This window comes from Enhydra lutris, unplaced genomic scaffold (genome assembly GCF_002288905.1).
Source record: "Enhydra lutris kenyoni isolate GAN:26980312 unplaced genomic scaffold, ASM228890v2 scaffoldscaffold18, whole genome shotgun sequence".
Taxonomy (NCBI): Eukaryota; Metazoa; Chordata; class Mammalia; order Carnivora; family Mustelidae; genus Enhydra; species Enhydra lutris.
The window spans coordinates 20,771,452-20,842,764 of NW_019154102.1; the positions used below are offsets into that span (position 1 = coordinate 20,771,452).

Sequence of the window (71,313 nt, forward strand, 5' to 3'; positions counted from 1 at the left end):
AGGACCCTGGGATCATGACCCGAGCTGAAGGCAGAGGCCCAACCCACTGAGCCACCCAGGCGCCCCTAAAAAAACAATTTCTGTATTGATTACAAAATGAAATAATATTTAGGATACATTGAATTAAATAAAATATAATATTAAAATTGATTTTACCCATTCCTCTTACTTTATAAAATGTAGCTACTGCATTTAAAATTATATGTTTGCTTGATTTAATTTCTTTTACATTACGGATTAAGAATTAAAATGTGATTGTACTTGAAGTATATAAAATTTGAATAACTCATGAGAATGTAAAATAAACCACCCAAAAATTAAAGCTATTTTCATGTTTTCACAAATAATATTTCTTCTAAGATATTTAAAAGTATATACTAAAAAGCATGTCACTCCATCTCACGGTTGTGGGTTTGAACCCCCTGTCGGGCATAAAGATTACTTTAAAAAAGTAAAAATAAATAAAAAATCTACTAAAATTAAAAGGCAAAATAGAATTCATAATTAATGAATAGAAAATATTTTTTTCCTTTTTAAAATTTTTTAAAAATTTAAGTTCAATTAATTAACATATATTATCAGTTTCACAGGTAGAGCTAAGTGACTCATCCATCTTATAAAACACCCAGTGCTCATTACATCATGTGCCCTCCTTAATGTCCATTACCCAGTTACCCCATCCACCCCCACCCATCCCCCAGAAACCCTCAGTTTGTTTCCATGATTAAGAGTGTCTTATGGGGGGTGCCTGGGTGGCTCAGTGGGTTAAACCTCTGCCTTCCGCTCAGGTCATGATCCCAGGGTGCTGGGATCGAGGCCCACATTGGGCTCTCTACTCAGCGGGGAGCCTGCTTCCTCCTCTCTCTCTGCCTGTCTCTCTGCCTACTTGTGATCTATCTGTCAAATAAATAAATAAAATCTTAAAAAAAAAAAAGTGTCTTATGGTTTCTCTCTCTCTCTCTGATTTCATTGTTTTATTTTTTTCTCTCTTCCCCTATCATCCTCTGGTTTGTATCTTAAATTCCAGATATGAGTGAGATTATATGATAATTGTCTTTCTCTGATTATTTTGCTTAGCATAATAATACCCTCTAGTTCCATCCATGTCTTGCAAATGGCAAGATTTAATTTTTTTTGATGGCTGCTGAATTATAAAACATTTAAATAAATCCAAAATTTTGTTTAGTTTTTTAAAAGTTTAAACATGGGTGCCTGCGTGGCTCAGTGGGTTAAGGGGCTGCCTTCAGCTCGGGTCATGATCTCAGGGTCCTGGGATGGAGTCCTGCATCCGCCTCTCTGCTCAGCAGGGAGCCTGCTTCCCTTCCTCTCTCTCTGCCTGCCTCTCTGCCTACTTGTGATCTCTCTCTCTCAAATAAATAAATAAAATATTAAAAAAAAATTTAAACATGATATATTTCTATAAAACCAGAACAATTTATAATTCTGGGATTCAATATATATCTAATTTACAAAAAAGCATGCATGTTGCAGATATATAAATTTAAGAACAATAGGAGTCTTTTAATACTGAAAAAGGCCATTTTCTCAGCTGTTATGTGCAAACCTGTGAATATTTGCTAATCCATGAGTACCTCTGTAACCACAAATTAAATGCAAAGAAAGCTGATGTTCTGCACTACTGGGAAGCCATACTTTATTTGGCAAGAATTTGTTATGTCTCTGCTATCGCGTGCTGAAAATAGCCCCCACAGATGGCCATATCCTAATCCCCAGGACCCATGAATATGTTACCTTTTATGGCAGAAGTGACTTAGCAGGAGGGATTAAGGATCTTTAAATGGGAGAATATCTGTGTGGGCCCAATGTAATCACAAGGGTCCTAAGAGGAAGACAAGAAGGCTGGAGAAAGGAAAAGAAAGTGATTGGAAGATCCTTTGAAGATGGAGGATAGGACCACAAGCTAAGGAATACAATGGCATCTAGAAGCTAGAAAAGGCAAGGAAGCAGATTTTCCCCTAGAGCTTCCAGGAGGAATGCAGACCTGCTGACACCTTGATTTTAGGACTTCTGATCTCCAGAACTATAAGATAATACATTGGTGTTCTTTTAAGCCACTAAACTTATGGTTACAGCAGCAATAGAAAATTGATACCGGCTGAGAAGTATTATTTTATGTGTTTGTGACATGTGGAGCCCTGTAAAGTATAGGTTCCAGAGTAGGGACCTCTCTTGCTCGGGTCTAAGTTCAGAAGTATCAGGGCAGTAGACAGGGCAAAATAAAGCAGGAAAGAATGAATTACTTGCTTTTTTAAGCACTGATCTAATTTCAAATGTAGAATAAAAAGCAATTGAGAGTAAAACCTCTTTTTCTTTGGCTCAGTTAAGCATCTGCCTTCAGCTCAAGTCATGACCCAGGGTTCTAGGATCAAGCCCCACATGGGGCTCCCTGCTCAGTGGGAAGCCTACTTCTCTCTCTCCCACTCCCCTTGCTTGTGTTCCCTCTCTCGCTGTGTCTCTCTCTGCCAAACAAATAAATAAAATCTTAAAAAAAGAAAAAGGAATTTGACAAAGTTATTCTAAAATTATGAAAGAAAAAGAACATAAGAATGGCCAAGACAAGAGAGGGTAGAGTTTGTAAAGGCGGGGAAAAAAAGGAATGGCCAAGACCAAAAAAAAAAAGCCATAACATTCTTGAAAAACAGAACTGTAAAGTACTTGTACCACTAGAAATGTAAATGTATTTTTTTAAAAAGATTTTATTTATTTATTTGACAGACAGAAATCACAAGTAGGCAGAGAGGCAGGCAGAGAGAGAGGAGGAAGCAGGCTCCCCGCTGAGCAGAAAGCCTGATGTGGGGCTTGACCCCCTGGGATCATGACCTGAGCCGAAGACAGAGGCTTTAACCCACTGAGCCACCCAGGTGCCCCTAGAAACTTAAATGTATTTTAATGAAATTGTGATTGCTATATAAGCATAAAGAAGGCAGTTCACAAAATAAAATCTAAAATAAAATCTACCTATACATTTATAAAGATTTAGAATATGATTAAAATAGTAATTCAAGGGATGCCTGGATAGGTCAGTAAGCATCTGCCTTCGCTCAGGTCATGATCCCAGAGTCCTGGGTTTAAGCCCCACAGGGAGAGGGTCCCTGCTTCTTCCTCTCCCTCTGCCTCTCCTCCAGCTCAAATAAATGAATAAAATCTTTAAAAATAAATAAAAATAAAATAGTAATTTGAATTTTTAGGGTAAAGATGGCTTATTTAATACAGAAAGTTAGGCTAGGGCACCTGGGGGGCTCAGTTGGTTGAACATCTGCCTTCGGCTCAGGTCATGATCTCCAGGGTCCTGGGGTCAAGTCCCACATCGGGCTCCCTGCTCAGCGGGGAGTCTACTTCTCTCTCTGCTTCTCCACCCCTCTCCTGCGCACTCTCTAATAAATAAATAAATAAAATCTTTAAAAAAAAAAAAAGAAAGTTAGGCTAACCATTTGTAAAAAGGAAATTTAGATCATTGAGCTTATATATCAAAATTAATTCCAAAAAGATTAAATAGTTATGTATGAAATGTCTACCCAAAGAGAATTGTTAATAAATTACTGTATATCCATAAGTTAAAATGCTATACAGTCATTTAAAACAATGAGAAAAATATTTTATGATATGGAGAGATGATTGTAATACACTGTTAACTAAATAAGACAGGTTACAAAATAGCATGTACAGTACCATTCCACTGAGAAATTGTTATGTGCACTTTTGGTTAGAGAAATAACTAGAAAGACACAACTCAAAAGTTAGCAGTAATTTTTTCGAGTGATAAGATTATAAGCAATTTACATTTTTCTTTTTACTTATCTGAACTTTTTAAAACAAATATGCAGTGAGTCTTTAAAAAATGTACTTAAATGTATATGATTGCTCTATTTCAGGAGGAGCAATCAACATATCTTCTTTTTCAAGAATATGTTCTAGGGGCACCTAGGTCCTGGGAATGAACCCCACTTCAGGCTCCCTGTTCCATGGAGAGCCTGCTTCTCCCCCTTCTTCTGCCCCTCCTCCCTGCTTGTGCAGTCTGTCAAATAAGTAAATAAAATCTTAAAAAAAAAAAAAGAATATGTTCTAGTATGCCCAGTTGCAAGTTATATTGTTTTTACAGAGCAGGTACTATCTCTTATGTTCGTTGTGTATTATATTATTTAATCTTTCACAGCAATGTATGGGACAGGTAATAAAAATCTAAAATAATTCCCACTTTACAGATGAGGCAATGAGGCCCAAAGTCAATCATCTACTTAACAACAGGACTGGGATTTGAAAGAACATCTGTCTTTAAAGTCCATACCTTTATTTGTAATTTGAAATAACCTAAATATCCCTGATGGGGAACCAGTTAAATTACAGCATAACCATATACTGTAAAAGTCTATAGCCGTAAAAATAAAAACGACAATGCTCTCTGTATTACCAATAAGGAAATGTTTCGAAAAGACAGTATTGGGGTGCCTGGGTGGTTCTCTTGGTTAAGTGTCTGCCTTCAGGTCAGGTCATGATCCCAGGATCAGCCCTGCATCAGGCTCCCTGGCCTGCTTCTCCCTCTCCCACTCCCCCTGCCTGTGTTCCCTCTCTCACTGTCTCTCTGTCAAATAAATAAATAAAATCTTAAAAAAAAAAATACAGTGTCAAGTCGGGGGGGGGACCCCAACAAGGTGCAGAAGATGTGTGTAACATGGTATCATTAAAGTTAAAATGGAATAAAGAGGAGTGTATCTTTGTTCTAGCTTGCATATACATAAAAACAACATTAGAGGGATAAACAAAAACCTAAACACACGGCTATCCATTTGAGGTGGGGGAAACGGGCAGATGGGGCACAGGAACAGAACAGAGACTTTTCATTTTATACCTTTTTATATTTTCTTAGTTTTGAGTCATGTAAATGTATAACCTATTCAAAAAATAGCCACATATTCTTTTTTTTTTTTTAAAGATTTTATTTATTTGACAGAGAGAGATCACAAGTAGACAGAGAGGCAGGCAGAGAGAGAGGAGGAAGCAGGCTCGCTGCCGAGCAGAGAGCCCGATGCGGGGCTCGATCCCAGGGATGCAGGGCTCGATCCCAGGGATGCGGGGCTCGATCCCAGGGATGCGGGGCTCGATCCCAGGACCCTGGGATCATGACCCGAGCCGAAGGCAGAGGCCTTAACCCACTGAGCCACCCAGGTGCCCCAGTAGCCACATATTCTTAATCTCACAAAACAAACTGAGGGTTGCTGGGGGGAGGGGGGTTGGGAGAAGGGGGATGGGGTTATGGACATTGGGGAGGGTATGTGCTATGGTGAGTGCTGTGAAGTGTGTGAACCTGGCGATGCACAGACCTGTACCCCTGGGGATAAAAATATATTATATGTTTATAAAAAAATTAAAAATTAAAAAAAAGTAGCCACATATAAACATTTTAAAAGCGAAATAAAATAAAACAAAGCTCCTATCTTTTCTATGGTCCCACACCCCTCAGATATCCTTAGAGGGCAGTCTGCATCTCCTTCTCAATGAGACACACAGGGCAGCCTCAGGACTCCTCCAGTGGCTCTAACAACAGCATCAGCACAAAGCCCAGGGAGACTGCCTTGCCAGCAAGCAGAGCCAGGCCAACCACACTCAGTTTCCTTATCCCTGACTTAGAAAAATAAAACCAGTAGGCAAAACCACTTGTCAGCATTTCTGAAGCCAGCTGTTAACCAATCCTCTTCTTGCCCTTTCCTCTTTCTTTTCTTCCTTTTTCCAGAAAAACCTGGAAAGCTCGGCAAAACTTTGTAAAATGCTTTAGTAGCCCTGGCGGCCTTATTTTCATTTTCTCCTTTGGCCTGTGTCATGCTCACAGGCAAGGACCGCAGTCTGACTTCCTGCCAGCTCGCCCTGCTGGGTTCATCTCAGTGCCTTAAAAAAAATCTGCATTTTCCTAAACCTACAAACCTCAAATTAGAGGTCATTTTGTACAACTCCCCACCCAAAGTAGAACATTCCAGTTGTAAAATTTAGCAGAGTAAATATATTTGGTTTAAAAACACACTCCCTTGGTTTCACTTTGTCTCGCCAATCAACTCGAGTGACAGCTCCCATAAACTATCTGCTCTTGTTAAGGATCCCACAGGGCAGGTCTATTTGTGTGTGTGGAGTCTAACAGTGCAGAGAGCTCCAGTAAATTTCCATTTAGTAATTCCATGACTGTTCATCAACACCTAATATGTATCCATGGCTATCAGAGCCCCTGTGCTGGGGACAGAAACAAACATGAGACCCAGCTCCTGCCACATCTCTAATAACCATATTAGGACACTGTCAGCTCATAAATGTGTCTGGACTCATTAGTTAGGTTCTTTAAATCCATTTGCAAGGTATCAATTATATCACTGCGTTATGGACATTTTTGTGGTTAGCTGTGTGTGTCAGAAACAAGACTTATAGGAATGGCTTTCTCCTGCCTCTTCCCTTGTTAAAATTTTGGGGAAATGGCTTTTATATTGCAAAGATCACAGCCAGAGGTCAACCTGTAGGCAACGTAATCCACGTAAAATTCACTAACCTTTCAGGGTGTTAATTTAGTCATAACAGTGCCATAGCTTTCAGCTTCCAGCTTTCATTAGCTAGAATTCTTTTGCTAATGTGCAGGAAATGTGAGATGTATATATGCCAGATGTGTTCAATGAAAGGTTCTGCTTAAATCAAATGGGAGTCTAAAAGCAAGTCATTCTCAGCAAGGCCGAGCCTGGCAGGGATTCAGATGTCTAGAACCACACCATATATTCCTGGAGGGTGCTGGGTGCTGAGTGCTGGGCCGGAACACTGCCATCAAGCATTGTTAAATTTGCTAGGAACGTGGAGCAGAAGGCCCCATGGACTACATGCCCACTCCTTATTACACATGTACAGTATCCCCAGGAGTGGTACCACGAGATTCATTCTGCATCAGCCTATTCTCCAAGGAGAAGCTCAACCAGGTTAAGGGATAATGAGCAGCATAGACTATAAAAAGCAGCAAGAAGCTACTGCACCATTGTGGCTTCTACATATCCACACAGAACACATCAGCAGGAAGAAGGAGCATTATATTACTCAGGTTTCCTGTCAGGACATCCTGGCTTGAAACACAGTTTTGTAACTGAAAAATAGAGGATAACCGACAGATGCGAAACTGCCAGATTGTGTCCCTGAGGCTCTCAGAAATCTGTCAGCTTGCAAGGAGAACACAAAAGCAGGTATGAAAATCTGAGAAATAGTTTGCTTTGTTTTGTTTTATTTTATTTCCCAGGGAAGAAGAGCTTGGGACTATGGAGACATGAACTGATTCAAGGAGTCTGGCCTAGGGAAGCCCTCATGCACAGATTCTGAGCAGACAGGGCATCTTAAACAGCCTTGGACATGGGGTATGAGCCTCACCACATAAAGTGGTAGGTGAAACCAGGAATGTAAATTACTGAGCCTCGTTCAGCTACCAACCTCACCTCCTCCTCTGTTTCCCCAGCTTCAAAGAGATCGTAGGTGACCACAGCCTCTGACGTCTTGCAGCTTGGCACAGACTTCTGAGGGCCTGCTGTGCATCTCTCCACCTTGTTCCGGTGGGTACCACCTATTCACACTAGTACTCATACTGTCCCACATTTGATCCTTTCTTCCTCAACCACAAACTCCTACTTCCTTCTACCATTCTGTCTTCAGAATGCCAAAATTTTTATGTTCCAATTTCACCTCTGGCACCGAGCTGTATGACGAACTCAATAGTTTCCAAGTTCTTGGTTCAGAAAAACAGTGCTGCAGAGGACAAGGTGGACAGGGTTCACTCTCCCTCATGCCTGCACCTGTGAATGGGGGACCTCCTGAGGAAACACATGATCTCAGCATATTCCCCCACCCTGTGGCCACCCATCTCCAGGCCTGACTTCCTCTCCTCCCCACGCCCTGGGCAGGAAAAGTAGTGGAGAAGGTGCTTCTTTGGCTCCTTCCTCTTCCCTGCTTAGCTCTATTACCGTTCACCAGGCCAACACTTGTCTTAGAAGCAGTGTTTATGTTTATGGGTCTAGGGTACAATTCCATTTTCCTCTGTCATCACACCTGCCTTTTCTGGCTTTCAGAAGAAAATGTTCCACTCAGAGATCTTGACTTATTTCTTCCCAGGCAGTGAGTCATATTCACAGACAAACTCTATCTCCTGGGTCACAACCTGGTCAGCTTCCAACTCACAGAAAATGATCAAAGACTGTGTGTCCTTGTACCTTATACTAACTTGCAAATAATTCACTTAAATTGGGAGGCAAACACCTCAGCATATCCTCCTATTCTCCCACCCCTTGTTTTAATTTTCTCCATAGCACATCTGACATACTGCACCATCCTTCCTCCCTTCCTCCTTCCTTCTCCTTTCCTTCCTTCCTTTCATAGTCTTTCTTTCTCTTTCCTCACTGGACTATTAACTTTCTGAAGGTAGAGCTTCTGGTTTTGCTCATTTCTGTATCCATAGGACCCAGCTTAGTGCCTGGCACATGGTACTCAGTAAATGTTGAGTGAAGAAATTGTTGAATGAACAGTTGATCTTTACTTCATTTTCTCTGGGACTTACTACCCCCTCTCCAGCCACAAGGTTTTTTCCTTTGGCTTAACAGCTAGGGGATCAGGTGACCGCATATTTTACATGAGCCCTGGAGAGGAATTTCACTAAAGTGGCAGCGGGTACTTCTTCTCCATCTCTGATATCTCCATCTGCTGAACTCACATCCACTTGGCAAGTCTTACCCACCTTCTTGGGGCATCATCCTTTAACCTTCCACAGTAATCTCACCTTCCTCCAAATCCACAGCACTCAATGCCTGTATCACTCAACTACAGTTTAGCACTTTCTGCCTTGTGCTTATAATGTGCCTGGATGTGACTGCAATAGGAAGGTCAACAATTAAGACAAAGGGTAGTGTTTCCTTGGCAAAGCTGGCTTCCTGCCCTTGCTTCCCACCTCCCACCCTTTTCCCACAGGTCCCCGTGAGGCAGTACTCACCTTGTTGAATTAAAACAAGAACCCAGATCTGAGCCTTATACCTCTAGGCTAGCCCACTGCAAGGGGACCCATCTCTCAAGCACCTATTAAGTAAGTTCACACAGAACCCAAGGACATATAAACCAAATGCTAATCAATGTACGGATTCACACAAAGAATAGCAGACATTCTAAAGGACTGGAATGCTTTCATTTACCTGACTGGCTGATCTTTTCCTCATGGTCTTAAGATTGCTTAGTAAATGTGGGACTTAGGGGGCACCTGGGTGGCTCAGTTGGCTAAACATCTGCCTTTGGCTCAGGTCATGATCCCAGAGTCCTGAGACTGAGCCCCGTGTGGGACTCCCTGCTCAGCAGGCAATCTGCTTCTCCCTCTGCCTCTGCCCCTTCCCCTGCTCGTGTTCTCTCTTTCTCATATAAATAAATAAAATCTTTTAAAAAAGTGTAGAACTTAGAACAAAAGTAGCTAATCTGAAGTCACATCTCTCCTTTAGAGCAAGGCCTCTCTTCCCTGCTACAAGAGCAGTCTGACCAAGGAAATCATGGAGCTCACCTCCCCTTAGTCAAGACCCACCCTGCCCTTCCCATGCTGGGGCTTACTTCTTGCTTCCCAGGATGGCCAAATCCCTTGTGTTCAGGTCTCCAAAATGCTTTATAACTCAATCGATTAGACTTAAATTACAACCACTTTCCTTCCTGAGATTGCTCTCAGTCATCTATCAGTGTTCGGGGTATCCTCAAACTTTCAGGCAATAAATTTACAACTTCAAGGTTTACTTTCCTGGTTAGCTAATCATCCATTACATGTGATTTTACTGGGCTGAAGGCAAACATTTCCTGTCACTTAGGTGTGCAGGCCGTATTAGGCAAAACAGAAGACATTTCTCCAATTAGACTATAAGCACCTGTCTTGCAGGTTTCAAGAACTATGACCATGAGTCAGGACAGGAAGGACTGCTTTGGCACCAAAGAGAAAGAAAAAAACCTGCCTATTCAAAGTAGCCCTGGGTCACGTAGGCCCATGTGCTCTCGTGAGCAGAAGCTACCTGCCTTGCTCAAAAGCAAGGAATATTTCCTTACAAAGTCCTGAGTTTTAAGGACCTATTCCAAAACACCTGAGTCCTTATTACCTTGCCTTATCCCAGTAATTTCTCTATCTTTTGCACTAGCCAAGTTCAAGATTTTAAAAAATGAAAATGAAGAGGGGATTTCTGCCTTTGTTGCCTTTCTCTTGTCTCTTGCAGTTCCACATACAACCTCAGCGGTGGGCACAGGCTGCCATTTTCACAACATAATACAGAGAACACAGCCATCCCCCCTGAGGTACATCGGATCCAAATTACACAGGCAACCACATTTATGCCTTTGTTGCTGACTGGCAAATGAACGATGGTTTGTAAAAGCAGCAGGTGCAAGGAGACGTGGCTCCTGCCAGGTTTAGCTCCTGCTAAAAAAAGGTCCAAGTCTAATATACAGGAGTCCTTCCATTAACACATCCATGACTAAGGCAAAGTTGGGGGAAGCTACCCCTTCTCTGTCTTTTGGAGCCACAAATGCTGCCCTTTATCTGTCACTTAATCTGGTTTTGCTTTGATACAAATGGCAAGCATGGCCAGAGAGTGGGGATATGGAGGTGAAGCCCTCAGTGTAATATGCCTTCACGCATACCCTCTAGGATGGTCCTGAGCAAAACATACCCTAGAGAAAGGTTGACTAGGCACTGCCTCTTTCTTGCTAGAACCATGCAACCAAACCTTGTATGGTCTCCAAGCACACTGGATCTACCACATCCTTGCTGTGAGGCATGTTATTTAACCTGCTGAACCACAGTTTCCTTTTCTATGCAAAGGGATGATAATTCCACCTGGCTCACAGGACAAGTTGTAGAAATCAAATGAGATGGTAACTTGTGCGAAAAACCTAGCACAGTTGTGACACATGCTAAATAAGCATTTTGGGACACATCAGTTTTCCTCCTTCCAGGAGATAGTGTTGCATTGTTTACTCAGTTAAACCAGCCTCCTATAAGCTATGGGAGGCTCGCATGTCCTCAGGGATCAGGCCATTCCAAGAAAAATGACTTGGCCACAGCAATGTAATATGAGATGAAGGATCCTGCGAAGGCACAGCAACAAGAGGAAGACAACTGAAGGGTGCCCCAAGACAGTGCACACCCTGTAGATAGGGCTCCCAGCAGGAAATCCTGTGGTTCCTCATTAAGTAGTTTCACAGGGGGCTGGCACCCAGGGAAAATTCTAGAAACCACTCCTCCCCAAATTCTGATTAGACCCCAGGTTCAACTCATTAGGTCATGGATGAACCCTTTGCCCTCTTTCCTTCCAAAGCCGCTGGGCAGGCTGTGGAGCGCATAGAAAACGGAAGCCCTGTCTCTTAAACACGGGTACACGGAACTACACCGTCTCTTAAGGGTACCCAGCGATTAATGCCAGACCCGTGGCAAAAAGTGGAAATTAGGGACGCCTGGGTGGCTCAGTTGGTTAAGCAGCTGCCTTTGGCTCAGGTCATGATCCCAGCGTCCTGGGATCGAGTCCCACATCGGGCTCCTTGCTCGGCAGGGAGCCTGCTTCTCCCTCTCCCTCTGCCTCTGCCTGCCACTCTGTCTGCCTGTGCTCGCTCTCTATCCCTCTCTCTCTCTCTGACAAGTAAATAAATAAAATCTTTAAAAAAAAATCTTAAAAAAAAAGTGGAAATTTTTATATTTTGATTGATCATCTACCCTTGTTAGGGGAAGACGAGTAGATCTGTTAAGTGGATGGTGCGATCGTATCTCACGAAGGACAAAACCGACATTCGAAGATAACTCAATGACTTGCTCAGGGAAAACAATAAGCGGGGGGTCGGGATTCAAACCCACGCCTCCCCGCAGGACCCACGTTCTTCCTCTCTCCCCCGCATGGGGGACCAGCAAGGGGGAGGGCCGGCCAACACTCGGAGGCGGGGGAGGAGGACAGGCTGGGAAGGAGCGGCTACGCCTTCTCCAAAGAGCGGCCCGGCCCCACGTGCCCAAGTCCACGCCGCGGCCGGGAGAACGCGCCCATCGCAGCGCGGGCTCGGACCCGCCCCTACGTGGGCGCCAGAAAGTTGGTGCCCGGCCCAAATGTGGGCCTAGAGGCGCCCGGGACTCCCGCGGCACGTCTGAGAGCAACCCGTGCCCAAGAACGACCTCCGAAGGGCCCCGGGCTAGGCCCGGGGCCGCTTTCCCGGTCCAGACCGCCTCGTCAGCACCTTTTCCAGCCGCCCGGCCTCACAGTGGGTCACGAGGCGGGCGGGGCGCAGTCAGCCGGCGCACGGCGCCACCTCCTTCCCCTCTCCCTCCCCCGCCCGCCACGTCCCCGGCCCCGCCTCCGAGAGCCACGCGGGGAACCCCAGTGTCGTCACCACCCTCCAGCACACTCGCCTTCCCGCGCTCTCCAGAAAGGACGCGAAGGTGGTGACGTGTCCCGGCCGCCAGCGAGGCTGCGCAGAAGGCGTCGGCAACAGAACGTGCTGCGGCGCCGCCTGGTGGAAGAGCGAGCTGCCAAACCGGCCGGAAGCGGCGGCGCGGGCGGGAGAAGAACGTGACTAACGTCATCTCGCGGGGGAGGGGGCAGCGGGTGGCCGCCGCGTGACAAGCCCCCGCCCGCGTCTTTCTTTTTCTCTTCCACCTTTCTGGGAGTGCGGAGTCATCTTTATGCCCATTCTTTTAAGGGTATAACCTTACCTTTTTCGAACTTATCAAAGTAATAGTGTTCGTCGTACAAAATTTGGGGAAGAAAAAGGGAAAGGATATGAACAAAATGAATACCAGCATCACACACACCCCTTCATATTTACTTCCAGCCTTTCTGTTACATTAAACAGGCACCATTGGAGCCTCGAGGCTGTTAGGAAAACAAACAAACAAAAAAAAAGGTAGAAAAAGAAGTGCAAACAATAGGTGAAAGGGTAATAGCTACTATGTAGATGAGGACACCGGACCATAGGGCTGAATAACTTGCCCAGGGTCACAGTTAATAGCGAGTGGTAGAGTCGGGGTTTGAGCCCAGGGCTTAGGAACAATGAAAAAGTGCTGCTGGAGAGAAGGGAGGAAAAACCCGCGCGGGGAATGTGTGTGGTTACAGACAGACTTTATACTTCTCTGACGCTAGTTGGAACCAGTTCGGAGGAGGCTGGCTAGTGGCTCCAGACGTTGGAGCACCTTCGTGGGAACGTGCCATAAAGCAGCTCACAGTAACACGCCGCCTTGAAGCACTTAGGTGCAATGTTCGCTAGTGCTCTAGCAGCCACCACTGACTGCTAGGTGTCATCGAGCTCCAGCAAGGCCCTCTCCCATTGGTGGAAGTGAGCGGTGGGAGTCACAGTACCAAGTCAGGTATTAGGTCTTGTTCTCAAAGTGCAGTCTGGAGTCCAGCTGCATCTCCGCAGTCCCGTACTTTCTACATCCAGCTCGATGACACAAATGCAGAATCTCGGACCCCCACCCTAGAACTTCTGCATTGGAATATGCATCCTAACTAGATCCCTGGGTGATGCCTATGCATGTTAAAGCGCTATTGTAAAACAAGGCATCTTGCTCCCTTGGTGAGGCCCCTGAAGGATGGTAGAAAGATGTGAAGGAAGCTTGGAGAGCAGGATGGTGGGAGGGCAGTCAGGGAGGAAGGTCTGTAAGAAGGGTTAAAAAAAAGCATGGAAGTGGGGCCTGGTTGGCTCAGCTGGTGGGGCATGGAACTCTTGATCTTGGGGTTGTAACTTTGAGCCCCAAGTTGGGTGTAGAGCTTATTTAACAAACAAAAGCATCCAATAAGGAGTATCAGCAAATACTACAAAATCGGAAGGAAGAAAACTAGGAAATCAGAATCTAGAAGATTAAAAAAGAGAGAGAGAGAGAGCGAGAGAGAGAGAGAGAGAGAAATAGGTTAAGGGGCAAGGTTTTTCTCTGTGGTTGACTTTTCTGTGTTATATGTGACACATACTTGAGAAGGTCCAGGTCATTCAAAGCTCTGGAGCAGGGCAGTCCCTGCCCATTCTCTCACCTTCAGCAGATACAGTGGGATTTCCCCTGGTTATTCTAGCAGAGGGCAAGTTCTGGGCCCTGACAGGGGAGAACCAGACACTGACAGACAATGCCTTTTAGATGACATGCACAGGTTACATTCTGTAAGTGGCCAGAGCTAGGGGCCACCTACTTATGCACGGGGCTGGAGTGTGTGTGGTGTGTGCGCGTGTGCACGCACACGTGGGCTGGAGGGAAGCCACAGGTTATTGGCAGACGGAATGTAACAGGAATCAGTGAAAGGATGGGCTTCGATGACTGGGAATTTCTGGGCCCAGAAGGCCACAGGGCTGATGACATCTGGTACCTTGAGAGAGCCATGTGGCAGCCCTACAGACCTTCACTTAGGTGGGTGGTTCCTGGAGTCACATTTTTAGGTCTCTGAGCGGCTTATTACTCCTCTAAGCTAGCAAGCTGCTAAGATGACAGCAGTTCTGGTAGAAGCAGGGACAAGATAGGGTAGAACCTAAGTGTTGTAGGTGGAGGTATAGCAAGTTGTTCTCATGATGCCCACATGAGGGGCACAGCCATGTTGCCTGGAGAAGTTAAGACCTGTTAACACACTCAGGCTGATGATGATCAGTCTGTGCAGTAAACAGGCAGCTATGTGAACATGGAGGATTTTGAGCTATTCACTCCAGAGTATAAATGGTGATTGTAATGTTGAAAGGGAACAGCTGAACAGTCATCTCCCAGGGACGGGAGATTCCTAGGACTAATGGAGGCGGTGTACAATGGATAGCAGGTTCGAGTGTGGCTGGGTGGGGAGCAGGTGGGTGCAGGGTTTGAAGAGCCCTTTCTGGTGGGAGTATCTAGGATCACCCTGCAGTGGTAGTGTGGGGTAAGTCTGAAATGAGATCAATGCTGGTGGTGTCCCAGAGGTGTCTATGTTGAGAGTGGGTGCAGCAGTCCCATTGGTTGGTACTCCTAGGCCCATGCTTGACCTGTCAGAGAGGATGTTAAATTATAAAAACTCTGAACCCCATTCCAGGTTTTGATGGGCTGTGATGGTGGGCACCACAGCCCAGGTGGCCCTGGGTCGAGACCTTAGCACTTGAGTGTGAGCCTCTTTGGGTAGATCACTTCTCCCAGCCATGTGCTTTATGGCCTTTATGGTTCTTCTTGTCCCTGTGGCTATAGTCAAGTACTGCTAGACCCAGGCATTGCTTGTCACTCACAGATCTGTTTTGGTCAAAAAGCTGTGACTACTATCCTCAAAGTACTCAGGTTGAAGGATTTCTTGAATGGGTTAATCACTATGCTTCCTTAGGTGTTCTTTTGAGGTAGGCTCTCCTTTACCTAATTTTAATTTCTCCTCTTCATATCTATGCAAACCCTTTCTCCTTTGATGTCCAGTGCAAGTTCTGAGTTCTCTGTGGACCTCTCTGGAGTCTCTTCAAGGAATTCCACCACTGTCTAAAGAATCTGTGAGCTCTCCACACATGCTATCCCCTCCATAACACAGGACACTTAATTTGCCTACCTGTCCCTCTGCCCCCGCCGTAGGGGCCCAGCTTCCCCTTTTACCAAAAACACCAATCAGAGTCTTTCCTCAGGGTCCTTGCCCTGAGACAGAGACAGAGCACAGCAGCCAGTCCTTCACTAGTGTGGAAGCGGAAGTCTACTTTCAGGTGCCACAGGAGTCAGAATTCTGGCCAGAGGGAGCTGCTCTCTGCTGACAGTGAGTGAAATCCCAGGAGAGTCAGTGATGGGTCACATGGACGAGGGCTCCAGGGTTCTGCAGGCCTATTCAACACCCCAGTGCCATCCCACGACAGCTGTCCAGCCCTATTTTAGAGTCCACGAATCAATCATTCATTCCCATTTTTGCCCTGAGCTGGTTAGAGTTGGGTTTTTGTTACTTGTAGTCAGAAGAAAACCAGGAGCCTCCTTTATATGGATTTTTCTTGTGTTCCCAAGGACAACGAATTATAAGGAATTTATATCAAAGTAACATGATAAGGTAGAAAGAACATGTCCTTTGCAGTAAAATGAAACATTATATTTTTAATGCTGTTTCCAGCAAGATAACCTCAGAGAGGCTGTTCTTTAACTTAAAAGAAGGGTAATGACTAAATTCAAAGAATAATGAGGACTAAATGAGAAAACTGGGAATGTAAATGAAAGGGCCTGATACATAGTAGGCCTATAGGAAATGTTCATTCCTTTCTTTTCTCCCTGAAGATAGGTTTCCACTTCTGTGTCTTTCATTATCTCCATTCTGTGATCAATAAACTCAGCAACAGGAATTCAGCCTTACTGGCTATTAAACTTTTTCGAGAATAAAGAAGGAACTAAATATCAATGAAATAAGCAATTAGAAGCATTAGTTTGAAATGTCGATATTGCCTTGACATATGGACCTCTTTTTCCTATTTCACTATTACTTAAATCTCCCCAAAGGTTTGTAATTTTATAATCAGGCCAACATGAGAAATACTTTGGAAAAACTAGTGACACTGTGCTTTATTTGAGAACAAGATAAAAGGACATGACTGGAACTCTGTCAGGATGGTCCTTAACATTCTGCCCTAACCAGGGTGTTGTTAACTCTCCAGCACTGCTGGTGTAAGGCAGAGTGCTGCTAACTTCTTAGAGAATTAGAAAAAGGTTGAAACAAACTCTAAATGGGAGTTGTTAAGAAGGAAAGTGAGTTGGTTTCCTTTTTGTTCCTTTAAAAATTCAAGCCAGAAATATCACCCAATTTATAAAGAAGACTATACACAGCAGCACCAAAAAGGCCATTTACAAGAAGAGTTTTTCTGCAATAGAATCCACTCGAATGCGCTGAGAAATTGCATCTTAGCTAAGAGGAGTTCACTAAGGAACAGGGCCATCTAAATGCCTAACTAGTACTTAAAATTGTCAAGGGGTGGGGATGTGCAAATTTAGCAGCAAAAGACTGTTTTGTTTTGCCTCAAGGGAAAGTGATGGTGGTTAGAGGGGCCAGTTCCAAGGGCTGGTCCAGTGGTGGCCGTTGGTCTTGGTACTCTGCAACATGCCCATTTCGGTGGTGGCCATACTCAAACTTGATCCGCAGCTCGCCTATCTTGGATTGGGGAAGGATATCTGGGATCCACTCAATGATGAAAGGTGTTGGCTCCTTTTGATCTGGGGAAGTGTTGCCTGAAGACAAGAAAAGACAAGAAAGGGAAAGGGAAAGAGAAAGGGAAAGGAAAACGGAAAGGAAAGGGAAAGGGAAGGAAAGGAAAGGAAAAGAAGAAAACAAAGAAAGGAAGAAAGAAAGAAACACTGATTAGTGTCATTCCAAAATTTGAAGCTGGCCAGATGCTATGCTGTTCAGGAATAAAAAAAAGAAGAAAAAGAAGAAAAAAAAGAAAAAACCCCCAAACAAACCCTAAGAGAGAAACAAGGGGAAAAACAAGAAGAATCAAGGGAAGGGAAAAGTGATTACTGGTATATCTATCCTAAAGAAAGTTTCAGGGTGAGAAAAAAGGGGGGGCATCTGGGTGACTCAGTTGTTGGGCGTCTGCCTGCGGCTCGGGTCATAATCCTGGGGTTCTGGGATTGAGCCCTGCATTGGGTTCCCTGCTCAGTGCGGAGCCTGCTTTTCCCTCTCCCACTCTCACTGCTTGTGTTCCCTATCTCGCTCTCTCTCTCTCTCTGTGTCAAATAAATAAATAAAATCTTAAAAAAAGAAAAAGTTTCAGGGAGGCTGCCTGCGTGGCTTCCTTGGTTAAGTGTCTGCCTTTGGGTCAGGTCATGATCCCAGGGTTCTGGGATTGAGCCCCATGTTGGTCTCCCTGCTCAGTGGGAAGCCTACTTCTCCCTCTGCTTCTCTCTCCTGTTCCTTCTCTCTCAAATAAATAAATAAATAAATAAAATCTTTAGGGGGAAAAAAAGAAAAACTCAGATTAAAGAACATTTTTTTAAAAAAATATAAAACACTAGCAGAATTAAAAATACAGCATAGGGACGCCTGGGTGGCTCAGTCAGTTGGGTATCTGCCTTTGGCTCAGATCATGATCCTGGGGTCCTGGGATCAGGTCCTGCGTCTGGCTCCCTGCTCAGGTGGGGAGCCTGCTTCTCCCTCTGCCTGCCACTCCCCCTGCTTGTGCTCTCTCTCTCTCTCTAAGTAAATAAATAAAATATTTTAAAAACAAAAACTAAATAAAAAAAATACAATAATACTGTGTAGCTTTCAAAACTATGGGGTACCTGGCTGGCTCAGTTAGGAGAGTGTGCAAATCTTGATCTTGGGGTTGTGAGTTCAAGCCCCATGTTGGGCATAGTGCTTTCTTTAAAAAAAAAAAAAAAAAAAAAGGAAAGAAATTTTTTTTTTTTTAAGATTTTATTTATTTATTTGACAGAGAGAGATCACAAGTAGAGAGGCAGGCAGAGAGAGGGAGGGAAGCAGGCTCCCTGCCAAGCAGAGAGCCCGATGCGGGACTCGATCCCAGGACCCTGAGATCATGACCTGAGCCGAAGGCAGCGGCTTAACCCACTGAGCCACCCAGGTGCCCCAAAAAGGAAAGAAATTTTGACACACGCTCCAACATGGATGAATCTTAAAGACATTACGCTGAATGAAATAAGCCAGTCAGAGAAAAGACAAATACTATATGATTCTACTTAGATGAGGTACCTAAAGTAGTCAAATTAGTCAATAGGAAGTAGAATGGTTGCCAGGGACCAGGGGGTTACTGCTTAATGGGCACAATTTCAGTGGAAGACGACAAAAAAGTTCTGGAGATGGGTGGTGGTGATGGTTGTACAATGTCAATGGACTTAATGCCTGAGAGCCTTATACACACTTAAAAAAATTGTATATTATATATGTTTTATAACAATAAAAGATAAAAAACAATGTTGAAGATAGACATGGAAAGCTATTCATGATATATTTTTATGTTAAAAAAGCAGCTAAGGTACAATGCCATGTTTTACAAATTCTTTTCATGCACAGAAGAGAGTCTGAAAGGGTAGAGACCGAATCTAATGGTGATGTATTCTGTGGTGCATGGGATTATAGGTGGTTTATTTTTCTCTTTGATGCTTTATAATGAAATCTATGATTTCTCTATAATGAACATGTGTTACTTTCATTCTATTCTTTTATTTCTTAAGGTTTTACTTATTTATTTGTCAGAGAGAGAGAGAGCACAACAGGTGGAGCAGCAGGCAGAGGGAAAACAGGCTCCCCGCTGAGCAAGGAGCCAGATGTGGGCCTCGATCCCAGGACCCTGGGACCTGAGTTGAAGGCAGACACTTAACCCACTAAGTCGCCCAGGCATCCCACTTTTATTCTATTCTATTCAATTTATTTTTAAAGACTTTATTTTTAAGTAATCTCTATATCCAACATGGGGCTCAAACTTACAACCCCAAGATCAAGTCATGTGCTCCAATGACTGAGCTAGCTAGATGTTTCTTGTCATTAAATTAAATTAATTAATTTTTTGGAGAAAGAGAGCCTGTGTGCAAGCAGGGGGTAAGGAGGGGCAAAGGGGGGAAGAGAGAGAGAATCCCAAGCAGGTTCCATACCTAGCACAGAGCCCGACACTGGGCCCCATCTCACGACCCTGAGATCATGACCAGAGCCGAAATCAAGAGTCAGACGCTTAACCAACTGAGCTACCCAGGTGCCCCGTAGTTTTATTTTAAAAGCACTGTTTCCAAAGACACAAAACATTTTATTCCATGGTGGCCTTTACAAAATGAATTAAAGTGTCTTCTTTGTTAACATCAAGATCCAAAGTCTAGGACAGTGCAAGGCACACAGCTGACCCTCCAAGGACGATGTGCTATTGAAAACACAATTTCGGATGCTTGGGTGCCTCAGTGGGTTAAGCCTCTGCCTTCAGCTCAGGTCATGATCTCAGGGTCCTGGGATCAGAGGCCTGCATCGGGCTTTCTGCTCAGCAGGGAGCCTGCTTCTCCCTCTCTCTCTCTGCCTGCCTCTCTGCCTACTTGTGATCTCTCTCTCTGTGTCAAATAAATAAAATCTTTAAAAAATATATATAAAAGAAAGAAAACACAATTCCACTTACCAACTTTGAGAAAAGTTTTTAGTTCCAAGGGTCGCAGCACGGGTTGCTTTTCTATACGACCATAGGTTTCTGCTATGCTCTCTACTTCCACTTTAGGGCATTTAAACAGCTCGTAAGTCCCATCCCGGTTCTGTATAAAACTCCGAGTGATTTCCAAGGGCATCTGGATATGGAGACAATACCAAGAAATGTGAGAAAGGAAAAACCCAAAGTAGACAAACAGTTGAATGACCGCAGATCTTTCACTTACTCTTTTTTGTTAAGTATACTCCAGTTAATTACAACTTCCTCTTGTATTTTCAAGTAAATGCTGTCAAAAAAAATCTGCCTTTTCTCCTTTACATCATTTTTCTTCTGTAACTTTAAGTTGCACCCAGCCAAAGTGTATATGAATTGAACCCCTAACATCTTCATGGCTATTCAATGGCTACTAGCAAGGACTTGCTCTCAAATTCATTTTATTCCTTCCCCTGCTGCTCTGCTAGCATCATTCTTCTCCTAACCACTCCACTGACAGTGTCTACAGCTGACCTCACACCATGTATGCTCTACACCATCCCTGGGACTGAGCCAGACAGAACCTGAACTGGTCTTTGCCACTAAACAGCAGGGTGAATGTCTCACAGCCTGTTTCTTATCTGCAAAATACAGTTAATACCAATGCATGGTTGAGAGTTTGAATGAGGTGATGCAGGTAAGTAATGGCCAGCAGATCGACACTCCAGGATTCTCAGCTCTCTTCCCTCGCCTGATAGGAGCTTGCTGAACCCCTGCCCCAGGCCAGAATCCATCTCTGTGACATCCGACATTTAAATAAGTTTCTCAAGTGTTTTTAGTGCTAACACGGGCATTTTCTATGGTTCAAAAGTAAGTTCTATAACTTCCCAACAACTTATTCTTTTTCTGAATGAAACAACGCCTTACAATTAAACTAATCTTAATGTATCAAATCACACTATGCTGAATTTTCTACAACATTCCATTACAGTAGGAAGGGAAAAACCTCAAATTTTCAGGATCTGCTTGAAAAAGAAAATGTTTAAAAATATGTAATATTTCCCTTACAAAAAAAAGAACGCAAACTAATTAAGGGTCATTTCTCTAATGAGGACTAAATTGCAGTTTGCAGAGAAGCATTTAATTGTGCTGAGTTCACTCACTTTACAAATGCTGTATCGTATCAAATTATTTACATACTTTCTAGCTTCCTGCTAGTTAAACGAGGGCTCACCATAGCTAGTAGGGGTTCATTATTTAATTCACAAGAAAAATGATCTCTGTTTTCTGATCCCAAAAACAAAGACAAAGAATACTCCAACTTAATATATTTTTCCAAGCCATAGGAAATACCCATTAAAATCATAGTCAGCACCGTACAGCCGTGAATATTTCTGAATAATCTCTTAGTATGAGAAAAAATAATTCTCTTTGGTGTCTATAACTCAAGGAATTAGTGCAAACATACTTCTTGCACTTGCTTTTCTCTCTTCCCCTCTTTGCCCTCCTACAATTGTAGAAATACCCTCTTACCTCTGGGGTATCTAAGATTTGTTTAACTTGCAGGATATTAGTGATATGCCAGGTATACTTGGAAAAGGTTCCCAGTGGCAAGGCATCTTTCCGAACAAAAGCTTCAATGTAAAAAGGGAACAAGATTAGACTACCAAAAAATAACATTCTCTTTCATTGTATTTGTTATCCAGTTTCTAGAAAGTTCAGTGCAGTGTTATCCTCTCCTTATAGAATCTCAGCACTTTGAAAAGGAAATTCTAGAGGCAAATCTATAATAGGTTTGGCAAAATGTGATAAGGAATGATAGAGATTTCTGCTGAATAAAGCCTCCGATATTTCTTTGAGATGCTGTTCATTTTGGCTACCTTTGAAACTTACTTCTTTGTTTGCTACAGCCACAAACACTGGACTCCATTGTAAGATGCCTCTTAAAATCTCTTGTAACTTTAGATATATCAGAGGTCAAATTATAGTTCTTAAAAGGATTATATGGAGTTTAAACCAGTTAACGTGGTTGCCAACCTATTGCCTTGCCTGCAGGATTATAAGAGATTTTACCAAAGGGCCTGCAAAAATAGCGAAGGGATGGGTTAAAATTAATGTATTAGGAGGCCTGAGGTTTAACGTGAAAGAATCAACACTGCCTCAGGTAGATAAGCTGTGAAGACAAAATTTTTATGGCCCTAAACAGTGATTCACAGCTTGAACTATTCAAAGATAGAATTAAACCTCAAACAGTCCCTATCAGATCATCAAATAACTACTAACTAAAGAAATAGCATTGATTTCTAGCTGTAGTTACTCTTGGGCTATTTGCCACCGAGCCATCCTTTCCTCCTCTTTTTCTCCCCCTTAATTCCTTACACCACCTAATAAGTATCTTGACATTTCTAGTAGAAGACATAATAGAAAACCAAGAAATATGCACTATGATAATTTAATTAAAAAGGTGGGGGCGCCTGGGTGACTCAGTCGTTGGGCATCTGCCTTCAGCTCAGGGCATGATCCTGGAGTCCTGGGATTGAGGTCCCCATCGGGCTCCCTGCTCCACAGGAAGCCTGCTACTTACTCCCCCTGCTTGTACTCCCTCTCTCACTGCGTCTCTGTCAAATAAACAAATAAAATCTTTTTTTTTTTTTTTTAAGATTTTATTTGTTTATTTGACAGAGAGAGAGATCACAAGTAGGCAGAGAGGCAGGCCGGGGGGGTGGGGGCAGAGAGCCTGATGCAGTGCTCAATCCCAGGACCCTGAATTCATGACCAGAGCTGAAGGCAGAGGCTTAACCCACTAAGCCACCAGGAGCCCCAACAAATAAAATCTTTAAAAAAGAAAAAAAGGGGGGTGCCTGGGTGGCTCAGTGGGTTAAAGCCTCTGCCTTCGGCTCGGGTCATGATCCCACGGTCCTGGAATTGAGCCCCACATCGGGCTCTCTGCTCAGCAGAGAGCCTGCTTCCTCCTCTCTCTCTCTGTCTGCCTCTCTGCCTACTTGTGATCTGTCACATACATACATACATACATACATACATACATACATACATACATATCTTAAAAAAAAAAAAAAGGAAAAAAGGCCTCCAAGCCTTAGACTTACTCTAAAAATAAAATCTTCATCACAAATTGGAAATCATGGGGTGCCTGGGTGGCTTAGTTAAGTGTCTGTCTCCAGCTCAGGTCATGATCCCAGGGTCTTGGGATTGAGCCCCAAGTCGGGCTTCCTGCTCAGCGGGGAGTCTGCTTGTCCCTCTCCCTCTGACCATCCTCCCTGCTCATTCTCATGCTCTGTCTCTCAAATAAATCAATAAAATCTTAAAAAATAAAATAATATAAATTTTTAAAAAATACCAAACTTCTTTTTTTTTTTTTTAAAGATTTTATTTATTTGACAGACAGAGATCACAAGTAGGCAGAGAGGCAGGAAGAGAGAGAGGAAGGGAAGCAGGCTCTCCACCAAGCAGAGAGCCCAACGCAGGGCTGGATCCCAGGACCCCAGGATCACGACGACGGGTGAAAGCAGAGGCTTTAACCCACTGAGCCACCCAGGCACCCCAAAATACCAAACTTCTTAGTGGGCACCCTTATTGGACTTCATTATTCTTTTACCAGGTTTGTGCTTTCTGAATCTTTCCATTACCTCTTATTGGAATAAGTATGGGGCCTTTGAGGAGGGTGATCATTTTTTTTTTTTAGATTATTTATTTATTTATTTATTTGACAGACAGAGATCACAAGTAGACAGAGATCACAAGTAGGCGGAGAGGCAACGGGGGGGGGGTGGGGGAAGGAGAAGGCTCCCTGCTGACCAGAGAGCCCGATGTGGGCCTCGATCCCAGGACCCTGAGATCGTGACCAGAGCCGAAGGCAGAGGCTTAACCCACTGAGCCATCCAGGCGCCCCGAGGGTGATCATTATTCCAAGAGCTGACTGGCTAAGGCTTCACGTTCTGAGCATGTGACTCAAAGTCCTAATCCTGAAAATTCCACACGTTTTTTCTAAACATAATTCTTTTTTTTTTTTTAAAGATTTTATTTATTTATTTGACAGAGAAAGATCACAAGTAGGCAGAGAGGCAGGCAGAGAGAGAGAGAAGCAGGCTCCCCACTGAGCAGAGAGCCCGATGCGGGGCTCGATCCCAGGACCTGAGATCATGACCTGAGCCGAAGGCAGCGGCTTAACCCACTGAGCCACCCAGGAGCCCCTCTAAACATAATTCTTAAAGGTCAAAATATCTACTGCTCTTGCTGAGGAAAAAATCCCATACCTGTGGTGGAGTTGGGAAGCCGTTTCTTCGCACTTCCTATAGATATTCTTTGTTGTAGGGCATCGAAAAAGGACTGTGGAATATGGAACACCAGTGGCTCTGGTTTGCCTAGAGCAAATAAGAAGAAACTCAAGTGGAGAAACTCGGTGGGCTTTCGGATGTGTGGGGAGAAGAGCAAGAAATGGAACTGGGTGGCAGTAATAAGGAAAACTGCCACGGAGGCCTCTCTATGCAGAGGCAAAAGAAGGCTCTGAATGACTTTTATGAGTCAAGCACTGTCGCCAACCCTACTCTTAATCCCTTGCAATTGAAACAAATACAGCAGATCCCTGGCATCCACCAAACATAACTTTTCAAATCCCCTGTTTCGTAAACACCACCACAGCCCAGACTTTTCCCTTTAGTGAGTACATGACATGAGATGAGAACAATGGGGCTGGACTGAGAAGGTAAACTTGATTCAATCCTGCTTGCCATCCCTAGACATTTGCTTGGTGTATTCATGTCTGAGCAAAGTAACCACAAGCTCTCACCCACATGGTCTGGGCCATGCATGCCACAGACCCCAGAGTCAGGACACTGTTTAACCAATAAGCATTAGCCTTTTTCTCTGAATGTGATTCCAAAGCAGGCAAAATGTTTGAAAATACCTAACAAACCTCTTGAACTTGTAAGATACAAGGATCAACAAAAAGTCGGAAGAGAGAGTGTTGAGGGGAGGGGTCAGAGAGTTCAGACTTTTCCTTAAGAATTGTCCAAGAGTGGGGGAGTCTGGCTGGCTCAAAGGGTAGAGCATGCAATTCCTGATCTCGGGGTCATGAGTTCAAGTTCTACATTGGCTGTAGAGCCTACTTAAAAAACAACAACAACAGCAACAAAAGACCAGGCACTGTGTGGCTCAGTCAGTTGCGTGTCTGGCTATTGGTTTTGGCTCAGGTCATGATCTTGGGGTCATGGGATTGAGCCCCACATCGGGCTCCACGCTTGGCAAGATGTCTGCCTTCTGCCCCTCCACACCTCCCCCGCTACAATAAATGGGTAAATCTATAAAAACGAAAAGCAAAAAACAAAAAATTGCCCAAGAGGTTAGCCACAACAGAGGGGAAACATCCAGAACCACTACCTGCCTGGATATAACTTAAGAGTGGCTCTTAGGGGTGTATGGGTGGCTCAGTCAGTTGAGCTTCCAACTCATGATCTGGGCTCAGGTAATGATCTCAGAGTCCTGAGACTGGGCCCCCTGTCGGGCTCCATGAACAGCACAGTGTCTGCTTAAGACTTTCTCCTTCTCCCTCGGCCCCTCCCCCTGATCTCTCTCTCTCACTCTCTTCCTAAATTAAATAAATAAATCTTAAAAAACAAAAACAAAAACAGAATAGAACTATCATTTGCCATGACATGGATAGAGCCAGAGAGTATAATGATAAGCAAAATAAGTCAGTCAGAGAAGGCAAATACCATATGACTTTACTCATATGTGGAATTAAAAGACAAAACAAATGAGCAAAGGGAAAAAAAGAAGAAACAAACCAAGAACGAGTCTCTAACTACTGAGAACAAACAGATGGTTACCAGAGGGGAGGTAGTTGGGGGATGGGGGAAGTAGGGGTGGGGCTAGAAGAAGTGTACTTGGGGTGAGCACTGGGTGAGGTATGGAATCCCTGAATCACTGTTTGGTACACCTGAAAGTAATATAATACTGTACGTTAACTATACTAGAACTAAAATTAAAACTTAATTAAAAAAAAAAAACAGACTAGAACTACAACACAAGTACTTTAATTTCTCCTCCTTTCAGCAACAGCCAAGTTAGGTGACCAGACTTACCATCAAACTGATAGTGCATGGTTTGATGGATGCGTTCCGTGACACTGGCCAGCCAGTCTTGGAAGGATAAGGTCACTTGTGCCTCATCTAACAGCTGACCACAAGCTAGGAAAACAGATAAAAAACTTTTTAGAAACTTTTATTTTTTTAAGATTCCAGGATTTTTTTTTTTTAAAGACTCCTTCTAGAGAAAAAGAAATGAAAAGCTGTGGAGAGACTAATGGGTTTAAGGTTATTAACCATAGTCAGTTTGTAGCCTTCCTTTCACAATTAAACAGCAAAACAGTTGGTAGAGCATGTAACTCTTGATCTCGGGGTTGTGAATTCAAGTCCTATGTTGGGTATAGGGATTATTTAAAAATAAAATCTTTGGGGCGCCTGGGTGGCTCAGTTGGTTAAGCAGTTGCCTTTGGCTGAGGTCATACTCCTAGAGTCTCAGAATCAAGTCCTGCACTGGGCACCCTGTTCAGCGGAGAGTCTGCTTCTCCCTCTGACCTCTCCTCACTCATGCTCTCTTTCTCTCTCATTCTCTCTTTCAAATAAATAAATAAAATCTTTAAAAAAAAAAATCTCTGAGGGGTGCCTGCTTGGTGCAGTCACTTTTGGCTCCTGGTTTTGGCTCAGGTCCTGATCTCAGGGTCATGAGATCAAGCCCCACCTTGGGCTCCGCACTCTGCACGGAGTCTGCTTGAGACTCTCTGCCTCTCCCCCTCCTCCCTGCTCTTTCTCTCTCATAAATAAATAAATCTTTAAAAATAAGTAAATAAAATAAAATCTTTCAAAAACGAAATAAAATCTTTGAAAGAAAAAGTCAATGCAAATTGGAAGAATGACCTTGTATAATGGCTTGCTTTAGAGACCTATAAATCAGGAGATAATGATGCCATAACTACTATTCATTTGAAATTAATTCTCATTAGGTAAATGTATATAGTGATAATTTGGATGAAAAGCTATTTGATTCTATTTTATTTTTTCTCTGCACCAAAGAAGTGAGGAAATTTTGTTAAAAATTTTGTAACTGGGATGCCTGGGTGCCTCACTTGGTTAAGTATCTGACTTCAGCTCAGATCATGGTCTCAGGGTCCTGGGATAGAGCTGTGCATTGGGCTCCCCACTCAGTGGGGAGTCTGCTTGTCCCGCTCCCTCTCCCTTTGCCCCTCCTCCTGCTCATGCTCTCTCCCTCTTTCTCTCTCTCTCTTTTTTAAAGATTTTGTATATTTATTTGACAGAGACAGATCATTAGGCAGAGAGGCAGGCAGAGAGACAGAGGGAGAAGCAGGATCCCTGCTGAGCAGAGAGCCTGATGCGGGGCTCGATCCCAGGACCCTGAGATCATGACTGAGCTGAAGGCAGAGGCTTTAACCCACTGAACCACCCAGAAGCCTCTCTCTCCCTCTCTCTTAAGTGAATAAATAAAATCTTAAAAATCTTTTTTTTTTTTAAGATTTTATTTATTTATTTGACAGAGAGAGCTCACAAGTAGACAGAGAGGCGGGTGGGGGGAGAAGCAGACTCCCTGTTGAGCAGAGAGCCTGATGTGGGGCTTGATCCCAGGACCCTGGGATCGTGACCTGAGCCAAAAGCAGAGGCTTAACCCACTGAGCCACCCAGGCGCCCCCAAATCTTAAAAATCTTCTACCTGATATATTTTTTTTAGTTTAAGCCATATATATTTTAAGATTTTATTTATTTATTTGAGAGAGAGAAACAGAAATAATGACAGCGATAGTGAGAGAGAGCACAAGTGGTGAGGAAGAGGGAGAAGCAGACTCCCCAATGATCAGGGAGCTTGACTGGGGCTCGATCCCAGGACCTTAAGATTTTTAACTGACTTAGCCACTCAGGCATCCCCTACTTGATTTTTTTTTTTTATTTTATTTATTTATGTGATAGAAATCTCAATTGGGGGGAGAGGCAGGCAGGAGAGAGAGAGGAGGAAGCAGGTGCCCCACTGAGTGGAGAGCCCAATTTGGGGCTCAATCGCAGAACCCTGGGATCATGACCCGAGCCAAAGGCAGAGGCTTTAACCTAGTGAGCTACCCAGGTGCCCCCTGATTTTTTTTTTTTTAATTTTACTTATTTATTTGTCAGAGAGACAGAGAGAGTACAGGCAGACAGAGTGGCAGGCAGAGGCAGAGTGAGAAGCAGGCTCCCCATTGAGCAAGGAGCCCAATGTGGGACTTGATTCCAGGACGCTGGGATCACGACCTGAGCTGAAGGCAGCCACTTAACCGACTGAGCCACCCAGGCGTCCCTCCTACCTGATATTTTTGATCATACTCCCCGACCTTCCAAAAACATTTATTCCTAGAATGTGTAAGTTCTTAATTAATTGGTTAATTATGATTTAGTCTGGTATTACTTGCTATTTATGTACTGGTTTTGTCTTCAAAACCATAGTATGAGAGCAGGGATGATGTCTGGTTTTTAATCACACAGCCATAATATATGAGAGTTAAGAAAATGTTGATTTCCAAATGCACAGGTTAATTATCTGGAGGAGAAAAGTAAATACATGTGGTGCCTGGGTGGCTCCGTTGCTAAGCATCTGCCTTTGGCTCAGGTCATGATCCTGTGGTCCTGGGATCAAGCCCCACATCGGGCTCCCTGCTCAGTGGGAAGCCTGCTTCTACCTCTCCCACTCCCCCTGCTTGTGCTCCCTCTCTTGCTGTGTCTCTCTCTGTCAAATAAATAAATAAAATCTTAAAAAAAAAAAAAAAAAGACATGATTTGGTTTTGAGTAGGACTGGAAACTAGTAGAACAGAACAGACCTCAGCCTCAGTGCCTGCTCGTGTTTATCTCAGCACTCTCTGGGGGATAACGCGCAACATTTCTTTCCATTATATCGCTTTGGGATTCTTTAGGATGATTTCCACCCCTTTAGCCTACCCTGGGGAAGGGAAACTTACCTTGCCTTTTTAATGAAGAAGCAACCACAGGTTTTTTCAGGCCACTTTTCCTTAGATGACTGCTCACTGCATCCTGAGGCAGTAGTGAACTGTTCATCTGTGCCCCTAAACCACAAATCATTACAGTGTTTGATAACATGTCTACAGAATAGAAATGGATTCAACATAAATTTCTCAAGAGTCTAAAACATAAAAAATCTTTGGTCATTTCTAAGTTAGCTTCAATTTCTAGAAAGAATTAGCATCAGACTTTATACATAACATTTTAAGTTTTATATGCTTTTTACAGGAAATTGGGGTGGGGGTGGGGGACCTAGAAGTGAAAAGAAGAAAAAAACTCACCCACTGCTCCCACCTCTCAGAAAATCGCTATCAATTTTCTGGTGAACTATTTATTGTCTGTGTGTGTGTGTGTGTGTGTGAATAGTTAATTTTGCTGGTTTTGTGATTTTAAGTAACTGTTACTGTACCAGGACTGCCAAATTAAGCAAAAAAAAAAAAAAAAAATTCTGAATTTCAAATAGTTTTGTTTTTTTTTTAAAGATTTTATTTATTTATTTGACAGATAGAGATCACAAGTAGGCAGAGAGGCAGGCAGAGAGAGAGGAGGAAGCAGGCTCCCCGCCGCGCAGAGAGCCCGATGCGGGGCTTGATCCCATGACCCTGGGACCATGACCCAAGCCAAAGGCAGAGGCTTTAACCCACTGAGCCACCCAGGCACCCCCAAATATAATTTTAATATAAGCACATTTCAAATATAGCATGGGACATACTTATACTAAAATTATTTATTATTTATATGAAACTCAAACTGAACTGAGCATTGCTTTTTACTTGAGTTATCTAAACAGTTCTTTATAATTCTTTCTTATTTATTTTTATTTTTATTTTTTTAAATTTTATTTATTTATTTGACACAGAGAGAGAGAGATCAGAAGTAGGCAGAGAGGCAGGAGAGATGCGGGGCTCGATCCCAGGACCCTGAGATCATGACCCGGGCTGAAGGCAGAGGCTTAACCCACCAAGCCACTCAGGCGCCCCTATAATTCTTTAAAAAAAAAAAAAATTATTTATTTTAGAGAGAGAGAGAGAGAGAGTGTGCATGCACCAGCAAGGGGAGGGGTAGAGGGAGAGGAAGAGAGACTCTTCAGAAGACTCTGAGCTGAACATGAAGCCTGACACAGGGTTCAATTCCAGAGCCCTGAGATCAACACCTGAGCCAAAACCAAGAGCTAGATGCTCAAATAACTGAGCTACCCAGGCACCCCTATAATAATACTTTATAATAATTTTATAATTCTTTATAATAATTTTTAATGGCTGCCTGATATTCTATCAAGTAGCTTTATCATGGTTTACTTAACTATCCCTAGTGGTAGGCCCTTACTTGTTTCTAATTTTTCAATAAACTATAAAATGAGTATCTGTGGACAAAATGTTTTTCCTATATCAAGGATTATTTTCTTATGAAAGATTATTTATAATCCCCCTGCTCTCACACACATGTACACACTCTCTGTTTCTCTCTAAAATAAATAAATACGGGCGCCTGGGTGGCTCAGTCGGTTGAGTGTCTGACTTCAGCTCAGGTCATGATCCTGCGGTCCTGGGATCAAGCCCTGTGTCAGGCTCCCTGCTCAGCAGGGGTCTCCTTCTCCCTCTGTGGTCTCTCTGTCTCTCTCAAGTAAATAAATGAAATCTTTAAAAATAAATTAAATAAATAAAATAATCTTAAAAAAAAAACAAAACCCATAGCTGGGATGTCTGAGTGGTTCAGTCGGTTAGGAGTCTGCCTTCAGCTCAAGTCATGATCCTAGGGTCCTGGAACTGCATCAGGCTCCTTGCTGAGAGGGAAGCCTGCTTCTCCCTCTGCCTGCTTCTCCCCTTGCTTGTGCTTGCACACTCTCTCTCTCACAAATAAAGAAATAAAATCTTATTTTTAAATTAAAATTAATTTTTTTATTTTATTAACATATAATGTATTATTTGCTTCAGAGAAGAAATAAAATCTTTTTTAAAAATATATATATATTTTTAAAGATTTTATTTATTTATTGACAGACAGAGATCACAAGTAGGCAGAGAGGCAGGCAGAGAGAGAGGAGGAAGCAGGCTCCCTGCTGAGCAGAGAGCCTGATGCGGGGCTCGATCCCAGGACCCTGGGATCATGACCTGAGCCGAAGGCAGAGGCTTCAACCCACTGAGCCACCCAGGCGCCCCTAAAAATATTTTTTTAAATGATTATTTATTTATTTATTTATTTATTTATTTGACAGAGAGAGAGAAAGAAATCACAAGCAGGAAGAGAGGCAGGCAGAGGGGGAGGGGGAAGCATGCTCCCTGTCAAGCAGAGAGCCCCATGCAGGGCTTCATCCCAGGACCCTGAGATCATGACCTGAGCCAAAGGCAGAGGCTTAACCCACTGAGCCACCCAGGTGCCCCGAAGAAATAAAATCTTTAAAAACAAACAAACAAACACAAAAACACAATTATTTAGAATCAAGTCTACTGAGTAAAACGATAAGAACTTTCTTTTTCGGGGTGCCTGGGTGGCTCAGTGGGTTAAAGCCTCTGCCTTTAGCTCAGGTCATGACCCCAGGGTCCTGGATCGAGCCCAATGTTGGGCTCCCTGCTCAGTGGAGAGTCTGCTTCGCCCTCTCACTCTGCCCCTCCCACCCATTCATGCTCACTTGCTCTCCCTCTCTCAAATGATAAATAAAATCTTTAAAAAAAATCTTTAAAAAAAAGAATCTTTAAAAAAAAAGGGGGGGGCACCTGGGTGGCTCAGTGGGTTGAGCCGCTGCCTTCGGCTCAGGTCATGATCTCAGGGTCCTGGGATCAAGTCCCGCATCGGGCTCTCTGCTCAGCGGGGAGCCTGCTTCCCTCTCTCTCTCTCTCTGCCTGCCTCTCTGTCTACTTGTGATCTCTCTCTGTCAAATAAATAAAATCTTTAAAAAAAAAAAAAAGAACTTCCTTTTTGAATTTCAGGTTTTCTTGGGAAAGATTAATAAGTAAACATTTAACAACAATCTCTGTTCTCTATTGCTGTCAAAATTCTTAAAAACAGAAATGCCCATGTCCCTTTCTCCACCATCCTGACACCAAAACTCCTGTGCATGACCTACCTCTAAAAATACTCTATCCACAAAAATATTTCTACCCACTGGACTGGAATATTTTTCTTTTGTTTAGAATCTAGGTCTTTTAATACTTATTTACTAGAATTTATCTGACTACTTAACTGACATTGGTACACTTATATTAAAAAAAGAAAAAATATATATACGGTGCTGCATATTGAAAATGAAGCTAAGAAATTATACTCTTAAATTAGTTTGGAAAATATAATTAACCACTGTCCCAAATTTTTAAACACACTCTATGGATAAAAACTTCACGATACTGTCCTAAGGCAGATTAAGGTATAAAACTAGTCCAAATGTCTAAGGGCTAAAAGACATATACACTAATAAAAGTAGAGTCTGGCTGGATCTTATTCCTGGCCAAAAGAACCAACCCTTAGCTCCACTTGACAAAGAATCAATGGAGGATAAAACTTTTTTGGGGAAAAAAACGTAACAAACATTATTTCCATATTTGCTAAGATGCAATGAAACACAAAATACAGCAAAACCATCTCTGAAGAAACCACCACCAAACAAACAACCCAAACGGCTTCTCACCAGGGACTTCCTCCTTCTTCCTCTTCTTTGGCTTGGAAGCAGTAGGCTCACAAGCTGCTACCGTCGATTCTGAATGGCAACCTAACTGGGGCACAATAACCTCTTTAAGACCTAAAATACAACAGATTTCTTAATTACTAATACCATCCAAGAGTAAGTATGGGGCCCTGCCTACAGAAAAATTAATTTATAAAAAATAACTTATGGAATACTTAGCTAATGAATCATTGAACACTCCATCAAAAACTAATTATGTACTCTATGGTGGCTAGCTGAACATAATAAAAAAATAAATAAAAATAAATTATGGAGTGACTGCCTACTTTAAAATAATTTCCTTTAAAGAACTCCCCAAGACATGGGTTTTTATTCATGGACCCTTAACACAATAAAAGACTTTATAGAGAAATTAAACTAAAAAGTTGGGAGCTACTGCCAACTGATCATTAAGAAATGAAAATAAAAAGCATCTACAAGATAAACTCTGTTAAAAACCACAACAAAAGACTTGCTGTACAATCTTTAAAAATCTTTCAAGCAGGTAATAGCTTTCCCTGTCTTCAAAGATAACAAGCAAGCACCCCAAATTAAAAGGTTTTTTTGTTTTGTTTATTCTTTGTTTTTATTAACATAGGGCATCTGTGAAAAAGTTTTTTTAAAAAAAGGTGAAGCAAAGATAAGCTAACTTTTGCTAGATTCACTGTCTCAGTGAAAATGTCCAAGTCTCCTGATCATTAGTTTCAATCAACCAACCAACCAATCAACCAACCAACCAACCAACAGCCAACCAACCTTTATGCAAGTCTGCTGACTGGGATTAAAAGAAGGAATGTTTTTCATTTGAATTATCTAGCAACTGTTTCTCAAGGTTGCTAGGACAATCTCCAAATGCCATCAGTGGAACTCTTTCATTGCCATTTTAGAAAAACAGAGTAACCGTGTCAACACACCACCTACCGCTGGAATCAAAATTCAGGAAGTCTGAGAATTCCTGAGCCAATGTCTCATCACTGGCAAAGGCACAGATGCAAGCGAAGAAGTGAATACATCTCTGGGCCACCTCCTCCTTGGAGGCATTCGACTTATGCGATTTCAGAGCCTGGCAGGAGCAGAAGAAACGGCGCTCAGGCAAGCTTTTGGCACTGATTTTCTGCACAAAGGAGGTATGCAAATACCCTAAACTGTGTTTCTGGCTTGCCTTGCATTTCACCACCAGAATGTTTTTCGTAATCCTCTGTACGAGGGGACCCGTGGGTTCCGTGGCCAGCTGCCAGATGGTTTGCTTGGTTTCTGGGGAGGCCTGCATTGCATTCAGGACCGAGCTTTTCAGCGTCAGAGGGGTGGCCTCAGCCTGGCAGCTCACTGCCAGCTTGATGTGCTGGCACTGATTTTCCACCACGCCCTGGGTGGCAGCTTTCAGGCACGAGGGGACATAACAGCGTCCGGAGCTCAGCTGAGTGATGATTGTCCCGTCCACAGTCTGGATTGTCGTCTCTGACACACCTAGCTCCACAAAGCATCGGTGATCGGGGCCCCGGTCTCTTTGCCGCACCGAGTAAACCTGGAGATCGGAGCCCGTGATGATTTTGACAGCTTCAACACTAGGCTGCTTCCGTGCACCATAGCGGAATATGGTTCCACATGTCTTGTTCTTGCAGCTCAGTCCCCGGGTTCCATTGTATGTGCCGCATCGGGGACACTTTCTGATTCCCCTCAATGTGGCCTTCCCCAAATCAGACAAGAAAGCTGGGACTTTAGTCCTCAGAGAGTTGGGTTCCATTTTTCAAAGGCCCTAGGAAAAGCGTAAGCCCATCAGCATGGATATACATTCATACAACACATACACAAGGTTAAAATCATTTATATATTAGTACAGAGAGTAAAATGTAAACAGGTTAGCTACTATTTTCAAATCACACCCTCCAACAGAATATTCGCTTAAGCCATCAAACAAAGTGAAATACTGTTACGCTGAAAAGAAATATTAAAAAAAATAAAAATAAATAAAACAAAAGTGAAGGAACCCTTGCCTTTCATAGCATTATACATTTTTAAAAACCGAATATAGTAACTAAAGCATTTCTCTAGGCTCAATACGGTTTTACACAACAACCTAGATTAGTTAACCGAGTTTTCACATGCACTAATGTTTAATCTGAACAAGAACTGGAGACTGGGAAAGAGGAGTTCTTTCCTTTCCACCATTCCCCATGAAACCCAGTCCAATCCTACCTGAATCAGCTGCCAGAGCATCTGGGAAACAGTGTAACCTGAATTCATAAGACCTGAAAGGTGTTTCATTAGTTTGTGATGATCAGAGAGGACAGGGAAAGACATAATCATTTGCAGAGTAAATAATACTGTTTAACCCAAAGTCTTTTGAAGTTTGAACTCTATGGTGTAACAATGCAGACATTCTGCCTCCTCCTTCTTGGCCAGCCAATGGCAAAGCTCCTGCCCAGTGTTCCAGAGTCAAAGAAGATTCCCACTGCCCTAAGTGGATATCTTGGCCATCTATAAGTAAAACAACAAAAAAATATTAAGGTTATAAAGATAGTGTGTCTCCTCTTAGAATAGGAACCTAGGTCTTCCGGAGGTATTTGAAAACTATTTGACAGAAATTGTTATGGAAATGGTTGTTCTGTACTTCCAACTTAAAGCAGGTAAAACAGTGCTAATGTCATTACGTGGGGAGTTGTCAAGAATACCCAGGACCATGACATATAATTGGCCAAATACTCATTCTTCCCAATGACAATGCATTATATTTTAGAGTGCTTTATGCTTTTCAAAGCGCCTTCACATTATTTCATTTGAACCTCGCAATACTAGTATCTCATTTGAGCTAAACAATGACCACGTTTCACATGAAAATTTAAAAAGTTAAGTATCCTGGGCTGCCTGCCTGGCTCAGTCAGCAGAGCATGTGACTCTTGATCTGAGGATCCTGAATGTGGGCCACACACTGGGCATAAAGAATACTCTTAAAAAAATAAATAAATAAATAAAATGCTAAAAGAAAATTTGAAGTCCTGTGGGTGGCTCAGTTGGTTAAGTGTCTGACTCTTGATTTCAGCTCAGGTCATGATCTCAGGGTCTGAGATTAACCTCCAAGTTGGGCTCTGTGCTCAGCTGGGAGTCTGCTTGAGATTCTCTCCCCCACCCCCTCCATCTGTCCCTCCCTCTGCTTGTGTTCTCTTCTAAAATAAATAAATACATCTTTTTTTTAAAAATTGACATAAAAAAAGTAACTTGCCTGAGGTCACCCAGCAAAATCAGCAATGTGGTTTCCAGTGTCTGCTAAGAGTGTGAATCTCTGCTTTGATTTCCCCTGCAATATTATGAAAAATTTCAGACACAGGGCACCTGGGTGGCTCAGATGGTTAAGCATCTGCCTTCAGCTCAGGTCATGATGTCCAAGGTCCTGGTATCGAGTCCCGAGTCGGGCTCCCTGCTCAGCAGGGAGTCTGCTTCTCCCTCTGTCTCTTCTCTCTGCTCATGAGCTCTTTCTCTCAAATGAATAAACAAAATCTTAAAAAAAAAAAAAAAGAAAATTTTCATACATATTAAAAAATAATTATATAGTGAACTTCTACATTCCCACCCATTAGATTCTATAACTAACATTTTACTGTACTTGCTTTATTACATATCTATCCTTTACTGCACCCATCAATCCCTCATATATTTTATTGCATTTCAAAGTAATTTTTAAAAAAGATTTATTTATGTATTTATTTGATAGAGAAAGACACAGCAAGAGAGGGAACACAAGTAGGGGGAGAGGGAGAGGGAGAAGGAGAAGCAGGCTCCCCACGGAGCAGGGAGCCCAATGTGGGGTTTGATCCCAGGAACCTAGGATCATGACCTGAACGGAAGGCAGACACTTAACTAAGCCACCCAGGTGCCCCATCATTTCAAAGTAATTTATAGGCATCAATTCAGCACTCATATTAACTAAAAGTTCAACTTTTTTTAAAAGATTTTATTTATTTTTAAGTAATCTCTACACCTAACGTGGGGCTCAAACTCACAACCGCAAGATCAAGACTCACAAGTTCTACAGACTGAGCCAGCCAGGCTCCCCAAAGTTCAATATATATATATATGTTTTTTTTAAAGATTTTATTTATTTATTTGTCAGAGAGAGAGAGGGAGAGAGAGTGAGCACAGGCAGACAGAATGGCAGGCTGAGGCAGAGGGAGAAGCAGGCTCCCTGATGAGCAAGGAGCCCGATGTGGGACTCGATCCCAGGACGCTGGGATCATGACCTGAGCCAAAGGCAGCTGCTTAACCAACTGAGCCACCCAGGCGTCCCTTCAATATATTTTTTAAAGTAATCTGCTTGTGATGTTGAAATAGGCTGTTAGTCTGGCCCCCTGACCCTAAAGGATGATGTTGATAAAATATTTTCCCTCCAAGGGCGCCTCGGTGGCTCAGTCATTGGGCATCTGCCTTCAGGTCGGGTCATGGTCCCCACACCCTGGTTGAGCCCCATGTTGGACTCCCTGCTCAGAGGGAAGCCTGTTTCTCCCTCTCCCACTCCCCCTGCTTGTGTTCCCTCTTTCGATGTGTCTCTGTCAAATAAATAAATAAAATCTTAAAAAAAATATATGTTCCCTCCACATGTTCTACTGTGTATTTGTTCATCAACAAGCTATAAGGTACAGGGGCACAGTGGCTGTGGCTGTGTGGGTTAGGCCTCTGACTTCAGCTCGGTCATGATCTCAGGGTCCTGGGATCTAGTCCCACACTGGGCTCTCTGCTCAGCAGGGAGCGGATTAAAGATTTTTAAAATCTTTAAAAAATAGAATAAAAATTAAAAAAATAAAAATGTCTCCAGATATAGCTGGATGTTTTCTCAGGGGGCCTAAATCACCCATTAAACTCCCCTGATCTAGAGACAGTGGCCTCTTTACACAGCATTTCCTTTCCAGGTCAATAAACTTCTTCAGTAGTTATTTTCATTCAGCCACACAGGTTCTTAGAAGAGAAGGTTGTTCCAAAGTCAAAAGATCAAAGATTTAGTTTGCCCTTTACCACCAATTACTTCTGTGACCAAATTTATATTCTGAGCCTCAGGTTGTTTTTCATTTGCAAAATAGAAAAAATATATATAGGGGTGCCTGGGTGGCTCAGTCAGTTAAGTGTCTGCCTTCGACTCAGGTCATGATCCCAGGGTCCTGGGATCGAGCCCTGCATCAGGCTCCCTGCTCAGCGGGAGGTCTGCTTCTCCCTCTCTCCCTCCCTCTACTTTCTCTTTCTCTCTCAAATAAATAAAATATATATTTTTAAAGATTTTATTTATTTATTTGACAGAGATCACAAGTAGGCAGAGAGGTAGGCAGAGAGAGGAATGAAGCAGGCTCCCTGCTGAGCAGAGAGTCCGATTCGGGGCTCGATCCCAGAACCCTGGGATCATGACCTGAGCCGAAGGCAGAGGTTTTAACCCACTGAGCCACCCAGGCGCCCCTAAATAAAATATTAAAAAATTACTTTGGGGGCACCTGGGTGGCTCAGTTGTTAAGCACCTGCCTTTGGCTCAGGGTCCTGGGATTGAGCCCCGCATCGGGCTCCCTGCTTGGTAGGGAGTCTGCTTCTCCCTCTGCCTGCTGCCCTGCCTACTTGTGTTCTTTCCCTCTCTATCAAAATAAATAAATAAAATCTTAAAAAAAAAAGAAAAATATACATAGTATATGAAACATATACATGAAAGAGCTTAACAAAATTGTAAAAATTCATTGATGGTGATTACTCAACATACCATTAAAGTAGAAAAAAACAACTTTGCTCATTAAGGGAGGAACTGGTTTGCCAATTATCATAGTGAAGCCTTATGGTTTTAGCATCATCATAGGAATTCCACTTCTTCCTCTTCTTTTTTCTTTTTTTTTTTAAATTTTCTGTAGAGGGCAATTGGTTAGTATCTCTCAAAATTACAAATGCACCTTTCTTAAAAAAAAAAAAACTTTTCATTTTGGGGCGCCTGGGTGGCTCAGTTGTTAAGCATCTGCCATCAGTTCAGGTCATGATCCCAAGGTCCTGGGATCGAGTCCCATATCGGGCTCCCTGCTCAGTGGGGAGCCTGCTTCTCCCTGTCCTGCTTCCCTCACTTGTGTTCCCTCTCTCACTGTCAAATAAATAAATAAAATCTTTAAAAAAATCTTTTCATTTTGGGATAATTTTAGATTTATAGAAAAGATAAAAAATCATATAGACATTACTGTATATCCTCACCCAGCTTTCCCAAATGTTAACATTTTACCTAGCCATGAGACATTTGTCAAAACGAAGCTTTTTTTTTTTTTTTGACCTTGGAACTTTTTATTGGCCTCCTGCTCCCCATAGGGTACCCTGCTTCTGCTCCCTCAACGCCTCAGAACTTTGGTGTCATTGGTCTCAGACACGACCTTGCCGTCCACAATCCTGCGGGTAGTGGTTTTCTGGATGGTCTGCATGGAGCTGCTGCTGTCCAGGGCGTCACTGAGACTGAAGTCCTCCGCATCTTCCAGCAGGCGACGGTAGGTGGCGATCTCAGCCTCCAGCTTGACCTTGACATTCAACAGGGCTTTGTACTCCTGGGCCTGGCGCTGCCCCTCTGCCGGGGTCTGGGACAGCTCAGACTCCAGGTGCAGCAGGACCCCGTTGAGCTGCTCCATCTGCATGGCGTATCGGGTTTCGACCTCCCTAAGGCTGTTCTCTAAGCTGGCCTTCAGGTTTCTCATCGAGTCCAGGTTGATCTCCAAGGACTGGGCGGTACGTCTCAGCTCCGTGAGGGTCATCTCAGCCTCTCCTATCTCCGTGGTCTGTGTGGTGACCACTGTGGTGCTTTCCTCAATCTGCTGGGACCAGTACTTGTCCAGCTCCTCTCGGTTCTTCCGAGCCAGCTCGTCATACCGGGCCCGGATGTCTGCCATGATCTTGCTGAGGTCCTGAGACTTGGGGGCATCCAACTCCACAGTCAACCCGGAGTTGGCAATTTGGTTCTGTAGACCCTTTACTTCCTCCTCATGGTTCTTCTTCATGAAGAGCAACTCCTCCTTGAGAGCCTCAATCTCTGTCTCCAGCTGCAGCCTAGTGACATTGGTGTCATCGATGACATTGCGAAGCCCGTGGATGTCACTCTCCATGGACTGGCGCATGGCCGGCTCTGTCTCATACTTGACTCTGAAGTCATCAGCAGCAAGACGGGCATTGTCAATCTGCAGAACGATGCAGGCATTGTCCACAGAAGTTGCAAAAATCTGAGACCTCAGCTCCTCGATGGTCTTGAAGTAATGCCCCCAGTCTCTGACCTGGGGTCCCTTCTTATCCAGGTATTCCCGGATTCTCACCTCCAGTCTCTGATTAATCTGCCTCCAGGCTCCTCACCCTCACCAGGTAGGAGATCAGGCGGTCATTCAGGTCTTGCATGGTCTCCTTCTTGCCCTGCATGCCCCCTATGCCGGCCAGACCCCCCGCCATCCCGGCGGCCAACCCCGTGGCCAGGCCCCCGGACCCCCAGCCGCCCCGGAAGCTGGTGGAGCAGGATACGGAGATCCGGGAGCCTGAGCCTCCGGCGCCTGCATAGACGCTGGCCACGCTGCTGATGGGCCGGACCCGGTGGCTGGGCAACTGCATGGAGCCCAGGGACTGATAGTTGGAAGAGAAGGTGGAGTGGGTGGTGAAGCTCATGTTGTTCGGAGAGTAAGATGAGAGGCCAGGACTCGGGCTCGGGCCAGCCAAAACGAAGGTTTTAACACTGGTACAATACTACTAACTCTACTACATACACTTTATCTGGATTACACCAGGTTTCTCACTAATGGCACTTTTTTTAAAAGAATAAAATATTTTTTAAAAGACTTTATTTAAGAGAGAGTAAGAGTGTGCGAGAGAGAGCACAAGTGTGGCGGGGTGGCAGAGGGAGAAGCAGACTCCCCGCTGAGCAGTAAGCCTGATGCAGGCGATCCCAGGACCCTGGATCATGACCTGAGTGACAGAAGATGCTTAACCGACTGAGCCACCCAGGTGTTGCATGAATAAACTTTTTTTTTTTTAAAGATTTTATTTATTTATTTATTTGACAGACAGAGATCACAAGTAGGCAGAGAGGCAGGCAGAGAGAGAGAGAGAGAGAAAGGGAAGGAGGCTCCCTGCTGAGTAGAGAGCCCGATGCGGGACTCGATCCCAGGACCCTGAGATCATAACCTGAGCTGAAGGCAGAGGCTTAACCCACTGAGCCACCCAGGTGCCCATGAATAAACTTTTTTTAAAGATTTTGTTTTTAGGGATGCCTGGGTGGCTCAGTTGGTTAAGTGACTGCCTTTAGCTCAGGTCATGATCCCAGTGTCCTGGGATCGAGTCCAACATCAGGCTCCCTGCTCAGCCAGGAGCCTGCTTCTCCTTCTCCCTCTACCTCCTACTCTGCCTACTTGTGCTCTTTCTCTGTCAAATAAATAAATTTAATTTAATTTAATTTAAAAAGATTTTATTCTTACTGGGGTTCTTGGGAGGCAGTTAAGTGTCTGAATCTTGATTTTGGCTCAGGTCATGATCCTGGGGTCCTGAAACAGAGACCAGCATCAGGCTGCCGCTCAGCAGGGAGTCTGCTTGAGATTCTCTCTCTCCCTCTGTCCCTCCCCTCCACTTGCGCATGCACATTCACTCTCTCTAAAATAAATAAATAAATAAATCTTAAAAAAAATATTTTATTTTTTGGGGCGCCTGGGTGGCTCAGTCATTGGGCATCTGCCTTTGGCTCAGGTCATGATCCCAGGGTCCTGGAATAGAGCCCCGCATCGGGCTCCCTGCTCTGTTGGAGGCCTGCTTCTTCCTCTCCCGCTTCCTCTGCTTGTGTTCCCTCTCTCACTGTGTCTCTGTCAAATAAATAAATAAAATCTTTATTATTTTTTAAAAATATTTTATTTTTTTAAAGATAGATTTTTTTATCTATCTTTATCTTTAAAGATAAAGATTTTTATTTTTTTAAAGAGAGAGAGATCACAAGTAGGCAGAGAAGCAGGCAGAGGAAGAGGGAAGTAGGCTCCCTGCTGAGCAGGGAGCCCAATGCAGGGCTCGATCCCAGGACCCTGGGATTATGACCTCAGCTGAAGGCAAGCACTTAACTGACTGAGCCACCCCAGTGTTTTTGTTTTTAAGAAAACTCTTTGGGCACCTGGGTGGCTCAGTTAGTTAAGCACCTGGCTCTGACTCAGGTTATGATCTCAGGGTTCTGGAATTGAGCCCCGCATCCGGTTCCCTGCTCAGCAGGGAGCCTGCTTCTCCCTCCCCCCAACCCCCACCAAACTGCTGCTCATTTGCTCTCTCTCAAATAAATAAATAAAATATTAAAAAAAAAAAAAGAAACCTCCTTATTAAGGTATATTTTACAGACCATAAAATTCACCCATTTTATGATTCAATGACAATCATTACCTTTGTAGAGTTGGGTATCCACCACTATAATCCAGTTTGAGAACACTTCTATCATTGTAGAAAAATCCCTCTGGCCTTTCACAATTACCATTCCCATCCCAGGCAATCACTCATCTGTTTCCTTGTCTCTATAGATTTAGTTTTTCGGGAAATTTCATACAGATGGAATCATACAATATGTGGTATTTTATGTCTGGCTTCTTTCACACAACATGCTGTTATCAAGATTCAAACACATTGTAACATGTATCAGTACTGCATTGTCTAAATTGCTGAAAAGTGTTCCATCCAATGGATATATCATTTTGTTTACCCATTCACCAGCAGACAGATAATTGTTGTTTCCAATTTTTGGCTATTATGAGGGGCACCTGGCTGACTCAGTCAGTAGAGCACACCACTCTTGATCTCCGCATCACGAGTTCAAGCCCCATGCTGGGCCATAGAACTTACTTAAATAAATAAATAAATAAATAAATAAATAAAGTTAAGACTGATTATATTTGATACATAAAAATGAAAATTTTCTTCATGGAAAAATGTACCATAAGCTAGACTCCAAAGACACAAACAAACTGAGCAACAAAAGCAGTGCCCAGATTTTTTTTTTTTTCTTCAGATTTGTACACTGAATTTGTACCCAAATTTGTACACCGAAAACTACAAATGTCACTTAAGGAAATCACAGACCTATGGGTGCCTGGGTGGCTCGCTGGTTAAGCGTCCAACTCAGTTTCCAATCAGGTCATAATCTGGGAGTTGTAGGACCAAGCCCCATGCCTGGTTCCTGCTCAGCTTGGAGTCTGCTTGAGATTCTCCCTCCCCCTCCCTCTCAGCCCCTCCCCCCACTCATGCTCACTCTTTCTCTCTAAAATAAATAAAATCTTAAAAAAAAAAAAAAGAAATTAAAGACCTAAAAAAATGGAAAGATATCTCATGCTTGTAGATCAGAAAACTAATATTGGGCGCCTGGGTGGCTCAGTTTGTTAAGCGACTGCCTTCAGCTCAGGTCATGATCCTGGAGGCCCATGATTGAGTTCCGCATCAGGCTCCCTGGTCAGTGGGGAGTCTGCTTCTCCCTCTGACCCTCCCCTCTCATGCTCTCTCTCAAATAAATAAATAAAATCTTAAAAAAAAAAAAAAAGACGACTAATATTAAGAAGGTACTACTCCCCAAACTGATCTATAGATACAATGTAATCCCTATCAAAATTCCAGATGCCTTTTTTGCAAACCAACAAGATGATCCTAAAATTCATGTAGAAATGCAAGGCACCGGGCAGAGCCAAAACAATCTTGAGAAAGAAGAACAAAGTACAAGGACTCACACTTCTTCATTCTGAAACTTGCTTAAAAGCAAATTAAGACAATGTGGAAAGAGAAGACAAATACTGTATGACTGACCTTTTATGTATAATCTTAAAAAGCCAAACTCATAAAAACAGAGAATGGAGGGGCGCCTAGGTGGCTCAGTGGGTTAAGCCTCTGCCTTCAGCTCAGGTCATGATCTCGGGGTCCTGGGATCGAGCCCCCCATTGGGCTCTCTGCTCAGCAAGGAGCCTGCTTCCCTTCCTCTCTCTCTGCCTGCCTCTCTGCCTACTTGTGATTTCTGTCTGTCAAATAAATAAATAAATAAATAAATCTTAAAAAAAAAAAAAACCACAGAGAATGGAATTATTGCCAGGGATTGAGGGGTGGGAGAAATGGGGAGATATCAATCAAGGGTGCAAAATTCTAGTTATAAGATGAATAAATTCTGGGAATCTAATGGGCATCATGGTGATTATCGTTAATAGTAGTGTATTATATTGCTAATAAACTTTTGCTAACAGCTGAAAGTTGTTGAGAGTAGATGTTAAACGTTCTCACCACACCAAAAAACCTGTAATTATATGACATGATGAAGGTGTTAGCTAATGCTTTGGTGGTAATCATTTTGCAATATATAAGTGTATCAGACCACACTGAACGCCTGGGGAGCCTGGGTGGCTCAGTGGTTAAGCATCTGCCTTTAGCTCAGGTCATGATCCCAGGGTCCTGGGGTCCCTGCTCTTTTTTTTTTTTTTTTTTTTTAAGATTTTATTTATTTATCAGAGAGAGAGAAGGAGAGAGAGCGAGCACAGGCAAACAGAATGGCAGGCAGAGGCAGAGGGAGAAGCAGGCTCCCTGCCAAGCAAGGAGCCCGATGTGGGACTCGATCCCAGGACGCTGGGATCATGACCTGAGCCGAAGGCAGCTGCTTAACCAACTGAGCCACCCAGGCGTCCCCTGGGGTCCCTGCTCTTGCTCTCTGCCCCTGCTCATGTGCACACATTCACTCCCTCTCTTTCAAATAAATAAAATCTTTAAAAAAACACATTGAACACCATAAACTTATATAATGTTATGTCAATTATATTTCAAAAAAGCTGAGGAGAGGGGCATCTGTCTTCCACTCAGGTCATGGTCTCAAGGTCCTGGGATGGAGCCTTGTGTTTGGCTCCCTGCTCAGCAGGGAACCTACTTCTCCCTCTTCCTCTGTCCCTCCCCCACTTGTGCACACTTTCTCTCTCAAATAAATAAATAAAATCTTTTTTTAAAAAAGAGAGAGACATAACCCAATTTAAAAATGGACAAAGGAGGGACGCCTGAGTGACTCAGTCAGCTAAACATGTGCCTTCGGCTCAGGTCATGTTCCCAGGGCCCTGGGATTGAGTTCCGCATGGGGCTCCCTGCTTAGTGGGGAGCCTGCTTCTCCCTCTGCCTGCTGCTCCCCCTGCTTGTGCTCTCTCTCCATCTCTAAGAAATAAATAAACAAAATCTTAAAAAAAAAATGACAAAGATCTGAATGGATATTTCTCCAAAGAAAATAAACAGCCAATAAGCATATAAAAAATGTTCAACATCATGTAATTAGGAAATTATAAATCAAAACCACAATGGGATACCATTTCACAGACACTAAGATGACTAAAAAAGCAGGAAAATAACAAGTGTTGTCATAGATACTGAAAAACTGGAACCCTCATACATTGTTGATAGTACTGTGAAATGGCAGCGCCACTTTGGAAAGTGATGGTTGATGGTTTTCAAAATGTTAAACAGTTACTATATGACTCACAAGAGAATATATGCCCAACCAACTGAAAATACAAAAATCTGTACATGTATGTTCATAGTAGCATTATTCATAATAGCTAGAAAGCAGAATCAATACAAATTTCCATCAACGGGTGAATGAACAAACAAAATGTGGTCTGCACACACAACGGAATATAATTTGGCCTTAAAAGGGAACGATATTCTGATACACGCTATATGAACCTCACAGTATTATGCTAAGTGAAAGTGAGACACAAAAAGCTACAAACTGTAAGATTCCACTTAAATGAAATACGCAAAATAGGAAAATGCACAGAGACAGAAAGTAGACTGGTGGATGCCAGCGGAGAGAAAAAGAGGAAACAAGAGCGCCTGCTAGTAAGTATGAGGTTTCTTTTCAGGGGATGAGAGGCTACAAAACTCTGTGGATATATTAAAAAAAAAAAAAAAAATCGCTGGATTACAGCACTTTAAAGGAGTGAATTTTATGTTATCTGAATTACATATTTTTGTTATTGTTTTTTAAATATTTTATTTATTTATTTGACAGAGAGAGACACAGTGAGAGAGGGAACACCGGGAAAGGGAGAAGCAGGCTTCCTGCTGAGCAGAGAGCCTGATGCGGGGCTTGATCCCAGGATGCTGGGATCATGACCTGAGCTGAAGGCAGACGCTTAATGACCGAGCCACCCAGGCGCCCCGGAACTATATTTAAATGAAGCTCTTTAAAAAAAGATAGATAGATAGATAGATTGATTGATTGATTTATGAGAGAGGGGAGGGGTGGGAGGGGCGGGAAGGGACAAGCAGACTCCATGCTGAGTGTGGAGCCCAACACTGGGAGGCATCCTACAACTTGGAGATGATCACCTGAGCTGAAACCGGGAGTTAGAGACTTAACTGACTGAGCCACCCAGGCGCTCCTAAGAAAGCTGTCATTAAAAGGGGCTAGCTCAGTCAGTGGAGCTTGTGACTCTTGATCTTGGGATTGTGAGGTTGATCCCCACACTGGGCGTACAGATTACTTAAAAAAATAAAATTAGGGGTGCCTGGGTGGCTTAGTTGGTTGGGTGTCTGCCTTTGGCTCCGGTCATAATCCAGGGTCGTGTGATGGAGTCCTGCATCAGGCTCCCTGCTTGGTAGAAACCTGCTTTTCCCTCTCCCTCTGCCACTCCCTGCTTGTGTTCTCTCTTTGTCATATAAATAAAAAAAATTTTTTTTAAGCTGAAAAATAAAATAAAAAGGCATCATTAAAAATAGAGGGAAAATATTTGGAATGCAAATGCCAAAGAGCTAATTTTCTAAAGTAAGAGTCCTTTATAAATCAGTAAGAAAAAGAAACAAACCCACTAGAAAAATGAGCAAAGAGCATGAAAAGACAGCTTGTGAAAAATAAAAAACAAAAATTATTTTAAACATCCAAAATTCTATCTTAAAATAAGCAAGAGGTTGGGGCGCCTGGGTGGCTCAGTGGTTGAGGCCTCTGCCTCCAGCTCGGGTCATGATCTCAGGGTCCTGGGATCAAGTCCCGCGTCGGGCTCTCTGCTCAGCAGGGAGCCTGCCTCCTCCTCCTCTCTCTCTCTCTGCCTGCCTCTCTGCCTACTTGTGACCTGTCAAATAAATTAAAAAAAAAAAAAATCTTTAAAATAAGCAAGAGGCAAATTAAAACAAGACAATGCTTTGGCAAAATGACAAAAAAGATAAATGTTATCACTGTGTTCATGAAGATGTGGAGAAACAGGCACTGCATATCTTTGGTGGGGATGTAAACTGCAACATCTTCTTTAAAGGGATGTAAATAAAATAAATGTAAAACATATACTGTAACTTAGCAATTCCACTTCTAAGACTTCATGAGTTCTCTTCTCACATGTACACAAAGTATGTACAAGGATACCCCATGCAAAGTTGTCCAGAACTGCACAAGAATGGAAAAAGTCTAAGCACTGACTAAAGAAATTATGGTGCAGGCCTACAACATGCTACTGTAAAGCCATTAAGAAGAATAAGATAGATCTATAGGCACTGATAAGGAAGAAGTATCAAGATATATCGTGGGATGAAAAAAGGCACTTCATACAGGACAGTCTTGATTTAAAAAAGAAAAAACAAGGTATACACACACATGTGTATGGTCTTAGAAAAAGTGACTTAGGACTTGGGAAATAGTACAGAGGAGACTTACATTTCAGTTTTATATTATTTGAACTTTAAGTTTTTTTTTTTAAAGACTTTATTTATTTATTTGATAGAGATCACAAGTAGGCAGAGAGGCAGGCAGAGAGAGAGAAGGGGAAGCAGGCTCCCCGCTGGGCAGAGAACCCAACACGGGGCTTGATCCCAGGAACCTGAGATCATGACCCTAGCTGAAGGCACTGAAGGCACACTGAGCCACCCAGGCGCCCCTATTATTTGAATTTTAAACATGGACTCCTGTCGCTTATCATAGATTCTATATTTCAAGCATATACAAACAAGTAACACAGCTCATAAAGAACGTGTATTTGCCACAGAAAATGAAAACACTAATTTGAAAAGATATATGCACCCCTATGTTCACTGTAGTTTTACTTAAAATAGATTAAGATATGGAAACAACCTAAGACGGATGAATGGATAAACATTTGGTGTGTATGTGCGCCTGTAAAATGGATTACTATACTGGAATACACCTGGGAATACTACTCAGACATAAAAGAGAAGGAAATATTGCCATCTGCAACAATGTGGATGGACCTCAAAGGTATTATGCTAAGTGAAATAAGACAGAGAAAGACAAATACCATATGATTTCACTTGTATGTGGAATCTAAAAAACAAAACAAAGCAAAATGCATACATACAGAAAACAGACTGGTGGGTGCCAGAGGGAAGAGGGGATGGGAGGGTAGGAGAAACGGGTGAAGGGGATCAAAAGGTACAAACTTCCAGATATAAAATAAGGAATGTAAGGTACTGCAAAATGACTGCAGTAGATAGTATCATATTGCATATTTGAAAGCTGCCAAGAGGATAAATCCTCAATGTTCTCATCACAAGGAAAAACATTTTTTTTGTAACTTTCTTTGTATGGTGATTAATAACTAGACTTATTGTGGCAATCACTTCACAGCGTATACAAATACTGAATTACCTGGTACACCTGAAACTATTATGTTGCACATCATTTTTACCTCAACTTAAAAGAAAAAAAAAAAGAAATTAAGAAAGAAAAGAAACTATATTTGAACCCTGCCTTTAAAAAGATGTCTTGTTGGGCGCCTGGGGGTTCAGTCGTTAAGCGTGTGCCTTCAGCTTAGGTCATGATCCCAGCATTCTGGGATCCAGCACCACATCAGGCTCCGGGCTCCGCAGGAAGTCTGCTTCTGCCTCTCCCTCTCCCACTCCCACTCCCACTCCCCCTACTTGTGTTCCCTCTCTCTGTGTGTGTCTCTCTCTGTCAAATAAATAAATAAAATCTTTTTTTTTTTTTTTTAAGATTTTATTTATTTATTTGACAGAGAGAAATCACAAGTAGGCAGAGAGGCAGGCAGAGAGAGAGGAGGAAGCAGGCTCCCTGCTGAGCAGAAAGCCCGATGTGGGGCTTGAACCAGGACCCTGGGATCATGACCTGAGCCCAAGGCAGATGCTTAACAATTGAGCCACCCAGGCGCCCCCACATTTTGCTCTTAACCCATACTCTGTTGTCTTATCAAGAGGATGCATACTCCATTTGCAAATAAGATTATGAAGTCTTTGAGGACAGGGGCTAAGTATGTAAGTTTTCTGAAATCCCCTTTTTTTTAAAGATTTTATTTATTTATTTGACAGAGAGAAATCACAAGTAGGCAGAGAGGCAGGCAGAGAGAGAGGAGGAAGCAGGCTCCCTGCTGAGCAGAAAGCCCGATGTGGGGCTTGAACCCAGGACCTGGGATCATGACCTGAGCCGAAGGCAGCGGCTTAACCCACTGAGCCACCCAGGCGCCCCAATAAATAAAATCTTAAAAAAAAAAAAGTATCTTCTAATCAAATTTACAAAACTGCCTGCTCAGCAAGATGGTGTAAACGGACCGATGCTGGAAGAGCTAACCCAGGAATGCTTCCTGGAAGTGGTGCGTTTTAATCCAGGTACTGTTCAGCTGTAGAGCTGTAGTTTGGTAGATACTGTTTAATGCTTGTGAAGCAACAGTAACGGAAGGGAACGAATCGTCATGAATAAAACATAAACCTTGCTAACTTTTACCAAGTACAAGCCCTTCCCATGCATTTACTCAGGTATTGCTCACCATAATCCAGTAAAGTGGGTACTAATACCATTTTAGAGTTGAAGAAATTAGCTCAAAGACAGAATGATTTGTTGAATGTCTCACAGCCAGCAACCAGATAATATAACGTGAGTTTGTACTCTACAGGATTCCTTGTCAAACCACAAGTAAAAGGAAGGGACATGCCTAGAAGCCAGGCCTCCTGATTCCTAGGTTTCCATTAGCCCTGCGCTGTCTCGGAATAGCGGAGAAAGACCGCCCCGGCCCAGCAGACGCGTGCCTGGGAACCCGGCCTGCAGGATGCATACCTCCCGCATGGTTTCCGGGACCCGGCCCACCCCAAGAGGCACCACTCAGGGACCTGCTTCCCGGCATCCTCCCCGCGCGACGGCTCACTTCCGGTTCTAAGTAGGCCCAAGCAGAAGCATCACCTGGCCGGGACCCTGCGCCTTGGCCACGCTCTCCGCCAGGATTCCCAGCTCTACGCCTTCGTCGCACTGCTGCCCCCGCCTTCTGTCAACACGGCCCCCTTACCAGCCCCGCGCCCCCCACCCCCCACCTCCGGCTCCAGGGCCCCAAGCTGATGACCGCCCTCACCTCCTCTCTCTTCGCCTGCCGCGGCCTTTTACAAACGCGGCCAAACTGTTCGCTGTAACGACCGTCGTTATTGGTCAGGGCCGCCTACGCGCGGCGGATACCCGCCCACTCGGCGTGCCTGGTCTGATGGGAGTTGTAGTTTCCTCCTGTAGGCGGCCAAGAATTGGCGGCGGAGTATCGCGGTGGAGTCTGTGCTAACGCGGCGGCTGTGATGCCTAGGTTCTTCCTAGGAGCCGGAGTGCTTTTGGACGACCGTGCTGGGACAGAAGGCACTGATAGGGTTCTCGGGCTGATCGTGACTGTTTCAGCCCCGAGAAAGCACTATTTCTGCGAAGAATTCACTGGTTATCGGAGCAAAAATCGTCATAAATTACCTGCATTGTTAGCAGATGTTGGCTGTGATTTAGCGTTTTGTCAAGGGAAGTCTTGTCCACTAGAGTATTCGTTGTTTGTAAAACTTGTGTGTTTGTATCAAGGGACTCACAGAACTCGTTTCTCAGCCTTCTTTTTCTACCTTAGCTACATTCTGACGTACTACTTGAACGTTTACATTTATAATGAATGAAATCGGCTTCCTGGGTGTTTTAGTTCTGGTCCTTGGACTCACACAGAATAAATCTCCATACTCTGTTCATGGCTGAGGACAGCTTCAGAATGCAATGTGTTAAGTATGAGGCCAGTGTGTTTTGGAAAATTCTGAAATGAGATTTCCTGTGGCTTTGGCCTTGATTCTGTTACTTACTAGGGGTGACAGTGTGGGCAGGTTGACTAAAAACGTTAGTCTTCTCGTCTATTAATAAGAGAGAAATGGTCCTTTCCAGGACTCTGGTTTGCTACATTTCTCAAACTGGAGGAAAGGGGAGAAGGACACAATTTTCCGCGATATTTTTCCAATTTTGTGTTTCCATTTTGATTACAAGTGGTTATTCTTTTGTTTGTTTTTAAAGATATTATTTATTTGACAGAGAGAGGAAAAAGCACAAGGCAGGGGAGCTGCAGAGGGAGAGGGAGAAGCAGGCTCCCTGCTCAGCCGAGAGCCCCATGCAGGGCTTGATCCCAGCATAGGGATCAAGACCTGAGCTGAAGGCAGGTGCTTAACCGACTGAGCCACCCAGGGGCCCCTCCACTCTTAAGTTTTTAAAATGATTATCAGTATATCCTGGGTCATCTGGATGATCACCTAGTCATACTGTAGGGCTTCAATGCCTGTTTGTATTTATGAGTGTATGGGTGTCAAGTGATTCTCTAAAGCACTTCTTCACCTGGAGTATTGCTACAGGCCTCTAGTGAATAGATACCATGGATGTTATTAAAGATCCCAACGGGCACCTGGCTGACTCAGTCAGTAGAACCTTGACTCTTGATCTCAGGAGTTGTGGGTTGGAGCACCAGACTGGGTGTAGAGATTACTTAAAATCTTGTGGGGGGAAAAAAAGGAAAAAAGATCCTACAATACACAGGACAGTCCTCACAACAAAGAATTATCTGACACATAATGTCAATAGTGCCAAAGTTGAGAGACCCCGTGTTAAAAAGTGGGGAGAGGGACTGGGAAGTATCCTCCAAACGGAGAAGGCACTTTTAAAGCCAAAAAATGAAGTGGTCAACTCCTTACAGTTTATAGAATTTTATTAATTGGGTGGTGATCCAGGCGCTGTGTGTGTATTCTCTGCAAAATCCAGACCTCAGTGTATAGATTTTATAAAACGAAGGGATGTTCAGGAGGGCACTGTAGTGAGGTCAAAGGGTCTGCATGCATTTAATTGATAGCTAACATTTAACAGACCTCATTACACCCTCTGTGCATCGGGGAATGGGTGGGTGGGACTTATCTCTACGAGTTATCCAAACAAATTTAGAGAAGGCAAGAGCAAGCTTCTCCACATTCTGGTCATGGCATACATTAACATCTAGGGGACCTAGAACATGCAGCCCCAGGGGAGGTCATCACAGGGACATGGATAAGGTCGTAAGGCCAAAGATGGAGTCAATACTGTCCACACTCCTACACCCTGTTTTAGAGAGAGAGTTTCAAATTTTTTTCACTTGATTTGCCTAAATGTGTCCTAAGAGATTTGTGGGTTTTCAGTTTAGACACGCTATACATTCCAGTCAGGAAAGAAGCTATCAAACAGCCCCATTCTAGAAGAGGTTTCTTCCTTCCAAGCCAAACACACAGGATTCTTCTATTCCTCCTTCAAAGAGTGGCCTTTGAAGAAGTGTTACCCTCACAGAAGTCCTTTCTCAGCCTTCTCATAAATAAAATTCTCAGAATTGTTTAATACTCTCATTATGGGGGCACCTGGGTGGCTTAGTAGGTTAAGCCTCTGCCTTCGGCCAGCGTTATGATCTCAGGGTCCTGGGATCGAGCCCCACATCGGGCTCTCTGCTCAGCAAGAAGCCTGCTTCCCCCCCTCTCTCTGCCTGCCTCTCTGCCTACTTGTGATCTGTCAAATAAATAAAATATTAAAAAAAATACTCTCATTATGGTTTGACATAGTAGACCTTCTTTCCCTTTTCTCAAAGCATCATTTTTTCAGCCTTGAGGCAGATTTTTTTTGTGATCCTTGAGTCAAGCTATTAATTCAGTGATCCTCCATGGCATGAAGATATGCTGTAATAATAGTACAATTATTACACAAGAAAAGGAAAACGTTAGAGAAATGACATTGTAAAAGTTCCAACTGTATGGCAAACCAGTATATGAAAATAATAGTGACTTCTTCCCCACCTCTGCTGCTTTAAGATCTTCTGTTGTTGGTAATCTGCAGCTGGACTATGTGTATCAGTATGTATTTCATTTTATTTATCCCTCTTAGGAGTTATTGTGACTCTTGGGTCTGAGAATTCCTAGTTTTCTATAATTCTGGAAAATTCTCAGTCAGTCACTATTTCTTCAAGTATTGTCTATCCCAAATTGTTTTATTTTGTGAAACTCCAGTTTAAATATATTTTAGGGGCACCTGGCTGGCTCAGTTGGTAGAGCCTGGGACTCTTGATATTGGGGTTGTGGGTTCAAGCCCAATGTTGAGTGCAGAGATTACTTAAAATCTTATTTAAAATGTATTTTAGATTTCTCATTTTACTTTCCATGCTCTTTTCCTATATTCTATCCCTTTGCCTCTGTACTGTTCCAATGTACAGATTTCTTCATCTCTAATTTGGGCTAGTCAGTCCATTGAATTTTTCAATTTTAGCTGTTTTAACTTCCAGAGGCTTTATAAATTCCTTTTAAAATTCTACTAATGATTTGATAGTTACTTCTTCCTTGCTCATATTTTTATTACAGCCTTTATTTCTAAAGATATATGAAAGGGGCACCTGGGTGGCTCAGTGGGTTAAGCCTCTGCCTTTGGCTCAGGTCATGATCTCAGGGTCCTGGGATCCAGCCCAGGTCGTCAGGTTCTCTGCTCAGCGGGGAGCCTGCTTCTCCCCCACTCTCTGCCTGCCTCTCTGCCTACTTGAGATCTCTGTCAAATAAATAAGTCCTAGGCTGAAGTCCTTGGAGGTCAAATTCTGCTGCTCTTTGTTTCTGCTGAATCCTTCCTGGGTCTTGGTTCTTCATGTGTTTGGGAGTTTTTGAATGTGAGCTCCTAATTTTAAACTGAGTTAATCTTGAGGGGCCTGGATATGGGATACACTCTTCCGGAAAGGATTTGTGAGTATCCAAGCTACATACAGGATTCCTACCTACTGATAAAACTAAAAATCTAATCAAGAAAGGGACAGAGAATATGAACAATTATGTCAGAAAAGAAATACAATAGCCAATTATCATGGAAAAACTGATTAAATTTACTTGGACTGGTGTAATACAATTAAAGAGATTATTTTACATGCATCACGTTACAAAAATAAAAACGCAACAATCAGCAGCTGGTAAAGGTGAGGGGAGATAAGTACTTTCTGACATCACTGGTTAGAGTGTAAAATGGTACCAGTCCTTAGGGAGGCAACTTAATATAATTTTTACAATTCATGTTTCTTTAACCTGTCCTTCAATTTTTTTTTTTTTAAGATTTTATTTATTGGGGCGCCTGGGTGGCTCAGTGGGTTAAAGCCTCAGATCGTGATCCCAGGGTTCTGGGATTGAGCCCCACATTGTGCCTTCTGCCTCTCTCTCTGCCTGTCTCTCTGCCTAGTTGTGATCTCTATATATCAAATAAATAAATAAAATCTTTTTTTTTTTAATTTGACAGACAGAGATCACAAGTAGGCAGAGACACAGACAGAGAGAGAAGGAGGGGAAGCAGGATCCCTGCCGAGCAGAGAGCCTGATGTGGGGCTCGATCCCAGGACCCTGAGATCATGACCGGAGCTGAAGGCAGAGGCTTTAAACCACTGAGCCACCCAGATGCCCCTAAATAAATAAAATCTTAAAAAAAGATTTTATTTATTTATTTGCCAGAGAAAGAGTGTGTGTGTGAGAGTACAAGCGGGGAAGCTGCAGGAGAGAAGCAGACTCCCCGCTGAGCAAGGAGCCTGATGTGGGATTCAATCCCAGGACCCTGGGATCTTGACCTGAGCTGAAGGCAGACGCTTAACCAACTGAGTCACCCAGGCATTCCCCCCACAAACTTCAAATTCTATGTATCGTAGAGAAACACTATACACCTGTACAAAAACACATTCTTTAATGGTAGTTCCAACTTTTTATATAAAAAGGTGGTGAATATTTCTGTTTTATACTTCCAGATGGTTGAATGGTAGGGTTTTTTTTTTTTTTTTTTGGTGGTCATTTAATTTTGTAATTTATTCATATTTATTATATTGAGATATGTTGCTTTCTTAAACCCATCTCCTCCTTTTCTCCTTCCTTCTCTCTATAGCCAAATGAACAGGAAGCCAATCTGCACTAACTAAACTGTTCTCATCTCCCACTTCTTAACCCACGTAGTCCACAATCTGCACTCACTACCTCACTGAAAATGCTCATTTTAAAGGTACTTTCTTATTGCTAAACCCAGTGTTGTTTTTCTTCCCCACACTTACATTTTTCCTTCCTGCAGTATTTGACACACTTGGCTACTACTATTTCCTTGAAGTTTTTCCACCTCGATTTCTGCAATGTCAAGGACCCCCTGTATTTCTCCCACCCATCAGGCAGCTCTTTCTCATTCTCCTTTGCAAGCTTCTCTGCCTCTGCCCCCTTAAACACTGATGACCTAAGAGTTTTTCTCACTTTAGCATCTCTGGGTGATTTCCATTTCACGGATTTCAAGCTACCACCTAAATGCTGATGACTCTCATCTCTATATTCAGCCTGGATTTCTCCTCTAAATTCTGTATTATTACTCACATGTCTCACATGTCCAGGCTGCATGTTGAAGGCTGGAACTCATTAGCTCTCCTCCCCTGCCCTCTAACTAGCTTCTAGCCTTACTTGCCCTCCCAAACTGCACCTCTGCCTTTTCCCACCCCAGTAACTAGCCCCACCATCCACCTGCTCACTCAAGCCAAGAGCCTGGGAGACATCTTGTCTAAACACAAATTAGATCAATAGATCCCTTGGACCTTTAGGATAAAAAAAGTTCAAATTACTTGGCTTGGTATAAGGAATTGGCTTTGATTTGATCTTTTAGTTTTAGCTTTTATCACCTCACACCTAGTATTCTAGTTGGTAGTACCATCAGCACATGGCAGAAAAGCCATTTAGTCAAAATCAGACTGTATAAGAAAAGTTTAATTGATTGATTAAACTCGACAAACATGTATGAGCAACTATTATTTTGCAGGTACTGGACATTCAGGGTATTAAAGAAAACAACTGTCAGCTTTTGGTTTAGTGAAGAACACAAGTTTTAAAAATATGATCCTACAAATAAATACACCAGTTGGCCCCTTTAAGCTGTGTGGAGCTACTTATATGCAGATTTTTTTTCATTACAGTATAATACTATTATGATTTTTTTAAAAGATTTTATTTATTTATTTGACAGAGATTACAAGTAGGCAGAAAGGCAGGCAGACAGGAGGAAGCAGGCTCCCCGCTGAGCAGAGAGCCCGATGTGGGGCTCGATCCCAGGACCCTGAGATGACAACCTGAGCCGAAGGCAGTGGCTTTAACCCACTGAGCCACCCAGGCACCCCGATACTATTATATTTTTAAAAAAAAATTTGAGCAAGAGCGAGCATGCATGGGGGGAGGGGCAAAGGGAAGGGAGCAGCAGACTCTCTGCTAAGCAGGGAACCTGACGTGGGCCTTCATCCCAGGACTCCAGGATCATAACCTGAGCTGAAGGCAGATGCTACCATCTGAATTACCCACATCCTTCCAGTTAGGATTTTCTAAATAGCTTTTTCCCTAGCTTTCTTTATTGTAAGGAGAGAGTATAGGGGTGCCTGGGTGGCTCAGTCTGTTAAGCATCTGACTCTTGATTTCAGCTCAGATCTTGATCTCAGGGTTGTGAGTGCAAGCCCCATACTGGGATCCGCAAAAAAATACAGTATATAATATTTATGACCTAGAAATTATGTGTTGATCAACTGTTTATATTATTGGTTAAGGTTTCCAATCAACAGTAAGCTAATAAAAGTTAAGTTTTGGGGAAGTCAAAGGTCATACATAGATCTTCAACTGTGCACGGGGTTGGTGCTCATCTGTATTGTTCAAGGGTCAACTGTATTAATTAAAAATTATGACAGGGGCGCCTGGGTGGCTCAGTGGGTTAAGCCACTGCCTTCGGCTCAGGTCATGATCTCAGGGTCCTGGGATCGAGCCCCACATCGGGCTCTCTGCTCAGCAGGGAGCCTGCTTCCTCCTCTCTCTGCCTGCCTCTCTGCCTGCTTGTGATTTCTGTCAAATAAATAAAAATTAAAAAAAAAATTACGACAAATGCTATAAAAAGCTTTGTAAGATTTGAGAAGCTACTGATTTATGATTTAGATTGTTGGTAAAGGAATGCCTTTTAGAGGAGGAGACATTTAAGTAGAGACTTGAAGACAAAGTGGGCAAAAGGCAGATAGGTGGCAAGGAGCCATGGGAATGATAGGAGTCTCAGTCCCCACCCCACCCTTCTTTTCCTTGTTTTGTCACACATCTTTTTTGCCAGTTGGCTCAATGTTAGGCTTTGTCAATAGAGGGCACTGGGGGAACAATGGAAGAGGATAATGATAGGAAAGCACTTCCTTTATGGTACTAATTCTCTTTTTATTCAGTTCCAGTGGATCAGTGCATGGGAGACCCACTGACACTCCCCTCAGGGGTCTCTGGGACCTGTCCCAGCCAGCTGCATCCTCAGACTACACTCCCCCCGCCACACACACCCCCGCCCCCTCACAGCTGCTTCCTTGGCAGCTTTGGCTACAGCAGCTTACAGATGTTGCTAGCAGTGATATACAGAACACCAAATTAAATAATGCTTAGTTTAGGTATACTCCTTGCACTGTTTGGGATTATGTTTTAATTTGCTGAATCTGGAGACCCTGGCTGTTTTCCCACCCAATGGACCATCGCTATAGACCAGCGCCAGCCTATTCATGCTCTCTGGAAACAGTAGATGACTTCTATGGACCAGCTATGGCCCACGCCCTCTGGCATGTTTCTTCGCCAGGCTGCACATTCTGTGGTAACCAAGTTCCCTTGGAAGAGGTCAGAATCTCAGGGCTCTCCTAAACTCCTAGTTCCCTCCTTGTCCACTGTTTATTAGTAGTAGCTGCTTTCATTTTCACCTGCGACTTCTGGATCCCTTTAATGGTTGTTTTACCCCTTTTAGTAGTTAACCACACCCCTTACTATTTAGCAATTATTTATATTAAGATATCCTTTTTGGGGTGCCTGGGTGACTTAGTTAAGCGTCTGCCTTCACTCAGCTCAGGTCATGATTCTGGGGTCCTGGAATAGAGCCCCATATCAGGCTCCCTGATCAGCAGGGAGTCTGCTTCTCCCTCTCCCTCCTGCTCCCCCTGCTCCTGTTCTCTCTCAAACAAATAAATAAAATCTGGGGAAAAAAGTCACATCCCAAGACAGATAATTCATTGTTGCCAGAGGAGGAGGTGAGAAAACTGGACAGGGTTCCTCTCCTACATTCTCCTAACAGTTTCAAATACAAATAAATGGAAAGGATAACACAGCACTTGTGCCATACTCTTAATTAAAAATATGAAATAGCAGAACTTACCTAGAGTTTCCCTCAAGAGAACACACAAGAAAAATGTTCCCACAAAGCAGCTGCAAATAATACACCAACTATCCAATGTGAATTAAACAAAACTAATGAAACAAATGCAACGTATAAGAATTCCTCACACCTGTCAGGATGGCAAAAATAAAAACACAGGGAACAAGCATTGGTGAGAAGGTAGAGAAAAAGGAACCCTCATGCTCTGCTGGTGGGAATGCAAGTAGTGAAGCCACTGTGGAAAACAGTATGGAGGTTCCTAAAAAAATTAAAAATAGAATTACCATATGATCCAGTAATCTCACTACTAAGTATTTCCCCAAAGGATATGTAAACATTAATTCAAAAAATCTATATGCCCGGGGCGCCTGGGTGGCTCAGTGGGTTAAAGCCTCTGCCTTCAGCTCAGGTCATAATCCTGGGGTCCTGGGATTGAGCCCCGCCTCGGGCTCTCTGTTCATCGGGGAGCCTACTTCCCCACCTCTCTCTCTGCCTGCCTCTCTGCTTATCTGTGATCTCTGTCAAATAAATAAATAAAATCTTAAAAAAAAAAGATTAAAAGCATATATATATATATACATATATGTATATATGTATATATATATATGCCCTCTTCCAATCTGTGGCAGCAGCTCAAGTGCCCATTGATAGATGAATGGATGAAGATGTGGGGTTCACACACACACACACACACACACACACACACACACACACACAAATTGCTTAGGCATGAAAAAGAATAAAATATTGCCACTTGCAACAACATGGATGGATCTGGAGTATAATCCTAAGTGAATTAAGTCAGAGACAAATGATTTGACTTGTATGTGATTTCACTTATATGTGGAATTTAAGAAACAAAACAAAGAAACAAAGAGACAAACCAAAAAAACAAACCTTTAACTACAGAGAACAAACAAATGGTTGCCAGAGGGGAGGTGGGTGGGCTGATGGGTGAAATAGGTAAAAAGGATTGAGAGTAACTTACCTTGATGAGCACTAATACATAGAACTGTTGAATCACTATACCATACACCTAAACTAACTCTACTGGAACTAAAATTAAACAACAACAACAAAAACCCCCAAGAACTCAGGGATGATACGTCCCTGAAGCGAAACAGAAATTGGTATTAACTTAGGAAACAGAAAATGACAAAACCATTTCAGAAATGAAGACTAGAGGTGTGTTGGTGGCTCAGTCAGTTCAGCAGCCGACTCTTAGTTTCTGGTCGGGTCATGATCTCTCAAGGTCTGAGATGGAGCCCCACATCAGGCTCCATGCTCAGTGGGGAGTCTGCTTGTGGATTCCCTCTCTCCCTCTGCCTCTCCCCTCATTCATTCTCTCTCAATCTCTAAAATAAGTAAGTCTTTTAAAAAATTACTAAATTAAAAGAGCACAATGAGTCTGGAAATCATAGGAAGCATGTTACCAAACAAGAGATTAGAAATGAGAAAAGCAAACAAAAAGATAAAAAGAACTAAGAACAAATGATAGAAACAGATGATAGGCAGGGGAAATCCAACAATATTCTAAGCAGTGGAATACTACAAATTATTTACCAGTGTAATTCAGGAAAACTTAAATCTTAGTACATGTACTCTGCCCAGGAAGGGAATATTTCTTTAACGGTAGGAAATTTTTCCCGACAATTGCCTCTTCTCACCTGCCCGATTTTCTTCCAACATCAAATTCTTCTTAAATTCTCCACCCTACTGTAAAATGGCTCATTCTACATAATTATCTACATAGCCAAACTGTCAGATGATCAAGTTGAGCCCTCTGACCATCGACCTAGACTCACTGTCGAGTTGCTTCACAGCTGTTATCCATGGACCCATGTTGGATCCAATTCCTAGACACATTTTTTTATTTGCTCTCATTTTTATGGAGCTTATCTAGTAACTGAGAACCAGTAAACTCAGGGAAGAGAATCTTTCAAGTTGCATATCCAAAAATTTTATTTTACGGTCACCTATGACAGTGCATGTGTGTATATAAAATATCATTGGATATATAATTCAAACTTTGAAGGCACTACCCCCATGGATCTCTAGTTTCTAGTGTTGCTGTTGAGTATTATTCTCAATTCTTCTGCTCTCTGGTAAATTTTATTCTCTTTATGTCTGGTGTCCTAAAGTCTCATGGTGATATGCCTTCCTACGGGTCTTTAATATTTATTGTGCTAATTTAGTAAGAGCTTTTTTTCAATCTTTACACTCATAATTTTATCAAGAAATTTTATTTTCTAATAAATTTCAACCACTGCTTTATTTTCTCAGTTCTCTTCCTGGAACTCCTGTTGGTTATATTTAAACCTCCTGAATTGATTCCTATTTATTTTCCCCCTCTACTTTTATTGATTTCTGTTCTAGAACATTTCCTTTTAACAATCTCACTAAATGTATTCATATTTTAATTTCTTCTAACATTTTATTAGTATCCTGTTCTAATTTTTAAAAAAATTTTTAAGGTTTTATTTATTTGACAGAGAGAGCACGAGCAGGCAGAGCAGCAGGTAGAGAAAGAGGGTTCGAAGCAGGCTCCCCACTGAGCAGAGAGTTTGATGCTGGGCTCAATCCCTCAACCCTGGGATCATGACCCGATCAGGACAGAGACGTTTACCAACCAGCTGAGCCCCTAGGCGCCCCTCCTGTTCTAATTTCTTAGAGTACCTTCTTTTATCTGAGAATACTACAGTTCTTAGAAGTTTTTTGGATTCCTGAGAATTGGCTTTTTGTTTACATCTTTCACAAACTTTTCCTCAATTTCTGGTGATATTTTCCTCAAGACTGTATTTATTTTAGAGAGACAGATTGAGAGTGAGTGCACAAACGGGGGGGGGGGGGGGGGAGTGGCAGGCAGAAGGAGAGGGAGAAGTAGGCTCCCTGACGAACAGAGAGCCTGATGCAGGGCTCGCTCCCAGGACCCCTCTGATCATGACCTGAGCCAAAGGCAGATGCTTAACTGACTGAGCCACCCAGGTGCCCAATTTCTGGTGATCTTTAGCTGTCTTTATTTAAACGTGAAGCACTGAACACCTGTTTGGAAGACCTGCGTACATGGGCAGGACTTACTTAAGATTGTCATTCTCAACTATAAGGGGATTGTTGGCCAGCTTGGGTTTTTGGTGGGGACCCTCAAATGTCAGCATCTGTCTTTTCTTTCAAAGGTTGTTTATTTTTTCCATATAAGGATCCTCCAAATCCTAGAGCTGAGTAAGGATAAGCAGCTAGGAATCTCATTTACTTAGCATTATTAAAATTGGACTTAATCCCTATTCTGAGCCCAGTAATCCTGAGTCGGATGCCCACTTTTTCTTTTTTTAGCTGAATTACTATTAGAACTTCAGCCACTTCCAACTTCAGAGGCCGTAATACAAAATCCTATTCAACCAAGACACATTCATATATGTTTTATTAAAGCTCCTAAATTAAAATGTGTTGTTTTGAAAGTAGGTTCTTCCAGTTCTAAACACAATAGTCAAAATGCAGTCATAGGAAAAAATGGAAAAACCTCCTACAAAAAAATGATTTTGTTTTTAGAAATCATATGTCATTGAAAGAGGTTTGTTTCCGGGGCGCCTGGGTGGTTCAGGTTAGGCCTCTGCCTTCGCCTCAGGTCTCAGGGCCTTTGCCTCATGGTCTCAGGGTCCTGGGATCTAGCCCCACATAGGACTCTCTGCTCAGTGGGGAGCCTGTTTCCTTCTCTCTGCCTACCTCTCTGCCTACTTGTGATCTCTCTCTCTGTGTTAAATAAATAAAATCTTAAAAAAAAAAAAAGTTTTGTTTTTTTTTTTTTTCGTTTTTTTTAAAGAGAAATCACCCAAACGTGGGGATTTGTGCTCACAACCCCAAGATCAAGTGTTGGATGTTTTCTACTAACCAAGCCAGCCAGGTGCCTCTAAAGGGTTTGCTTTTTAATTCCTACGAATACACTTAACTTTTCTAATTTAACCATAACCTCAAGAGCACCCCACAGCACTTAGTAAACCTAACTCTCTTTGTATATACAATCTAGTCCCTACCAACTGCCTTCTCAAATGTCAACTGAACTCTAACACACATAAAAAAGGAAAACGAGCAAGCATAGGGACAAAACAGGAGAATAAAACTACATTGTGGAACTCATCTTTGACAGGGAAATAGTATCAACAAGGAAAATGAGATCCTGGTTTCAAAATGAGTTAAATCTACAGAATGCCAATTCTTTTGTGGTATTAAATCATAATTCAATGCAAACCATGGTTTCTGGAATAAGGTTAAAAAAAAAAAAAACTAACAAATACCTGAGTGAATATAATATGGTTAAACCAAAAAGAAAAATCTTTCACACACAATAATCACTGCAAGAAGATCCCATAGGTTATAGAAAACATAAAGGAACTTTAATATCCAAACAGGGCAAAGAATACTGAATTAACGACCCATTAAAGTGTGAATCACTTCAGGTTCTTTACAGTACCAGATATATTATAGTAAAATCTGAATGCATATTGCAGAGAATGAAACCATTTTTAAAACTTTAATTTCCTCACCTGATAGTAATACCAGTTTTATTTTTAGACTAAAAAAGTCTTTAAATGATTTTAACACTAGGAGTAAGATTTAAACCAAAGTTAGCAATGTTCCTGAAATGTCAATTTGTTCAGTAGTAACTTTTTGAGAAATACCACTTTCTTCTCAAAAAGTAGTTAATGTATACTTTAAGATTTGTGCAATAAGAAAATATACTGGCTAATAAAAAGTGTTACTTGAGAAAGCCAAAATGAAAGAAAAACTATACTTTTGCTTAAATTACTTATGCCCAAATAATTTACCCTGCAGTCCATAGATGTATAGGAAATAAAATATTTTTGAGTAAGAAAAATAATGAGGGTCCTAAAATAGAAACATAAACCAGAAGAATCTAAAAATAGCTTCCTGATATTTTATTTTTTGAGTATTTCATTTAAGCTGCTTCTGGTTGCATGCCCTGATCTGTAGACGTTAACAAGGAAATAAAATTCCCAAGTATTTAAAAAATTTACTCATCTTCCATAAAGCAACATTTAATGTATCAACACTTAAAAATACACAGTGACATAATGAAACATCAGTACAACTGCATAGAATTGAGCTCCAGAGAATTATACACTTATGAGCTGTCTTTCCTGGGCTCTGGTTTACATGAATATTGGCTTTAGAGACCAGTTTAATTTGCTCCTACCTGGAAGAGACAAGGCCAGGAAACTTAAGATTTCACAGGCCTTTTCTGCGGCTAAATGCTAGGAGCTCTCTGAAGGTCTTAAAAATAACAAACCATCCAAATAAGTATACTGGGGACTCTTCCCCTTTGTGAGTAAAGGAAGAAGAAAGTTTGTGACTTTCACTGAAAACAAAACAAAAATCTCCCACAACGTTTCTAAGAGACTCTGAAATGTACTAGAAATTTCAAAACTAGAACAATGCCATCAAAGATTAAACCTCTTAATGCTCGGAGCCACCCCAAAATAAAAAAATTGGGAACTCCAGGAAACAGGTACCAAAAGAATCAAAATAATGATTGCACTGAGGATTCTCCTCTTTGAAGGCTGTTTAAGGAGGTAGGATTTTAAGGTTTTTTTGTTTGTTTGTTTATCTTTTGGCCTCTGAACATTTAAAAAATGCTTTGCCCGGCTGGTCCTTCAGGCTAATTTTAAAGTTCACAATGAACTCCAAGCCTGATATAGGATATTCTACAGTTTCACAGCTGTCATTTGTACATATTAAAACTAAGTTGATTTACTCTTTTTGAGTAAATATAACTAGAAAATGGCAAATTAATATATTCCTTTACATACAACTTCGTGTCTCAAAATTCTTGAAAAACAAGACCAGATGACTTTGTATTCAAAGACTACCAAAGTGTGTATTTGATATTCACATGCAAACAACTTAAAACCTTAGAAATCTCCTGTCAACTCTGCATGATTGATGCCTTTCAGAAGGAAATGACGTACAAAGCTTGCTAACTGTGCAAAATATTAAATTGCTAAACATTTTACAGAATGAAACAATACATGTAAATGTAGAAGTTGATACATGAAATTAACACGGGCTCATAAGAACTTCTCACATTTCAGAGATTTTCTTGAGTAGCAAGTTTTTGTTTTTATATTTCCTGGTACACAGCAGAGTTTATCAGAGAAGATAAAAATCCTTTAAACAAATCCAAGAGGGAATTCTTGAGGCACCTTCTCATATAAAACACAAAATGAATGCAATTATCAATCCATCTGAGAAAAGTTTTCAATCTAAGTGAACATCATTTTTTCCCCATTTAAGTATATTTTACAGAAATTTAATAAGGCAAGACAAATTTGTGAAAAATGTAGTTACAAAAATGATGTAAACTAATAATTTATATTTTAAAACCCTGAAGGGAAACAGTGGAGATGGGACAGTTCAAACAATGCCTTAAAAAAACAAAAACAAAAACAAACCTAAAACAGAATTGTGCACAAGCTGAAGATTACAAAGAACTTCTAGACTTTGCACAGTTTTGGTTCTTCATTTTTTTTTTTGACATCTTTATATTACATGTTTTAAATCATATCAGGAATGCAAACTAGAACTGCACACTACTTTAGTGGAAAAAAGTTCAACATTGTGCAATTTTCTGCCTCTTAATTTTAAAAAAGTGGCAGCAATCCCTGCATTTGTATTTGAAACAAGGATCTGAGAAACTTTATCAAAAAAGGTAATGAAGGCAAAAATTGGCAGACATCCAGCATCTTGTTTCTTTTTAAAACAATGTGGATGATAAGTAATTTCATGATTAAAAAATGAATCTTTTAAATAAATACATTGTATCTGACATTTGCACTGACTGATTTGATAAATCTTTAAGTAAACACGGCTTTACTACACTCCCTGTAGCCTCAAGCCACTGGCTGTAGATTATGGAGTCCTCTTTCACTGGGTTTCATACCCTGCCACTCGGTACCCTGCGGGCTGATTAGGCAACATACTGCCATTCTGTCCTGGAGGTGGCTGCACTCCATAATTTGGTCCCATCCACGGTGCGGAAGACTGTGTCTGACTGGTAGAAAATGTGAAAGAAGCAGAGAGGAGGGGAAATTCACTGGTTAAAATAAAATGTAATGCCAAGGAAAAAAATAACATATACATGGAAAAACTACTTTTACTTAAGTCCAAATAGGAGAATAATGGTTATGCCAGGGAAAGCAAAGGCAAAGTTTTTTCTCTTAAAAACAAGCATCCTCATAGGTTTAATTTGTGCAGTTTGATTTTGTTAGTTTAATACAGCTAAAAAAATAAAAATACCCTTTACATTTATCCCCTTTGAATTCAGAAAAAAGTCATTTCTGACCTCAGAAAGGAAAACTATGCATCTGGGTTAGACATACACTGAACAAGTCACTACCTGAAAGAAACTTGATCATTTGGCACAATAGAGACTACCACTTACATTACTCAAAGAAAAAATTAAAGCAATTATTAGCATATGAAAACTCATAATATTTTTCAACATTACAAATATAAGGTTCTTTTATTTTTTAAAAGATTTTACTTTTAAGTAAACTCTACATCCAACATGGGGTGCAAACTTCAAACGCCAAAATCAAGATTCTCATGCTCTAATGGCTAAGCCAGCCAGGCAGCCCACAAATAGAAAATTCTTTTAAAATAAAAACTACGAAGTATTTTTAGTTTCTTTTTCAAAAATTTAAGTTTCATAATTCAAGGTGTATAAAGAAGTGCCCATATAACAATGTGTGAAGAAACCCTATAGCGCACAAAGTAAAAAGCATAACGAATAAAACACTAGCATCAAAATAACTGTATCCAAGAATGGCTAAATGATCAGTAGTCACATAAAAAGCTTAGCAGTTATTAAGCTCTTATTTTTTTACCTAAATATTAGTTGATTCATTACTAAGTATTACCAAAATTCTTTTAATACCGGTTATGCCTCAGAGCAGCACATTTCCAGATAAATTTTTAAAGAAATACACTTAAAACTATTTATTAAAAACAGCTCTAAACTAAGTCCTTCAAAGGCTAAAACTTGCTTTAGACAGAGGACCACATTACCTACTAATTATTTAAAGTCTCTTCCTAAGCTCTTTTTTCAAAGGCTAATAAAAAGGGAAAAAAGAAAATATGCTTACTTAAATCCCTGCTGATTCCATGCTTGGCCATACATTCCATATGCAGGTACCTGCCAACCATTAGGCATATACTGGCCAATCTGTTGCGCATTTCCATACCACTGGCCCCACTGGCCATAAGCTTGTGGATATCCAATTTGATTCTGCTATTAAGTAAAATTGTAACAAGTAATTTAGTATTTGAAGTTACATGTACACATACAGTACCACAAATGTATCACAATTTGTGATGTGTCACAAATATATAGGGATAACACATCAGGCCATCACTGCAATTAAAATAAAAGGATAAACAAGAGTTTATAAGATGAATGAGTTAAAAAAAAAAAAAAAGAGAGAGTGAGTTATACTACTGTAACTCCATATGATACTCGAAATGGCACACTCTTTGTAAGGGAGTAGGTAATGTCCCAGTAATAAATATCAAACTCAGTACAACACTTAAGTGTTTTGTAAATTAAACTAGATAGGGAAGACAGAAAAGGATTACTTATTCCTATATTTAGTTTACCTAAGAAAGTTATATATCCTATATAGTTTAGGAGTTTCTTATTCCTATCTTGATGCTCCACTTACAGTTTCTTCGCAGAAAACTTTTTTTTTTTAAAGAGAGAATACAAGAGCATGCAAGACGGGGGATATTAAGCAGGCTCCATGTCCAGCACGGAGCTGACCCAAGGCTCAATTTCACAACCCTGAAATCATGACGTGAACCAAAACCAAAAGTCAGATGCTTAACTGACTGAACCACCCAAGGCCCCCCTTCACAGAAATCTTTATGGGATCACATGTGAACCACTAAAGCTGCCGGGAAAAACAAAAGCAGCAAAATCTAGAAAAAATGCCAAGGCTCTAAATATATTTATAGCTTTTGTTTCAACTGAGTCAAACATGTTTGTGAGTTCTCCAAATAGTATGTGAATAAATCTACCAAGTATTAAGAAAAAAGCCTGAATACCCCATTAGGTACACTACAATTCTAGAACTATAATACATGTAGGAAGAGCCCTTATGTATTATCATTTTAGCTAGAAACTATTAACAAGGATTATCAATAATTTCATTTTAAAATAATCTATTATTAGCCCAGCAATTACTGTCCAAAGTAAAGAACCCTCTCACCTGTTGCACAGGATTTATCATATCAAGAGTTTCTTTCCCCCAATAGCATTTCACCACATGACCTTCAATGGTAGTTCCATTAACAGAAACGATTGCATGTGCTGCACTTTCATGGGAATTGAACCTATTGAAAAGAATATTAAGAATCAGCAATATAAACTGTTTAAAGTACTTATGAATAAAACCTATTCTTTTTTTTTTTTAAAGATTTTATTTATTTATTTGACAGAGAGAGATCACAAGCAGGCAGAGAGGCAGGCAGAGAGAGAGGAGGAAGCAGGCTCCCTGCTGAGCAGAGAGCCCGATGCGGGGCTCGATCCCAGGACCCTGAGATCATGACCTGAGCCCAAGGCAGCGGCTTAACCCACTGAGCCACCCAGGTGCCCTGAATAAAACCTATTCTTAAAATCAAGCTGAGCCTGAGGTAAAACAGGCACTTCACATGAAAGAGTAACATGGTGTACTTTCTTCCATATATTTCCCCAAAAATCTTCTAGTTCTGAAAAAATGTCCTCTGATAGAGAATGTTTTATTGATCTTGTGGTTACAAGGAGGGAGCCGCTAAAACACAGTGGTAAATGTTGCTAAATGGTAGAGAAATTTCTACTTCTTTAAAATCAAGGTTAAATTTTTAAGAAAACTACTAAGTGAAATATTCAAAATGATTTCTAGGGAAAAAGTTTTTTTTTTAAAAAGCACCCATACCGAACAAATGAATATCCTTTATCTGGAAAGACTCGAATTTCCATTATTTGTCCAAATGGTGAAAAAGTCTGACGCATTAGTTGTTCTGTTAGACAAAAACAAAAACAAAAACAAACCATACCAAGTTATATAAAATCCTATAGACATTAAGCTTTTCATTTAAAAAATTAACCTCAAAATGCCACAGAGGTAAGACTCCATACCTGTCAGCCCAGAAGTGACACCTCCACAGTATACAGTACAGTTGCTCGGACTAGACTGATTTACAACCTCATCATATGATAGCTGTTTGGTGTTTGCTGGGGAGGGAAAAGTTTAATATTTTAAATTCATTAAATAATGAACTTATCAGAAAGAGAAAAGCAGCCATCAACTACACTACTGTAATGGTAATTTTTACCTTAACCAAAATGCTTACACAATACATAATACATTTGAGGATTAAATCTTCCCCAAGAATGTCTAAAAAATTACTCAATATTCTCTATCTAATAGGAGACTTGACACTAGAGACAATATCATTTATTATTTAAAATTACAAAAATGAAAACTAAGTACATTTTCAACAGTAGTCTTGATTTGCTTCTCATCTATTTCTGCAATAAGTCTCCGGGAACAGCTCTAACATTTAAAATCTAGTGTATTTTTCTCCAAAATTCCACATTTCCTTTTCTTCTCCAATACACCTACACTCATATGTACTCTTTGGAGCTGGAGGCTTTCGGGTTGCCCAGTTAGTTCTGATTTGTCTTCCACCAAGCCACTGGCCACCCATCTGTTGAATGGCGTTTTCGGCATCCTGTTCCGCACATTAGAAATGACAAAGAAGCTACCATTAGTTGATGTTGAAAGACTATTCGCAGTAGAGAAAATTCAGCTGCTTTTCACAAATGTCTACTAAATGAAAATGCTTTATAAAATATACAATATACAATGTGCTTCCTAAAGTGCAATGGTGTTTTTAAATTATCTTTCTTTTATTTGGATATCAGACTTCAGGAATGTTAACTACCTGAAAAAGTTAAGAGCCCCAGAGCCCTTATGAGATAGCTGTTATAAAGTTCATGTAATAATCAGACTATTATGGATGAAAACCTCACTTTACACAATCCAACAAACTTGGTAACAGTATTTGGTTTCTCATTCATCCAACAAGTAAACACCGAACAGCTGTAATGTTCTACCAGCAGATTAAGTGTTAGGGATTCACTGGTTAATGAGACAGACATGGTCTCTGCTGCCACAGAACTGACATTCTTTTGGGGCCACAAACTTATTACAAATTGTGGTAAATGCCATGACAGAAGCAAAAGGATTAGGGTGCCTAGGTGGCTCAGATGGTTGTCTGCCTTCAGCTCAGGTTACGATCCCAGGGTCCTAGATGGAGCCCTGTGTCAGGCTCAGGAAAGGAGCCTGCTTCTCTCTCTGCCTGCCAATCTAATTCATTAAAAAAAAACCTTTTAAAATTAAACACAAAAGGATGACCTAGAGAATATGGGCTTTGGGATCTATTTCAGACAGCATGATTAAAGAAGGTCTCTCTAAAATCTATCATTTACGTTGAAACTGAGAGGAACAGCAGGTAGCCAAGTAGAAACTCCAGGGAAGAAAGCCCTGGTGAAAAGAAAAGCACTGCAAAGTGTGTTCTCGCAGGAAAGTTTGGTACGTATCTGAAAAAAGCATATTGGGGCACCTGGGTGGTTCAGTCGGTTAAGGGTCTGCCTTCAGCTCAGGTAGAGAACCTGGAGTCCCAGGATCAAGCCCTGTGTTGGATTCCCTGCTCCATGGGAGCCTGCTTCTCCCTCTGCCCCTCACCCTGCTCTTGCACGTGCTCTCTCTCAAATAAATATATAAAATCTTAACAAGAAAAAAAAAAGGCATGTTAAAGACAACTAGTTTCAGTGGAATCTAGTGAGCTAAAAAGAGTCCCAGAGGAAAAAACTAAAGATTTTAAGTAAGAAATTGTCATGATCTGATTTATGATTTAACAAGGCCATTCTTAGCACTAGGAAGAGAACAGTTTAGGGAGATGGGCAGTAAGAGGAAAAAGACATTCTGAGACTAAAGCAATACACAAAGCAGTGGATATAACCTACAGGAAGATTCAAGAGAATTCTGATTATAAGTAAAAGGGGAAGAAATCAAAGATAATTCCTACATTCCTTCTGGGGCAGTAGGGAGGATAGTGTTAGTTAGCATTTAATGAAATGTGAAACCTAGGAGGGAAGAGGAAAACAGGTATGAGGAAGAAACAAAGTACTCCATTTAAGACACATTAAATTTGAGACATCCGTAAGACATCTAAATGAAAGCCACTTGTTAATTAGTATGGAGCACAAAGAAGTAAAATGAATTGAACATATGGAATTCAGAGTCATGAAGAAAGACTAGGGAGAAAAGAGGGCATCCTGGGACCGACCCTTGTAAAAAAAAGCAAAATCTGAAAACTAGGTAAAGGAAAAATTCCTAGTGAAGGTGCCGAAGAAGTTCCCAGTGATGAAGGAAGAAATCCACAAAAGTGTACTGTTCCAGAGCCAAAGAAGTAGAAATCTAGTGGTAAACCTGAAAAGAGTAGTGCTGGTGGGCGCCTGGGTGGCTTAGTGGGTTAAGCCTCTGCCTTCGGCTCAGGTAAGTATCTCAGGGTCCTGGGATGGAGCCCTGCATCGGGCTCTCTGCTTGGCGGGGAGCCTGCTTCCCCCTCTTTCTCTCTGCCTGCCTCTCTGCCTACTTGTGATATCTGTCAAATAAATAAAATCTTAAAAAAAAAAAAAAAAGAGTAGTGTTGGTAAAGAGTGAGAACAAAAGCCAGCTTACAGTGAACTGAAAAGTAAATGAGGTACAATTCTGATTTGTAAGTATGTGGGCTTGACCTAGAAAGAACGAACAGGCAAATTCAAGGCTAAAGGCCAGTCTTAAGACACATAAAAAGGAAATGCAAATTCTTACAAAGAAACCAACATTGTCTACCATACTTACCAGTTCAAATTCCAGGACATATTTATTGTTGTGGGTTGAACTGTGTCCCTTAAATTGAAATAAAGTCCTAACTACCACCTGCCCCCAACTGTGAACGTCATCCAAATTGGAAATAGGATCTTTATAGATGT

At 42.0% G+C, this 71,313-nt stretch overlaps 2 protein-coding genes and 1 pseudogene across 19 annotated transcripts in view; all 3 read right to left on the reverse strand.

The window, feature by feature from the left end:
* Positions 1-16,496: 16,496 nt before the first annotated feature.
* LOC111148121 (chromosome unknown C2orf42 homolog) lies at positions 16,497-36,143 on the reverse strand. Of its 2 annotated transcripts, XM_022504540.1 has the most exons (10): positions 36,021-36,143; positions 34,997-35,278; positions 33,722-34,556; positions 32,765-32,875; positions 29,082-29,186; positions 26,169-26,273; positions 24,342-24,449; positions 21,601-21,701; positions 20,071-20,233; positions 16,497-17,185 (listed from the first exon to the last, which is right to left on the reverse strand). In XM_022504540.1, the coding sequence occupies exons 3-10, from the start codon at positions 34,542-34,544 to the stop codon at positions 16,977-16,979; spliced, it is 1,725 nt and encodes a 574-aa protein (XP_022360248.1). In that variant the 5' UTR covers positions 34,545-34,556; positions 34,997-35,278; positions 36,021-36,143; the 3' UTR covers positions 16,497-16,976. The 2 variants fall into 2 exon arrangements, with proteins under 2 accessions (XP_022360248.1, XP_022360249.1); XM_022504541.1 differs by lacking the exon at positions 24,342-24,449.
* Positions 36,144-39,077: 2,934 nt separating this feature from the next.
* On the reverse strand, positions 39,078-40,557 carry LOC111148122 (annotated as a pseudogene). The gene has a single exon (XR_002640676.1). The product of XR_002640676.1 is annotated as a keratin, type I cytoskeletal 18 pseudogene (transcript).
* Positions 40,558-62,589: 22,032 nt separating this feature from the next.
* The window catches only part of LOC111147947 (TIA1 cytotoxic granule associated RNA binding protein), a 34,893-nt gene continuing 26,169 nt past the window's right edge, over positions 62,590-71,313 (reverse strand). For 12 of the 16 annotated variants that reach the window (XR_002640656.1, XM_022504215.1, XM_022504216.1 and 9 more), the window contains 6 exons: positions 68,897-69,005; positions 68,410-68,505; positions 68,207-68,291; positions 67,502-67,625; positions 66,380-66,525; positions 62,590-65,286 (listed from right to left, as the gene is read on the reverse strand). Coding sequence is in view for 14 of the 16 variants with exons in the window: in XM_022504215.1 (XP_022359923.1) it covers positions 65,160-65,286; positions 66,380-66,525; positions 67,502-67,625; positions 68,207-68,291; positions 68,410-68,505; positions 68,897-69,005 (687 nt within the window). In the remaining 2 variants the exon portion in view is untranslated. Of the gene's footprint in view, positions 65,287-66,379; positions 66,526-67,501; positions 67,626-68,206; positions 68,292-68,409; positions 68,506-68,764; positions 69,006-71,313 lie in introns of all 16 variants that reach the window. The other 4 variants (XM_022504214.1, XM_022504209.1, XM_022504206.1 and 1 more) reach the window with 2 other exon arrangements.

Bases quoted from the DNA above. Each gene is read 5' to 3' on its own strand.
- LOC111148121 (XM_022504540.1), bottom strand. From the start codon at position 34,544: ATGGAACCCAACTCTCTGAGGACTAAAGTCCCAGCTTTCTTGTCTGAT. The intron at 32,876-33,721 runs GTAGGTGGTGTG...GTTGTATTTTAG, and splicing joins CCTGAATTTTGATTCCAGCG to GTCTTAAAGAGGTTATTGTG. The intron at 24,450-26,168 runs GTAAGTCTGGTC...TATTTGCTCTAG, and splicing joins CATGCACTATCAGTTTGATG to GCAAACCAGAGCCACTGGTG.